Raw genomic sequence first — 72,089 nt, forward strand, 5'->3', positions numbered from 1 at the left:
CCATATCCAGAACTGGCTTTCATCGTCATGAGAGCAGGCATCTGTCACTGGAGTTTAGAAAGTGCACACCAGCTTCCACTGTAGATAAGCCTGGACCTTCATCCGTAACAGGAACGGAGAGTACAGAATTATCAAACGTATTTGAGGAAAACCAACATTGTGAAAGAGGCACCAAACTAAACAAACAAGAGAACTAATCCCCACAGAATTCTCCCAGGATATAAAGAGATATTTAAATTAAGTAAAAGTGCCATCCATAAATAAAAAGCTGACTGCTATCAAAAGAATATGGCAGAGTTCTTGGAATGAAAAATGTGCAATTGCTGACACAATAAGCTCATTGGATGGAGTGGACAACTGGCCATAGCTGAAGTTTGAATTGATGACTGGGCTGGAAGTTTCTCTCAAAATGTGCAAAAAGATAAGGAGACTGGGAAAAAAAAGCATAAGAGAAAAATGAAGAGACATGGATCAGGAGATGAAATTCAAATATCGATCTAATAAGAAATATCAGAAACAAAGAACAGAGAGCTTGTAGGAGAGGAAATTATCAAAGTAATGGGAGAATAAACAGTTTCCCTGAGCTGGAAAGAAAACTTCAGTCTTTAGATTTAGAGAGCAGACCACGTGCCAGACAGGATGAATTACAAAAGACCCGTCCCTAAAGGCATCATAATTTTGAACTGCAAGGGTAATTTAAGAAGAAAAGTCCAAATCTTCCAAAAAGATAAAAGATAGCAACTTGCTGTTAAACACCTCAGCTGGAAAGTTAGAAGACAATGGTGCAGTGTCGTCAAAATTCTGAGGGAAGATTATTTTGAGATTTTAATTCTGTACCTGTACCAGTCAGGGTTTAACCAGGAAAAGAAAACCCAGCAGCTGCATCCCACTGGAGCCAGGAACATGAAGTTTCTCCCTTCTTCCTGCCTTCCCACCTCCTACCAGTGCCTCCTATTGGCAGAACCTACCAGAAAGACAGCTGGGAAATGTCTCCAGTCTCGCAGCCCCAGTGGTATAGAACTCAGTTTTAAAAACCAGGTATTGTGCTGAGACAACAAGTAAATATTCAAATGTGAGAGCAAATTAAAGATATTTTTGGGTAGGAAAAGATTTGGGACATTTAATACTTTCTGAAAGAACTCTTTGAGATGTTCTCTGTGAGATCAATAAAGTAAATGCATTGAAGAAAGAGGAAGACAGAGAACTGTCAGACTCAGCAAAGACAGAGACAAATGTCTCTTGTCTGTGGTACCTACTATGAAGGGACCAATGATATGGCACACAAGAAAGGCAGGACATTCCAATCCAACTGCCTGTTTACTCACTGTGAAGAAGCTTGGCAGGCAAAGGAGGGAGATTAGGGCAGTGAATATGCTGGAAGGTGGTGTAGTTATATCTGAAGTTGAGATGGGGCAAAGGAACAGGGTCTTCCTTGGGAAGACTTTCGATCCTGACCAGAGCACCCTTTCACACCCCCTTTTAGCAAAGAAAGATGAGCCCAACAGTGTTTGAGGGACCCCTCTGATGGTAGCAGCCCCACCTGGTCCTTCTGTGCCCTCCTTTTGGCCTGTGGTTTTTTGGTAACCCTTTTATAGCCACCCCCCGGCCCTGCCCATTGTTCTCCCACCATCCCACCTGGGCTGACTGGATCTAGATCATTTGTCATTTTATTTGTGCTTTCATAGGAGATAATGGATTAACCAAAGGAATGAAACACTGGCTTTGGAGTTTCAGGCTATTTATGGCCAGTGGAAGGAAGGGAGGGCTATTTCAGTACTTCTCAAATCGCTTCAGAGAGGCCACAGTTCTTATATAAGCATTTCCAGGGAGAAGAGTCATGCAAAGACAAAAGAGGAGTGGAGGTTGGTGGAGAGCTGGCTGGGGAAGAATGGGGATGATATAGGTCCTCTGCATACTATCTGATGAATAGTACCTTAATAAAGATCTTTTAAAAAGTATGTTAAAATATTTAAAATGTATCGTTAAATGCTCAGATAATAAAGACAAGGTTTTCCTAAATGTTCCAGGCACTAGTAATTGCCTACCCATGACTATTCTCTTCATCCTTACTACCTGTCTTGTCTGCTCAGGCTGGCATAACAGAGTACCAAAGACTGAGTGGCTTAAACAACAGACTTATCATCTCACAGTTCTGGAGGCTAGGAGTTGAAGATCAAGATGGTGGCACCTTGGTAGGGTTGGCTTCTCCTGAGGTCTCTCTCCTTGACTTGGAGAGGCTTGCTTTCTCCCCATGTCCTCACATGGTCTTTCCTCTGTGTGTTATCTGTGTTCTAATCACTTTTTCTCATAAAGGACACCAATCATATTGGATCACACACCCTAATGACCCCATTTTAACTTAATTATCTCTTTAAAGGTCCCCATCTCCAAACACAGTCACATTCTGTGGTCCTTGGGATTAGGACTTTTTTTAAAAATTATTTATTTATTTGTTTGTTGTTTTGTTTATTTATTTATCTTTTAGAGAGAGGGGAAAGGAGAAAGAGGGGGAGAGAAACCTCACTGTGTGGTTGCCTCTCACTTGCGCCCCCAACTGGGGACCTGACGTGCAACCAAGTAATGTGTCCTGACTGGGAAGGGATTAAGACTTTAACATATGAATTACAGGGAGATGCAATTAAGCCCAAACACTAATAGAACTTCAATCTTATGCTTGATGGAAATATGCCCAGCTAAAAACTTGGATTTCTCAGCTTCCCTTGCAGCTACTGGTTAACAAGATGTAAACTGGAGTCTTGGGTGGGATACCTGGAAAGCTTTTTAGAAGAGAGGCCAAATCAGTTCAGGAGCCTTCTTTTGCTCTTCATCTTTATTCTGTTTGGAATTCTGACTTGATGGGTGGATTTCCAGTGGCCATTTTAAAAGATTTTACTTATTTATTTTTAGAGAGAGGGAAAGAAGGAGGAGAGGGAGAGAAACATCAATGTGAGAGAGAAACATTGATTGGCTGCCTCTTGTATACCCTTAGCTGGGGACCTGGCCTGCAACCCAGGCATGTGGTCTGACCGGGAATAGAACCAGCAAACTTTTGGTTTGCAGGCCAGCCCTCAATCAACTAAGCCATACCAACTAGGGCATTCAGTGGCCACTTTAAGATCATGGGGTGATTATCACCTCCTAAGAATGGAGGGGAAAAGGACTCAGTCCTTGGTGGCCTCACGGAGAGGCCATAACAGTCCTAGATGGCCTGCTTCTGTACTGATATTATAGGACAGAAAAACAAATCCCTTTCTTGTATAAGTCGTCAGTTTTCAGGCTTGTGTTACTGCAGTTGAACATAATATCTAATCATCAAGAAAATAAGTATTACTTTGATTTTCCACTCCTAGAAACATGTTCCCTACAGCCTGACAGTGTGCTCTGTAAGGTGGAGACTGGCTAGAGGAGGATTGGGCTGAGGAAACCATGTCTCCAACACTGATGGGAAAGAGGCAGAGAGAGAGAAGCTCCATGCTGATGACTCTGTAGCTGAGAAATTGGCAGGCAGCATTAGCTCCTCTGAGGATCTAGGAACAGACAGTGTTTGAAGCGGGGTGGGGATGCCATCCTGCGTCTTCTAAGAAGCACCTGAGGATAAAAGCTCTGGAAGCTGAGGTGTCTGTAAAAGTAACATGCCGAGAATCACTAAATGGATGTGAAGGCTCCTCGGGTCCTTTATGTTCCCTCCCCATGGAGCAGAAGGCCTTTCCGATTAGGCAGACGTTGTCCTACTCTCGAGGGGTCAGTGTGAGTGGCGTTTGTCTGCTGGGGTGTCACCAGTGGGGAGGGAGGGCTGTCGAGACACAGAGCATGTGGGCAAGGCTTTCAGCAGCATCCTCTCCCCCGGCATGCACTCAACATACCAAATGAACCTGAAGCCGGAATTCGTACATGACAGCAGGGAGATAAGCAGGGAAGAAAAGGCGCACGAGGGGGATGATGAATATTCTATTTGTGACATTTTTCCTGTATTCAGTCAAACAGAAGAAAGTGTTCAAATAACAAGCAGTCACTTTCGTGGCTAGTGTGGCAGTTCCTTGGTAACGCAAGCACTTAACTTGCTTCCTTCTGAGGAGGGGCGACCTTTCATGGTGTACTGGGGGCAGATGAAGGGGCGTGGGAGTGATAATAGGACAGAGATTCTGGGAGAATGTTCCATGGCCAAGTCTGCCCCTGACTTTGCTGGAGGAGCCGGCTTTCTGAGCCTCTCACTCTGCTGTTCCTCCCATGGAAAGAATGGAAAGGAAGCTATTTTGTGGTGCATGGGAGGAGCCAAAGGGGTCCTGGGGGTGAGTGGTTTACAAATCCTAGGTATGGATACAGGGGTGCCCAATGCTACGTCTGCCCCCTGGTTCTAGTGCTTGTTCCTGCTGTGACATCTTAAGGCACTATGGTAAGAAAGCACAAATGCTGGCTATGAGTTGTGTCAGGGTGTCTGTCTTAGACTGGCTGATGGAGTTTGCAATGGGGGTAGGTATAAGAGGGAAAGAAAAGATGTTGACAATGAGTATGGTAATAAGCAGTTTAGCACTGTGCGCCACTGGGGCTCAGTCTCACCAAGGACCTCTAAGACACCTCATAGAACATGTTCACAGGGTGAAGAAGCTGGGGTATTAGCCATCAGCTCTTGTTCATTGTTCCTTGAGGGACACTCCCAGGAGTGCCAACTCTGCAGCCCTTCAAACCCACCCAGCATGCAGCCAAAGCATGCTCCTGTGAGCCAGAAAAGCCCCCATATAAGTCTGCAGTTGTCTCCAGTAAGACAATTGTGGTGTAGGATCAGCTGGTGCCAAGGTATCTGGGCGGGGTGCTGGCAGTGACTGCTACCGTGCTTGGACAGTGCGTTGAATGGGTATGTGTACATATCTGGGCCAAGTAAATGCTGTCATATTCACCTGTTTGCTCCCAGATCTGTCCCTGACTTTTCTACCCCACCCTCTCACAGGGAACTGTATTCCCTGCTCCCCTATTCTCTCACTTCTGGCCAATGGGAGACACTGGTGGAAGTCCTGGGGCAGGAAGAGGAAGAAGATGGGGTATTTCTTCCCCATTCTGTGTCGGATGGCATCTGAGCAGCAGCTGGTTCTCCTCCACAGCCTCACTTCCCTGAAAGACTGTGGTCCCAGTTTTCGCCAAGTGGCTCTGCCTTCTAGGCTGTACTTCTACCATCTCCTCCTTGTGTCCTTTGAGCTGGAAATGTAAGGTTGTGAGGTTGGGCTTGCCTTTTTGCACCTCTGTCATTGCCATGGGAAGCACTTTCTCCCAGTAGCTGTTGCCCCTCTACCTACAACCCAGAGTCAGACTTGACCCCAATCTTCAATGAGGAGCCACACCCAGGTAGACTATCAGCTAGAAGCAGAGCTGCTCAGTCGAGCCCAACTGAGATGAACTGACCTACAGATGTAAAAGCAAAGCATGAATGTTTTAAGCTGCAAAGTTTGAGGTATTATGTGACAGGCATTGTGCAAGATGCTTGTGTGAATTACCTTATTGAATTCTCAAGAAAACCTTGTGAGATATGTAGTGCTCTCACCATTTTACAGATGAGGAAGGTGAGGTGGAGCAGCATTCATTCTCATCACCTTGAAGGTTGGTCATAAGCTTTGCCTTTCTGCTTGCCACTCGGGTGTCCAGTTGTCCCATCAGACTTCATTTACAAAGCACAAGTCCAGACATGAATTTATTAAGAATCTCAAGGTGAGAACAGCTGACCATTAAACCAAGCATGAGGCAATTCTGATCACTGGGCCCTGTATGACTGCTCAGAGTGCATGCTCATGAAGTTGGCCTTGGGCATATACATACAGTGGTGTGCTGGTAGATTTTTTTTTTTAATTTATTTTTAGAGAGAGGGGAAGAGAGGGAGAAGAACATTGATGTGATAGAGAAACATTGATTGGTTGTTTTTCATATGTGCTTTGACCAGGAACCAAACTCACAACCCAGACATGTGACCCAACCAGGAATCAAACCTGTGACCTTTTGTTTTGTGGTACAACACCCAACCAACTGAGCCACGCTGGTCAAAGACTGGTAAATGCTTAAAAACTGGATGTCTGGATAAAAAAAAAAAAATCCTCATTGGTAGTAGCATTTACAACCATGGCTGGTTTTAGGCTGTCAATATGGTATCTTGTCACTGAATGAAGAGTTGGGAAGAGTTGCACACCAAGAACTCTACAGAGCTTGTGTAAGCTGGCTCCAGAACATGGGGGGCGAAATGAGTGGTGGGGTAGGGGTCTTCAGAACAGGGTTGAAGGAATTGATAGCAGCCATCTTTGGAGACAAGCTAGCACATATACAATGACGGGGGGGGGGCTTGTGTGCGTGAGTGCGTGAATGTGTGTGTAGAATGAAAAAAGAGCAGAAGAATATATACTAAATGTTAACAGTGATCATTTCTTGGTCATAGGATTAGAGGTGATAATAAAATAATTATTTTTGCTTATCTGTAGTATCCACATTTTCTAAAATAGATACACATTACTTTTGTAATAAAAAAACGATAAAAAGCATCCACAAAATGTTTCAAAAAAAGTTAGTACAATCTTTAAAGCATAGGTTTTGGTAGTGCCAGTCTGTAATAGTTGCTACATGCCATGAATAATTTACAAATTAAATTGATTTTAAAGCACAGCTAAAATAAATTTGATAAAATGGGGCACAGTTATGTTCTTTCTTATCATTCACATTTATACATTTTATAGTCAATGAAGAGTGACAGCCACTATTTAGAATTCCAGCAAAGAGCAACCATAACTGTTTGTCACCTGCTCAGCATCTAAACAACAGCCTGACTGGTCAGCTGCCCAGCTTGGGCAGGAGCTAGGGGAACCAGAGTCCACACTAAATAACCAAGTTTATGACTGTTGAGGCAGAAAGGAGGAGAGGATGGTCTCTTCAGGGAACTGATGAAAAAAGTAAGGAGGGTTGAAATATGTCAGGGAGACATAAGGTGAGGGGAGAGGAGAGTGAAGGGGGGTGTCAGTGTGTATCAAAATCTCACATCGAGGCCATGAAATAAAGTTTCATAAAGATGAGGAGACAGGGAAACATTTCAGGCAAGGAGCAAGGGAAGGAGAAATAAAACAAGGAGGGTAGGCGGGAAAGGACTCAAATGACAAATCCCAGACAGACCCCTAGGGGTAACAAGCTCTGTAATGGGTCTTGCAAATGTCGGATGATCACAGGACCAGTCAAGGACATTCCTAATTATCTTGGGGGTGGGAGTGGGAGTGAGGAACAGTAACATTCCATTAAATGAACTGTGGTCTGCAAGGAGCTTAGCTGGATGCTGCTAGGTTCCTCTCTCCAAAGGAAAGTTCTGAGAGGAAGCCCCTCAGTGGGGTAGGGACTCACCTCTGGTTTGTTGGAAGGTAGGTGAATTAAGAGTTGTTTGTCTCATCTATATGGCATTTGGGGGCTGTGCCCTGCTTCTCAAACTCTAATGCGCACACTGGTGAAATGTGTTGTATGTTAACTGCTTAATGTGCTGGCTAAAATACAGGTAGGAATTCAGCAGGGCTGGGGTAGGGGGTGGGAATCTGCATTTCTGAAAGGTTCACAGGTGATGCTGACACTGGTGGTGACAGGACTACAGTTAGCATCTGGGTCAGTGTGTCTAGATAGAAGAGTTTCCTCCCGCATGGTTGGGTTCTAATGAATGACTGGCCGAGGGGCAGAGCATCCTGCCCAGTGCTGTTGGCTTTTGCAGTGGGCCGGGCTGTAGATTGGGAGGAAGGAGCCCGGGCAATTTCCCTACATCCCCTCTTCCTGTCTGGGTATTGAGTTTCTCTCCCCGCCTGCTCTCAGCTTCGCCTCCCTCCGTCTTTCCTCCTCTGCACGTCTTCCTCTTTGCAACAGCCTCGTCATTATTGCAGGCGATTTATTTTTAGAGTCAAGGCCACAGAGTTGCAGATTCGGCTCGGCCTAAAACAAATCGGCAAACGGAAAGTGTTTGTCTTTGAAGCGGTGTGAATGAGGGGCCTGCTAGTGGGGCTTGTCAAGAAGCTCTTATCTCTGCTTGTTTTCTGAGTCGCCCACGTGGGCTGCCTTCTTCTCCCCTCCCAGATCAGAAAGGAGGTTGAAACACAAGACGCAACATAACTCTCTTAATCTTTCCCCTGTGAGAGATCTTGCTCAAACCCCACTTTTAGCTGACCACCATGACAGAGGTGGTGGGTTTCAGAAAAGGGGCAGAAAGGGACAAGACAAAGTTGTGACATGGTTGGACATCACATCCTGGGTGAAGGTATCAGTCAAAAAGTAATGTTCATTAAAATAAGTAAGTATGAGGTAGTGGGCCTGGAGATGGAAATGATGGACATTGTGAGAATTGTTTCTCGTTTTCAATGAGCTTCAAAATGGGGACTTGGTGAAGGACATGGAAGAAACAGCCCCTCTAGGTGACAGCAATTGTCCAAGAGCCTTTCCAAGTGCAACCCTCGGGAACCGCAAGGTGAATAAGACAGAAAAGCTGCTCAACAGACTCTTGTTCATCATTCCAGCAGCCCCAGTAAGTAAAAGTTAGCCCTGATTCCTTCCTCTGGGCTCTGGGCACAAGTCTCTCCAGCTCCATTGCTGTGCTCATATTAGGTGGTAACTTCTTTATTATTGGGGTCTTCAAAACCCGAGAGCCAGGGACCAGGTCAAGATTACCTTTCCGTTCCTAGGGCCTTCTGTGTGCTAGGCACTTTGCCACATGCATCCTGATAATGGAAAAAAGAATCCTAAACTAACATTTATTGAACACTACCACAGAGTACCATGCTAAGTGTTTACATGCAAATTTCATTAGCACCGTTTATTCTCACACAAATTTTCTCAGTTTAGTATTATACCCATTTTACAGTGGAGAAAACAGAGGCCCAGCTGGGGTTAGAATGGAGTCCTTCTAATTTATGGACCCCTGATTGTGTGTGCTTCAGACTGGGGATATATTCTCTCTCTATCTTTGCCTTCTCCATTCCCTGCACAATTTCTCAACTTAAGATTCTGAGTTCGTGGTTTTCAGATTGTCTCTTTGGGGGCCTTGCTTAGCAGTCCAAAGGCTAGTGGCTGAGTTGGTGAGGGGTTCATAGGGGGTGGGTGGGATGGGATACATAAGAGGGGGTGGGAAACAGTTACAAAGGCTTTCTTTTTAGAGTTTGAGTCTAAGTCTAAACCTGACCGCCCTACCCAGGTCAAACTTCTGCTTTGTATGAGGAGGCAACTACTCTTAAAATTAGATTATGAAGCAGGTGGAGGTGCCTAGGTCTGTTCATTTAACCAATATTTTCTGAGCACCTACTACGTTCCAGTCTCAGTTCTGGGCATAGAAGTTGAGAAGTGAACAAAGCAGCAAAGGGCCCTGTACTCAGGATGCTTCTACCCAGTGGGAAGCCAGGCAACCAAAGAAGAAAATGAATGAATGTCTCATGTAACTTACATGGAGAAGAGTCAAGCTGAGTAAGGAGAAGGTGTGGGGACAATATTTTAGACAAGATAGTCAGGAAAAGGCTTTAGAATAGAGATCCAGGGAAGGGGAAACAGATGAGAGACAGGGAGGAACACTCATATTGTGAGAAAAGCAAATACAAGAGTCCAGAGGCAGGGCCAGGCTTGGAGGTTTCACCAACAGGCCAATGTGGCTGTAACACAGGGTGCCAAGTGTGGAAGGAGGGAGAGATGAAGCCTGATTGGTAGGCAGGACTGTATCAGGAGGGCCATGGTGAAAAGTTAGAATTATTTTCTTGAGTAGTAGGCCACTATGTTTGATGGGCATTACCTCCCTAGAGAGTAGGTAAAAAGTGCCTATTTCAGTTCCTCCTCAGCTACTCAGAAGCTGCAGGTCTATGTTGCTGGGTGAAGACGTAAGAAATGACACTGCTTATTCCTGAGAGGAGTGTCCTAGACTACACTTTGAAGAACTTGGCTCTCAGCTCTGGTCCCTGGTAGAGTGGTGGCTGTTAGTGTCCTGCCCATAACTTCCAGAGTGTTTGTTTGAGGGTGTTTTTCGATTGGCTGCTTGTAGTGGAAGCGTTAATCCCCTGAACCAATAACCATCAAAGAGTTGATGGATAAATGCTGAGTTTCCTTGCCCCTTAGTGGGCCAGTTCAGAGCATGGTGTCTCAGAGGTACCCAATGCAATTGACCCCTAGTTGCCCAAGTGAGAATCAGCTCATAAAATTACCGTTTACTGCCTTTCCTCCTCTCACCATCTCACTTCCTCGTTTCCTTACTGATGCTTCCTGGGCCCACCTCCGAAATAAACCACGGACACACAAATCCTTTTCTCTGGAACTGCTTTTAGGGGAGCCCAGATTAGGACATGTGGTCTGCATGATAATGATAAGTAGGAAGCTCCCATCTAATAGTTCCTCTCTTACAAGTAACTGCACAAACCAGTTGTCTGGACATCTTATAGGTAGAAGATGGGGGCCACTAGTTAGAGAAAGGGAAAGAAATAGCACTTGAAAGAGTCACAGGCCAACATGACCCTCCCATAGTCCTGTAAAAGGAGAGTTGGCTGTGCCAGCACCATTATATCCTGTACAAAGTCAATAACAATCTTTGGGAATTGGGCACAAAGAACAGAAGACAATTTATGAAGAGAACTGAACATATTGTCAGTTCCATGAGAACAGAATGTGGTGTGTTTGCTTCACTGTGGTAAAACCAGGGCTGGCATCTAGTAGGTGCTCATTAACATTTGTTGAATGAATGAATGAATTATGCAAAGAAACTGGGTTAAAAACTATGGGGCTTCATAGAATGGAAAGCTATTGATGATCTCTACTCCCTCATCTAGTCATTCCTGAATCTCCTTGGTCAACTTTCCTTTGGATTCTGTGAGGTACCCAGTATCCTTTTAGTCATGTTCATCCAAAATTTTCCCACTCTATTTAAGATGGTTTGTCACATGCAACCAAAATAATTTTTACAAGACAATAACATAACATTAAAGACTGTGGCAATGCCAATACTCTGTTCCCACTACACCCATTTTCTTGTTTTCCTGAGTCCACAGCTAGATTACATTTCCCAGCCTTCCTTGAAATTAGGTTGGGCCACACGCCTGAGTTCTAGCCTGTGGAAACTAGGTAGAAATTAAGTGCCTGAATTATAAAAATTTCCCACTCAGGATCCTTTATTTTCTCTTCCTGTTCTACTTTGACCTTGGAAGTCACATATTGAAGTTGGTAGTGCTATTTTCCACAAGATGGAGAAAGCCTGGGTCCCTGACTCACCATGTGGAAGGCTGTGTCTGAAATGCTTGATTAGAATATGATGTGAGTGAGAAATAAACCTTTTACACATTCCATTGAACCATGCAGATTTGGGGAATGTTCATTATAGCTTCTTGCCTGTCTTGACTAACTGAAGGATGTTGTGTCACAGACATGGCTGTTGACTTGAGAGTCTGTAAGGAAGATTCCTTGGCTGATGGAGTAGCCTTCAAACTGGGAGTATCTTGAAAGCATTGTCTGTGATGCTGGTGGAAAATGGGAGGCCTCCACTCTTTACCCCACACTTCTAGAATTCCTGAAGGGGTATTTGAAAATAAAAACAAACAAGAATTCTGCACAGACCCTCCAGTTGTGCCAGTTACAGAGGATGTACTGTGAACAGACCCCTCTCTGTCAAAGTGGGGAGCGGCAGTGACACCAATTCCTGCCATTTAATCAAATGATTATTTTGAATAGGGATGAATTTGCAGTTTTATTTTTCATTGACCTGAGACAGATGGTTATGATGCCAAAATCTTACATTATTCATGAGGCTGTGTGATGTTGGGGAAAGGGCTGGCTTGGCGATTTCTGATCTGTGCCACATGAACAGGTCATGCTGCCTTTCCTAGCCTGTGTCTTGGTTTGTAAAGTGAAGGAGGGTGACATGTAGAACAGATTTTTTTTCAGGTGCCTTTCAGGGCTAATAGCTTAGAATTCAACATCCGCATGCCTCAAGGAAGGAAGATAGTTGCATTTTGAAAAGTGAAATGAAAAAATCGAGATGAGCCCTAGACAGTGATGTGGCTTGTGTGTGATTGAAATCTCCAGATTGTCCTTCTTCCCCGCCCTAAGCCTGGGAAATAGGCATCCAGATGCAGCAGAAAGATATTCAAGAGAAGCCTGCCTTTCAGGTTTTTGGGGGCCTGCATGGTAGAAAGGGAGTGTTGCCATAGGAGAATAAAGAAGGCTGGAGCCAAACATTGAGCTGCCGTGTCTGTGACCCAGACTGACCATCGTCATGGAAGGCCAACCCGGGGAGGCCTGGCACAGGGCCAGAGCTGTCACCGTCTGGGCATCTGAGCCCAGGCAGCCCCCGAGGTCAGCTGTCTCCCCAGAGTGGAGAGCAGCCAATTTGCAATGTCTCAGCTGCCAGTTGCTGCCAAGTCACAGCAAAGAATACAAGGTACGAAAGGCGGCCCATGCGGCCCACATCCGCTCCTCTGAAGGTGAGGCCAGGAGGGGTCCTGGTACATAGGACTTGCCATCAACAAACTTTGGCAGGGGATTTTAACCTTTTCTTTTTGACCATGCACTCCTTTGGCGTCTATGGACCCCTTCACAGAATAATGTGTTTAAAATGCGTAAAATAGAATTACAGAGGAAACCAAATCTCTTGAAATGCAATTATCCAAATATTTGAAAACAACTTTGTAATGGAATAATATATGTGTTTCTTTATTAATGCATTCAACAACAAGATTCAGTGGCAGATATAATAACTGCTATCATTTCATCCTAGTGAGGAGTGTAAGTGATCTTTAGAGATAACTGCAGCAACTCTGATGTGCTGTAAAGATAGCTGTGGTTTCCACTGGTGACAATCACAGGGACTGCAAATGCTACTATGGTTTGTTGCCTATATTTATAATGGAAGGAAGTGCTTGATTTCAGTTAAAGGTTAGTAAAACTGAAGATGGATTTTTTCCCTCCATCCAAGTTCATGGATGCTTGAATGATAGGCACTAATCCCTTGGCCTGGTAGGAAATTGCTTCCAGGGGACAGGAATGCATTGGGTTGTGGCTGGGGACACAGACAGGGCTATGGAGCAGTTTTTTCTTCATCTGTCAGCGGGGCAGGTAGGACTAGATCAGGGGTGGCTAATCCAAGCGAAGTTCTGTCTCCCCATCCCCCTGCCTATGATAAGCATGGCTAATTGATGGTGGCTGGCTCCCCACAGAGCTCAGAGATGGGCAGAGCACTTCTCAGCGCAGCGCTTCAGGCAGCCATCACTAAACGATAGTAGCTGGCACCAAAATGAAACCGATTTGCCATTCCAGGGCTGGAAGCTCTCAAAGGCCCATTTCAGCCCTGACGTGATATGATTACCCATGATTAAAATATGGTCCCTGCCCTCAAGGAACTTCTGAACTGGTGAGCATCTTAAAGGTCGGTGCTGCGTGAGGGAGGCGGGGGTGGGGGGCATCTCTACACAGTTCCTCACCAGGCATTCAGTCATTTCACAGTCAGGGCATCGATTTTACTTTTTGACTTGTAATTTCCACCTCCTAGATTCCATTATCACTCGCTCAATATCCGACGACTCACCATTTCTCTGGCCACCGCTCTGAGACTCATGCATTGCTGAGCATAAGCAGAAGACATTGCCCAAAATGCATTACTACCTGGAAGTAATGATTGGGTTTTACACAGCCAAGACCTTGATGGTTCTGTATATAAGCAATCATTCCACCTTCCTCCTTTCCAGTCACGTGGACTCCCCAGAGGGAACTCAGAATTAACCCCTGTGCTCAAGGCAGGACACCTCTAATCTCTCTCGTCCAAGCTCCTTCCCTATGTGTGAAACACCCTGCAGCTGGAGGCTGCTGCTCCTGCCTTATGTTTCAGCTTGGCTCCCATTAACAGATTCCCTGGAAAATACCCAAATGTGTCCATCCATAGCTGCTGGGAGCATTTCTTTTTTAACACAATGAGGAGATACGATATAGTGGCACAAGTTTTAGGCTGATGGTTCTCGAAGTGCAACTCCCCGCCCCACAGTATGAGCATCACCTGGAAACTTGTAGGAAAAGCAAATTCTTTTTCAGACATCAATTTCATTTCTTTTGGATGATTGCAGTGATTATTTCACAATGTAATGAATATTAAAACATCAGGTCGAACACCTGAAATACATATAATTTTTATTTGTCAATTACACCTCAGTGAAGATGGAAAATGAAAGAAACATTCTCGGTCCCAGGATAGATTCACTAAATGAGAAACTCTGGGGATGGGACCGTACCTGGGACCTCTAGGGCATTCAGATGCCCTAAAGATGGAGAACCATTTCTTACGGCTAAGACTTAGACCCCTGGATTGGGATCCACCTTGACCACACCTGAACCTAAATGTTGACATTTTGGGCTTCAGTTGGCTTCTCTGTAAAATGGGAGCAAGAATGTTCACCTCACAAGAGGAATGACTGACATAGTAAATGAGAGGACCTTTAACAAAGACAAGGCCAGGCCAGCTATTATTATTACCCACTCCATTGCAGGATGTTTGTGTGTAGTTGGGGCAGAGTTAGGAATAGGGGGCATTTCATTTTAAGCCAAGGGACTTGAATTCCAGCCCAGTTGGAGGAGCAGGGGCATCATAGTCTTCCACAACGGGCAGACTCTGGGCTCAGCCCCAGGGCTCGTTTGGCTGAGGCCATGCTCTCCCCAGGGCTGATCCTTGTCCCTCTCCAGCACTTGCCTGGCTGAGGCCCTGCCAACTGCCCCCCCTGCTGCCCCCACTGACTGGCTTCCTGGGGACTTGATACCCCCCACCTGAAAGTCACAGGCATTTGAATCCCCCTCAGGCCTTTCTCCAGTGGCTCCCATTAACAAAGTTTCCAATTCCAGCTCAATTAAAATTCTTGGGTCTGAGCAGCCTTGTGGGAGGGAAATGACAAGGCAGCAGCCTTGACAGTGGAGACCAAGCGACCAAACACGCAGGGCTATTTTCATCAGCAGCTGCCCCCCTCAGGATGTAAAAAGAAGTCATCAATGAGGATGGGCTTGGGGCAGGTAAACCAGCAGATGGAATGAACTTATACCCTAGTTTAGTGGACCAGGTGGTCTGTTAATCTTAGATTGAACCAAACAGAAGGCAGGAGAGGGAAAAGCAGAGAAGCCCCGTGAGCCAAGTGGCCATCCTCCCTGCTGAACCAGGTAGTCCTCTCTTTGGGCAGGACCAAAAAGAATGCCCATTTCATCTTTCATTTCACTTGCCATGGGAGATCTGAGGCCTGGGCCAGATCCAAGAGCTTTCCTTAGATAAACTTAAACATACTTAGGGTGCCATTTAAAGATTATTTATTTATTTACTTATTTTTAGAGAGAGGGGAAGGGAAGGAGAAAGAGAGGGAAACATTGATGTATGAAACATCGATCAGTTGCCTCTTGCACACCCCCAGTGGGTGAGCTGGCCTGCAACCCAGGCATGTGTTCGGACGAGGAATCGAACTTCTGACCCTTTGGTTTATGGGATAACATCCAACCCACTGAGCCACACCAGTCAGGGTTACTTAGAGTACCACCTAATCTTCTTAACAACCCCATGAAGTGGATACCATGATTATTCCCATTTTGCAGATGAAGAAGTTGAGGCACAAAGAATAAAGTAACTTGCCCACGTGACAGAGCTGGGAATCAAACCCAGCAATCTGGCTCTAGAACCCATGCTCTAAACTGTGATGCTAAATGGTCCCCTCCCCCCACTAGAAGGACCTTGGGGACATGAGGAAAGCAATGTCATCTAACCCATCAGAGGGATTTTGAGATTTCTTAGGAGCTGGAACATTTTCCTCTGAAGAATCTCTTCTTAAAATCATGTTCTTCCCCTGGGGAAGAACGTTTTAAGCTTGGATGTAATGGAAGGAATCAGAAAACAGAAAATAAATGTTAACTGCACAGATAATCAAAAATGCTTAACACGAAGACAAAAACCCTATACCACATTCCAATCAAATTATAGAGAAAACAGATCAAGGCCAAAAATATGGTTGATATAGTTATTTTAAGAAAGAGCTCACTGAAGTAATTAAAAAATATTAATTAATGAGCAAAATACGCAGATAACCAATGCTTGAGAGGTCAAAATAGGAAAACCACACATACATGTAGCTTGTGGTGGTTTAAAAAGGTGCAGCAATAATTTCTGTCCTCTTTGTCCTGGTGATCTTAATCCTGGGAATTTATCCAAAAGGAAAAAAAAATAGATAAATTAGCTGATATTATCTGCCCCTCATCTTTTGTTTATGGGCTGGCAATAGAAGCCACTGCTACTGGCCACTGTGCTGTCCTTACACTCCAGGCCCTTGAAGCCATCTAGTGGCTCTGAAATCTGGACCAAGAGGACAAAGACTCGTGGTGTTCTGGAGTCCCCTCTCCAATTGACCTCAGTCCACTCCTGTGTATTGGTTTAATCTCAGGGTAATTATGGCTGGCATGATTGACATCTTAAAAAATATATGGGCCAATAAACACATGAAAAGATGCTCAACATCATTAGTCATTAGGGAAATACAAATCAAAACCACAATGAGGTACCACTTCACACCATAGGATGTCTATAATTTTTTTTTTAAAGGAAAATACCAAGTGTTGGCAAGGATGTGGGGGAATTGGACCCCTCTTACATTGCTTGTGGGAATGTAAATGGTATAGTGGCTGGGGAAAAGTGTTGGGCAGTTCCTCAAAAAGTTAAACATAGAGCTCCCATATGACTAGCAATTCCATTCTTAGGTAATGTCCAAGGGAACTGAAAACATACACCCACACAAAAAACTTGTACACAAATGTTCACAGCAACACTATTATAATAGCCCCAAAGTGGAAACAATCCAATGTCCATCAGCTGATGAATGGATAAGCAAAATGTGGTGTATCCATATAGTGGATTAGTATTCCACTATACAACATGGATGAATCTTAAAATCATTATGCAAAATGAAAAAAGTTAGACACAAAAGGACACATATTGTATGATTTCATTTATATGAAATGCCTAGAATAGGCACATCTACAGAGACAGAAAGTAGATCAGTGGTTGCCAGAGGCTTGAGGGAGGGAAGAATAGGGAGTGACTGCTAATGGGTACAAGATTTCTTTTTGGTTGAGAAAATGCTCTATCTAGAATTACATAGCAGTGATGGGTGCACAACATTGTAAATATACTTAATGCCGCTCAATTGTACACTTTAAAATGATTCAAATGGTGTTACGTGAATTTTACCTGTGGACCAGGTACTGTGGTAGGAAGGTCACACTATTCTAACTTTTAAACCAAGCCTTAGGAAATTTGGGCAGGTATTAATATCCTCATTTTACATGATCTGAGGCATTCAGCAACTTCCCCCCTGCCCAAGGTCACACAGTGGTAAATTTGGATATGGGATCCAGGTCTTCACCCTCAACGTGTGGGGCCCTTCTTCAAGGGTTCCCATCTACTTATTATGTGTGGCATTGCAGACTCTTAAGGGCATCCCCATTCTGAAACCAGCACAGAAGTCCAACCTCATTCAAGGGACATGTATGTGCATGTGTGTGTGTGCATGTGTGTGTTGGGTGACTATTTCTACCCAACTTCCCCCATACAGGCTGGTCTCATCACAAGCCAGCTTGAGGGTCTTGAAGATTCCAGTCTAAGGTGCCAGGTAAAGGGTAGCCAGTGTGGAGAACCTAGTAAGACTCTGGGTTCACATAGAACCATGGTCAATTTCTGCAGCAGATGCTCTTGGTGCCCAACTTCTCTTAGCATTCATCAGTCCAGAACATTCTTTGAGGGCATGACACCCGCTCCTGAAGGCTTCACAGCAATACTGCTGGGATCATCTCCCAGGCAATAATGGACAGGAACTAGGGGACAAATACTCCAGCTTTTCTATTCCCCAGGTGGGATAACACTGAAGTGTCTTTTTCAGGGTCTCTTAGAGAGGCCCAGTTGGATTGACCCCAAGTGTCTCACTCTGGTGACTGGTTTGACAGCATTCCCCCTTATGGATGCTTCCCTTCCCTGCTTCATTTCCCCACTCACAAATCATTCACTTAGCCCCGAATCCTTGTGTCAGTCAGGTGCTGCCTGTGGAAGAGCCCAGCCTAAGGCACCTTCCCTCGATCACACTTGTTGTATGACCTTGAGGAAGTCCCGTGACCTCTTAGGGCCTTTCAAAGGTGAACAGACTGATCCAGGGGAGAAGCTCAATTATGTCTAGATTATTAATCTGAACAGGCAAGGGATTTTATACTCTACTCAAACACCTCTTAGTGATTTAACACAAGGCATATTACAATAACAGTGGGGCAATTTTAAACTCAAATGTGACTGTGTAGGAGCAGGAGCCTGCTATAATCTAGAAAATTTAGCTAGAAGCAAGTTCTCCCTTTACCCCTGTCCCAGGTCCCAGGGTAACTTCTGGTCGGTCCAGGGGCTTCGTGAGGGGATATGGGTAGATGTGAATATCATGAGTGCCTGCAGGAACAGAGTCCCTATTTTGGGATCTCAGATACCCCTGTGGCCAAAACCACTCATATGAGGGGGGCTTTGGGTTGGTCTGGCCTGGCATCCTGCTGGGCTACCCAGAATGCTCCAGAACAAAGATGACAGGTCTGAGGGCTGTGACTGAATCCCCAGCATGGCAGATGACCTCCCTTGGCTGGGCTGGCAGCAAGCTAGCCTTGGGGTTGGGGCACCTCTCGCCACCTCTTTTTCTTCATTTCCAGGCCCACTGTAGGCCTGGCTGTGGGCTTCACTTTCAGTCCTGTGTGTTTGTTTCTTGTACGCACAACTGACTGACCTCCTTGAGAGAGAGAGAGAGAGAGAGAGAGAGAGAGAGAGAGAGAGAGAGAGTGAGAGTGAGAGTGAGTATGGGCTTGTCTGTAAGTGAGAAAGAAGCAAATAAAATACCTCAAGAGGGTGGGTTCTTGTCCTGTACATTTAGGCTGCCAGCCTGGCACTGGCCTTGAGGACTGTGGGCAAAACTCTGGCCCATGGAGGTGCAGGGCTGTCTGGAGGGTGAGGGTGGAGGGTGTCTCTGAGTCTGTGACCTTGACCTCTAGGCCTTTGGTTGACTCTCCTGGGTGTCTGGCTGGTTTTGGCGAGCTCTATAGCTGTGAGGCTGTTTGGCCTGCCTGGGGCCGCTGCCTCCTGCCTCTCTGCCACATTCTTTTTCTCAGACAAACAGATTCCTTTGCTCAGTAGAACAGCAGAGCAGGAGGAGCAGCTGTGAAAACAAACACATGGCAGCTGACTGGAAGGCTGTGGCCTGTTTTCTAGGGTACTCCTGGGCTCAGCACTCCCCAGCCACAGTGGGTGCCTTGGCTTGAACTCAGAAAGGAGAGGGTGGGGCTGTCCCTTTGCTGCCTGGGAGTGGGCCAGCCCTGCTCCCTGGGTTTTCCTCAAGGCATTCCCCAGGTGGCTCCTGGCAGGCCTGGTTTGCTCTCTAAACCCCCTGACTGGCTCTGAGAGTCTACAGCCAAACCTTGAGAGGAAATATTTGGAGAAAGGCCTCCCTTAAGCAGAGTTAGCTCCTAGAGCATTAGGAGTGGTCCTGGCCCTTCTTCCTGAGAAACCCTGAGGTGTCTTGAGTGGGCAAAGCAGGCCATGGTAAGATTGTGGGCATTTGCTAAGTCTGTGGGCTGTGAGAACAGCTTATTATATCTCTGATTATATCCCACAGTGAGTGATGAACAATATATATGAACATTAAAACTGGGAAGGACTTCTCAAAGGTAAGGAAACAGAATCACACAATGGTGGTGGCCCACAGCCTGTGAGAACAATCTATTTTCTCGCCTTTTTGGTGCGGAACTCCCAGGCCTGGGTATACACAGTGTGGGGTTGTCAGCCACATGGTCAAGGCCCCAGCCAACAGCTCTTAGCTCTGCAATCAGCATGCAGCTTCCCTCCACGTGCCGCCCTCACAGAGCCTGGCTGTGGTAAGTGGGAGCCTTGCCCGGCGTGGAGCTTAATTGCACCAGCTATGGATGATAAGCCAGGACCCCCTCAGCAGTGCCTGGGCCTCCCACTATGGAACAAAGCCTTTCAGAACTAGGTTTGGGACTGTTTATACATTCAATTGACCAGTGTATTAGTCTTCTCGGGCTGTCATAACAAGGAGCATAGGCTGGTTTAAACAATAGAATGTACTGTCTCACAGTTCTGGAGGTGGGAAGTCCAAGATCAAGATGTCAGCAGGGATGGATTCTTCTGAGATCCCTCTATTTGGCTTGTAGATGACCATTGCCTTTCTGTGTCCTCACATCATCTTCCCTCTGTGCATATCTCTGTCTTAATCTCTTCTTCTAAGGACACCGGTCAGATTGGATTAGGGCCCACCTCAATGACCTAATTTTACCTGAATCATCTCTGTGAATGCCCTACCTCAAATATAGTCACATTCTGAGGCTCTGGGGGTGGGTGGAGCTTCAATATATGATGTTTTTTCGAGGGGAACACAGTTCAGCCCATGACAACCAGGCTCCCCCTGACCTCCTGAAAAGGAGAGGGGCAATGTCCCCTGGGGAATTCAGCTCTGCTTTCTCAGTTCTTTGGGTCACATCTGAGGGCCACAGTCACAGCCTACTGAGAAGCCAGAAGGCCTTAGAGGCCACCTGATCCACAGATGCACACCCCTCATCTGACAAGTGACGGGTCAGGCCCAGAGAGGGGACAGATCTGTTCAGTGTCACTCAGCCTAGCCTGGATGGGAGGGAACTCGAGTCTCCTGATGGCCAGGCCAGTGCTCCCTCCAGTGCCCCCTCCTGCACTATGCCACTGCTCCCCACTGAGTCTGTTCTCCCGACTCCAGTCTGCCGGTCTGTCTCCCTCCCTGACTCCTGCCTCTCCTGCAGTTTCTCCATTCTGTCTCTCCTGGGTTCTGGACCAGCAGCTTTCCTCTGAGATGTGTGGGGAGCAGAGACCAGCATTCCTGGACCAGCAGCTTCCATTTCTGTTGGCAGCTGTTGGTGGAAGGGGTGAATCTTCCCCATACCCAGCCCCACTGTTTCTCAGAATGGGCCCAGGGAGAGCTATTGACTGCTTTCTCATCTCCTTGTCTCCCCATCTCCCAGGCACTGAGGGTGATGAGGGTTGAGTCCCCTGAGAAACAGACTCTGAGATGAAGTTTAGTTCTTGGGAACCACATCCGAAGAAGGGAGAGGAAGAAAAGAGAAGTGGGCAGAGGGAGGAGCCAATCGGAGATCCAGACCAACAGTCTTGGCTGAACCCATAGGGAGCTCTGGAGCTCAATGGTCCATCAGAATGGTCTCTAGGTCACACCCTTGCAGCCATCAGGTGTTGGGTGTGGGTGACCCCCGGAAGGTGTGGCCTTGGCCAGGGGTCTCTCAGCAGCCAAGAGAGACCCTGAAGGAAATATTTGAAGGGGAATCTGGGGTGTGTGTCACAGAGCTCACCATGGGGGGATGGTGATGTGATCACCCTAAGCTTGTGAGTTCTTTCAACGCAGAACCTTGACTGCCTATCTCCCCCACCCCCACAGGTACCTGGAACCTAGCAGGTGCTGACTAATTACATTTGTGGTGGTGGCATCATGTGATAGCCCAGCCGCAGACCTCCCCAGGACATGTGCTCCATTTCCAAATTGTCAAGACAATAGGCTATTTTGCAGATTCTTGGGGCTATTGAGAGAGATGCCTTCATTTCTCAGGGAGCAGGGATCCTTTGGGAGGTATTTTCATGTGACTTTCCAGTAGGTCTCATGGTTTCCAGAGCACAAGGGAACACCAGCTATTGCTCAGCTGTGGTCAAATTAGATTGTGTTTCAACCTACAGGGAGGAAATCAAAGAGGAAATCAGATGGAAGTCGGGCATTGTCTGGAGAGAAAAGGATTTCCTATATTCTTTTCATTCCTACTTTATGTTGAGGGGGAAGTCCCAACCATACAGGGAGAGGCTGTTCCTTCTGCTTTGGGAGGGCAGAGTGAGGATGGGGCTGCATCTGGGCAAAGCAATCTGAAAGAGTACTGATCTCCCAATCTGGGATCTGGCCAGAGGGAAGGATATTTGAAAAGTGAGGACCATGACTTGGGGAGTGGCATGTCTGTGCCTGGTTGTGTTGCAAGCTCTGGGAGGACAGTTTGGAGGCTGCCCCCCATGCTTACCTGGTGAACTCTATATTAAAGAAAACTCAGAGAGTGTGGTATTGTGTGGTAAGCAGAGCTGCCCTTGGTTCCAGGAGCCAGCAATGGACCTGGCAATTCTCTCAGTGGAAGGTAGCCATGTTCTGGGCCAGTGGGCCTAGGCCAGGGTCCAGATGGAGAACATCACAGAGTCTTCAAGATTCCATGAAGCCAATGAGAGCTGAGGGGAGACAGAGACGGCCAAGGGTACGGGACTCAGAGAGTCAGACCTGAAGTTCTCCAGGCTCAGACTTCAGTCAAGGAGGGAGAGCCATCCTCAGCAACCACCATTCCAGGGGCAGCCAAGACCAGTCCCTCCACTGTAGAGACCTGGAAGCTTCCAGGTAGGTGTCTTAGGACCCAATTCTTTTCCCTGCAGGAGACCCGTAAGTCCCTCATAATTTATAAGCTAGTCAAAGTGTGGTCTCAGGTCCAGCAGCCTCAGCATTACCTGGAAGCTTGGTAACAATGCTGGGTCTCAGGCCCCACTGCAGACCTACTGAGTCAACACTTATACTTTAACAATCTCCCCAGGGGATTTGTGTGCACAGTAAAGTGTGAGAGGCACTGGCATAAGTTCTATTCTCCTCTCCCATATGCCCAAATGCCACTCTGTAGAAGAGATGGGCAGAGTGGGGGAAATCTGAGTGAGCCTGGGCATTTGACTAAAGGAACCATTTACATGATTGCATTGCACTCAGTCTAGCCCTTATAACAAATATCTCATCACCCCACCCCGTCCTGCTATGCTGAGAAAGAAGGGATCAGCCACAGACAAAGAAAAGGACTGGCATCTTTCTTTGGTTGTCTGACAGTCCTGTGAGATGATCTGTGAGTCTGCTATGTGCAAATGAAAGTGGTGGCACAGAGGGTGAAGCCACACAGCCAATTAGTGACAGAGGTGGCATTAGAACCCCCACACTTTGACCTTGACTTTTCACAACCATTACCCAAAATGTGCCAGTCTGTAAACTGACACCTGTCCATGGTGAGCTGAGGACAGATAGCTCTGTTAACTTTAATATAAGTTTGGATTTAAGTTTGGATTTGTATTTTATAGCCTGTGTTTCTTTTCCATTTCATTTTTCTAGCAACTCATTTTTATTGTACTTGACAAAAGTATCTGTCCATGACAGATTGAAATTAATTAACAAACAAACAAATAAACAAACACAAATAAGACTGTTCCTACATCTGTAGATACTTTGAGAAACCCTGCTTGATGCCATGCCATTTCAAACCAAGAGTAAAGATTTTGGAAAGTAGGGAAGCATCATAGATTTGCCAGAGCCTGGCATGAGCACTCAAGTCTGAGGGGCCAGGCTACCTTGGAAGGTATGGATCATCATTGATTCATGTTTCCCAAGTTTCCTAGAGGCCTCCCACTATAGGGAAGACGGGGGCAGGTATCAGTGGGAGCCTCAGGCTAAGTCATTCCATCTCCCAGTGCCCCAGTTTCCTCACCTGTAACTGGGTCACCTATAAATGGGCCAGCGGCACAGTCCATCCCTGACATGGCTGCTACCTGCCCTGAAGAAGCAGCAGATCTTCACCAGTCTCCTGATCTGTAGGATGACACTGTCTTGGGTGTGAATGTCTGGATACCAAAAGTGTCCTTCTCTCCCCGCCGAACCTGGCGCATTCTTGTCTGGCAGAGGAACAAGTGCTTTCTTTTTATGAGCCTGCAAACCTCCAGTCTCCCAGCCTCCTAGCCTCCCAGCTGGCTGGGTGCCAGGGGCTGGGCCTGACACACAGGCCGACATCACCACCCAGACTCATGGCCCTGGCTGCTCTGACTCTGGAGCGTCTGAGTCACCACGCCTAGGACGGCTCCATGAAAGACTTTGAAAGAATAAAGGAACAGGCTCTCCTAGGGGCCTGCTGATAGCAATCTATCACCACGTCCACACTCGAGTCTTTTTCCTGCAAGCTTTGAATGCCTCTAATCCAGCAAAGGAGGCTGTGGGTGTCAAATTATGAACTGCTAAACAGGGGAGGGATGTCCAGCAAATGTGGGGTGTGCACGCCTCCCCCGTCCATCCCTGAAGTGTTGTTTGCCTTTGTGCACAATAAAGGGCGGGAGAAGCAGGCTTTTCTGTCCTCAGCAGCCGCCGGCACATTTGTCCAGAATCATCAGACCACCCAGCATCTGGAGACGTGCTTGGGACCCAGGCTCACTGTCCACCTGTGAGGACCGGGTGTCTGGAAGCAGTGGGCAGATTAGCCCAGCGGCTGGCCCCTATTTAATAAGTGTGGCACCTGGTGTGTGGCTAAACCCCTGCTTGTTTAGACAGCCTTGCTGGCTGTGCCACGCGTCATCTGCACCAGGCCAGGAGGGGCAGGCCCCTGAGGAAGGTTGTTCCTTTATTCTTTCAGATCTGAGCCCTGGCCTGCCCTGGCTTGGGTCAAAAGGATTCTGGTAAAGGCCTGCTGGGAGACCCAGAAAGCCTTATTTTTTGAGGGGCTGAGGCCAACCAAGGGGTCCACAGGCAGTGGGGGACACTTGGAAATATAGGTGACCAGGCAGCAGGGACCACAACCAGTCCCCTCTTAGAGCTGAGTGCTAGTCAGCTCAGGCATCCTTGGACTTTCATGTTTGCTTTTCAGCATGGATGCAAAGGAGAGTGGCAGGAGCCATTTGGCAGACACTGGCTGGGCCCCTTGTTAACAGAATGGTGGGGAACTTTCCCAAGGTCCTGATTTCTGAATCAGGTCTGAAAGCCTTGGTGTCCTAGGTGATGGACAGGGACCTTGGCTTTTGCTTCCCTCCCACTGCCTCTTTCCCCAGTGCTTATACTTCATCCAGCAGCCAGAGTGAACTTTTTCATGTTTATTTCATAAACTTTAATTTTGAAATAATTTCAGACTTGAAAAGTTGCAAAAATAGTGCCCAGAGTTCCTGTATCTTCTTCATTCAGATTCCCTGAATGTTACTATTTTTCCAGTTTGCAAATGTGTGTGCTCCTTACGCGTGCGCGTGTGCGAGTGCGCGTGCACATGCACTCACACACACACACACATTTTTTCCCCCCTGACTCTTGAGATCAAGTTGCTGACATGATGCTCCATTGCCCCTAAATATTTCAGGGTGTATTCCTTTAAAAAGCAAAAACAAAATAAAGACTTTCTTTCAAAATAACCACAGTACAGTTTATCAAAGTTGGGAAATTAACACTACTACAGTACTATTAACTGATGGACTGATCTTACTCATTAGTATCTCACTAATGTTCTTTGTAACAAAAGAAAAAAAAATTTTTTTCCTAGCCCAGGATCCAATCTAGAAGTGTACATTGTATTCAGTTGTTGTTTCTCTGTAATACCCTTAAATCTGGCATGGTCCCTTAGTCTGTCTTTGTTTTTTTATGACATGAATACTTCTGAAGAGTACAGCCTGGTTATTTTGTAGACTGTACCTTAGTTTGGCTTTGTCTGATGTTTCTTGTGACTAGATTCAGGTTCTGCATGTTTGGCAGGAACCCCACTGAGGTGATGTGTCCTTCTCAGTGCATCATCTTGGGAGGTATGTGATGTCCATTTGATTTATTACTAGTAATGTTCACTTTGATCATTTGGTTAAGGTGGTGTCTGCCAGGTGTCTCCACTCTGTTACTATTTTTCCCTTTGTAATTACTAGGTATCTTATAGGCAGAGCAATCTTTTAAAAACTACAGATATGATTAGGTCACCTCTGTTTCCTAATCCCAGCTGAAATTCCAACTCCTTATCTTGATGTCTCAGTGCTATGTGATCTGATCCCTGTTGAACTCTGTGCTGTCATCTCCTACCACTTTTCTGGGAACTCCAGGTACACTGACTGGCTTCCATGCTATTTCTAAACACACCAAATTCATTCCCACCTCAGGATCTTTGTACTAGCTGTGTCATCTGCCTGGAAGCTCTTCCATTCAGTCGCTACATACCTGCTTCTTTGAGTTTTTCAGGTCTTGGCTTACAGGTCCCTTGAAGGAGGCCTTCCCTACCCACCCACCTAAAGGAGCTCTCCAGTTGCTTCACCACAGCACTGTGTTTTGGTTCTTAGCATAGGACTCACCATCATCTATGATTTTCTCATTTGTTTGCTTGCCGTCCGTTGTCCCCAGGACAAGAAAGCAGGGAGCAATGTACCTTGCTCAGGTCTGTGCCTGTGCACCTATCACAGGGCCTGGCCCACAGCTGTGAGATGAATATTGATTGAGAATTTGCTGAATGAATACATGATGAAGGATTGCTCAATAACGCGTTGCCAGCTGGGGTCCTAACTCGGGAATCTTGGAGTTCTGCCAGATTGTCTATGCTGGCCTTAGGGCAGCTCTGCTGAGCTTGTGCAAGTAGGGTACATAGCAGCAGGGTATCTTAGGGCTCTTGCACGGTGCCCATAAGGGGGAGCTAGAGGAAGCAATGAGAAGGCATGAGGAGGTGGGGAGAGAGGTGGAGGGACCTTTGAGCTTGGTAGTACAGATCCCTTCTTCCTTCCCATTTTCCTTCCTTCCTTCCTTCCTTCCTTCTTTCCTTCCTTCCTTCCTTCCTTCCTTCCTTCCTTCCTTTCTTCTTTCCTTCCCTCTTCCCTCCCTCCCTTCCTTTCCCTTTTAAGTGTTGTAGATGGAGGGTTGGGGATTGGGAATCATATATAAATACACATATCCAAAACACAAAGGAAGGAAGGCCTACAGATGTTGGCAGCTGCAGAGCAGCAGGAATTGTCAGGCCAGCTGGGCAGCTGGAACAGAGCCGAGTGGGCTCTTTTTGAGTTGAATAGAGGCTGCCAGGTTACCAGCTTCCAGGAAATGTGCAAAGAAGTCAGGCAGTTGTCTTCAGCTGTTGTCTTCCTGTGCCCTGGCCAGAGGGTTTTCCCAGCTGCCCTTAACTCCTGCTGCATGGCTGGTAAACATGCTGGGAGAGTTTCCATCTGACCACTGGACCACAAGGAGAAGGCAATGCTTAAGACCAGGGCCCATTTCTGGGGAGACATGTAAGAATGGGACTCTCCAGCAAATGTCCCTTTAGTCATGCTGCCTGCAGGAAATCCCTGCATGTGACTGTGCTGCTGAGGATGCATTACAATCAAGTTTTCTCCTGAATCATTGACAGGGAAACCGTGATGACCCAGGGTGTTGCCTCTCCCATACTCCCTCTTCTTCGTTTCTCTCAGGGGGAATATTCACCTGCTTGGGCTGCCATAAAACACCAGAGACTGGCTGGCTTAAACAACAAGCATTTATTTTCTCATGGTTCTGGGAGCTGAAAGTCCCAGATCAAGGTGCCAGTAGGGTGGGTTTCTCCTGAGGCCTTTCTCCTTAGCTTTTAGATGGCCATCTCCTTCTGGTGTTCTCATGTGGCCTTTCCTCGTGTGCATGCAGAAAGAACACACTCTCTGATGTCCCCTCTTATAAAGACACTAACCCTCTAGAATCAGAGCCCCACCTTCATGACCTCATCTAAATCTAATCATGCCTCTAAAGGCCATATAGTCATATGGGGGTTAGGGGTACAATATATGAATTTTGGGGAGACAACTCAGTCCATAGCCAGGAGGAACCTTTGACTCTTAGCAGAGAACTGTAGAGACTCTCCCACTGAACGTGTCTCTCAGGAGGTGTCTCATCACTTTCTTAATGCTGCTGGGGCTCAGAAATTCATTTCAAGAAATCCTCCGAGAAATGTCAGGGTCCATGCAGGCTGTGTCAGGTGGGCACCAGAAGGAGAAGCTTCAGGTGGCAGGATGGGGATTGAAGAGTGCTGCATCTGGACCCAGAGCTGAGTTCTGTCCTGAGGTTCATCTTTTCTTATGTGTGTGTGCACATGAGCATGCACATCCTCTCTGATTAGTACTTCCAGGTAGTGAGGTGCTGCTGGCTCCCTCTGACCTGACATCCTTTCCTTTGGACACCTGACACAACCAACCTGTGCTCTTTTTGTCCCTCCAGACCAGGTGTGGCCCAGGACCCTTGCTTCCATTTCAGAAGCTCACAGAAACAAGGTTGGAACTTTGTAGAAGCCACTGTTGTAGCAGAGGACTCACATGAAATGGCACGTAGGCTATAAGGCAGAGCAGGTGGCTGTTACAATGATTTCTTGCTATATAACATAGCATCCCCAAACTTAGCTGCTTAAAATGATGACATTAATTTTGCTTACCAATATACAGTTTGGGCAGGGCTTAGCGGGAACAACTTATTTCTACTCCACTTGGTAGCACCTGAATGGTCTTGAAGCTGGGGTTTGGATTATCTGAAGGCTTGTTCACTCATATGTCTGGTATTAATGCTGGTTGCAGGCTGAGACATCAGGATGCCTATACATGGCCTTGCCAAGTGGCTCTTGGCTTCCTCATAACATGGCAGCTGCATTCCAAAGATGAGCGCCCCAAGAGCAAGAGACAAGAGGAAGCTGTTACAAGTTTTATGGCCTGGCCTTAGAAGTCACCCAGTGTCACTTCTACTAGATTCTGTTTGTTAGAAGCCCATCACTAAGGCTGGCTATATTCAAGGAGAAGGGATTGGACTCTACCTCTTGATGGAAGAAAGGTCAAAGAATTTGCAACTATGTTTGAAAACCACTATAGTGGCTCACAGCTTCCTTCCCATTCATGTAGGACATGGAATATTGCCTTTCCCAACACCTGGTTTCTCTCTCACAGGGTCACCATTATACCACCTACCATCCAGCAGTGCCTTTTGTGGAAGCCAGACCAGGAGAGAGAGCCATGCTTTTTCTGATCAAGGCCAGATCAAGACTCAACAGCACTCTGCATGAGGAAATAATTTGGAAACCCTTCACACAGGGAAAAAAGTGAATTTCCTATCAGAACAGTATTTGGCTGCAAGTCACAGAAATGAAAAACAAGGTGTGTATTCCTTCTCACTAGCAGTCTATGCCTGACATGGAAATTCTGCTCTACGAAGTCCTTAGAAACCCACACTCCTTATATCCCACTGCTCTGCCATGCATGGGCTACCATTGTAAGGTCACCTCATGGTCCAAGAGTCAGCTGCTTTCTGATTAGCAGAGAGGGGGAGAGGATCAAGAAGCAGCAGCAGCAGATAGTTCCCAGAACTGTCACATGGTTTTTGTAATTGCATCTCATTGGCCAGAACTTATCCACATGGTCACTCCTAGCTGAGAGAGGCTGGGAGATGGAGTCTTTATTAGGGGTGCCCAAGGGCCCAGCTGTAATTACTAATTCACTTAGCCTGGAAAATGGGGAGAAAGGATACTGTGGGTTAAGAAGCAGACCCTGCTAAACTTATTAATTAAAATGTTTTATGCACAGATTTACTCACCAATTTACCTCCCCTGGCTATAGAAAAATTAATGGCCTAAAAAACAGCAAAATGTCTTATACTTTTTGTAGTTCTTTAACTCATATCAGTTTTCTTTGGCAATTTCTCAAGTCAGAAACTTTGGTGGAGAAACGTATTGAAGGGTTTATAAATTATATAATAAAAGGAATTATTGTTTGTGGTAAGTAGGAAAGTTACACCGTGCTTTATTTGGTTTCAGAATTTCAGATTATTGCAACTATATGTGTGTATTGCAAAAATACCCAAAGAGAGGGATCAGTGCCAATCAGGGGTGTTTCTTAAATTCCCCTATAAGGCTGCTGTTTACTTTGGTAGGAGCTTGTGGAAACTTGTGTCAACTTGCATGGGTATTTCTATTTATTCCAGTGGTATTTTGGACCCTCTAACAGACTAATGCCCTGGACAGCTGCCCAGCTGGCCTGCCCAGCTAGCTTGGTGTCTAAGGACACTAGGAGAAACTTTACAACTTAGAGAAGACCTTGGTTCTGCCCAAAAGTTATGGCCTTGGTTTATGGTTTTCAATAGCTGAATCGTGCCTCTGCATACTACACTGACTCTGGTATTCACCTAAAGTGCTGGGTTGATTTCCTCAAGGTGCTGTAATGAAGTATGACAAATCGAGTGGCTTTAACAACAGAAATGTATTGTCTCACCGTTCTGGAGGTTAGAAGTCTGAGATCACAGTGTCAGCTGAGCCACATTCCCTCTGAAGGTTCTAGAGAAGGATCTGTTTTTCATCTCTCTCTCTTTTATCTTCTGGTACTTCCTTGGCTTGTGGCAGCAAAATTCCAATCTTCACACAACATTTTCCCCATGTACATGTCTGTGTCCAAATTCCCCTTTTTTAGGAATGCCAGTCATATTGGATTAGAGTCCACCTTATTCCAGTGTGACTTCTTAATTAATTACATTCAAAGAACCCTATTTGTAAATGCAGTCACATTTTGAAGTACTTTTTTGGGGGGACACTATTCAACTTATAACAAAGACACCCCCATATGGGAAGATTGTGTGTGTGTGTATATTGTCTTAACATACTCTGGCCTAAAGTGTCTTAATTTTTTGAGGAAGGGGATGGTGATTTTCACCAGTGACAGGAAGATGGCTGATGGAAAGTGGTTGACTGGTAAGTTTTTAGTTCTTTCCCAACAAAGACAGGGTGACTAGAGTTTAATGTGAGTGTGAAATTGGACAACCTCATGCAATATCTATAGCAGAGGCATTGCCATCTGTCGGAAGGTGCATTCATCTGGAGGTAGTATTAATTTTAGTTGGTTATAATGTAGCAGGATGTTTGCAGGTATATCCAATGCTTTCAGTTCTAATAATAAAAAGCGCACTCCAAATGCCAAAGACAATCGGGAGATTATCATCTGTGACCTAGAAGCCCAGGGACAGGAGAATTGCTGGGATGGTTAATGTAGTTCTCATTGATATCAACAAAGACCCAGGTCTCTTCCACCCTTTTGCTCTGCCATCCTCAGCAAGCTGATGTCAGTCTTCTGTTTTGCCTCCCTGTGTTCACAAGAGGGCTTCACTGGCTCCAGTTGTCACATTCCAACACAAGTCCAAAGGCTTGATGAGAGAATGCCTTTTCCTTGATATCTTTTCAAAGAGCCTTAGCACACTTCCTCTCACCTCATTGGTCAGAACTGTGTCAATGGGATAGGAAATGGAGTTGCCACGACTGGCTTTGACTTATCAAGCTTCACTCTCTAGAGCTAGGAGGAGCTAATCACCTTCAACATGTATTGATTTCCCTTTCCCTGAACAAAACTGGGGTTATGTTGGCAGGGAAGAAGGGGGTAGGCTTACTGGGAAGACAACTCACAAAATATACCACATAGGCCCTGACTCAAGTGAATAGACAGGAGGAGGCTTTCTATGACAGAGGTGGGGCTGAGGTGGAGTGGCAGAGATAGGGAGAGAGAGGGAATGCCACGTCGAGTCATCAGTCGATACCATCTTAGAATAACAGTTCTCATCAGGCACTGGGTCTGACTTTAAGCTGCCAAATGATTTTCCTTCACAATAAAAGTACAAACAGAATCCTAATTAATGAATTTGCCAATAGCTGTTGCCTATTTTATGGGCCTTAGCCCAGATTCAGTCTGTGGACAGGATGAGTGAGTGTGTGTGTGTGGATGTGGCCATAAATCACCTAGGGCCCAGGACAAGGGCAATCTGGTTGGGATCTTCCTCAGCAGCCCTTCTTGAGAGAGCTGAGATTGCCATGACAGCCATGACAGCCATGACAGCCATGACAGCCATGAAAGCCATAACTGCCACATCAGCCACAAGAACTAGGACAGCCATGGCACCCATGAGAGACCCATGACAGCCCAGACTGCCCTGAGCTCACTGCCACTGCTTTTTGTGTCTGAGAAGACTAACATTTTCCTCTAGAGGTCATTGGCCCAATATCCTTCTGCCCCAGGTGGGTATTTCTTCTTTCACTATTTCCACCTAAGGAGAGGCCATGATAATTTCAGCAAGCCACTTGCTTTGGAAGAAATGCCTGAAGGTGATCATCCTGGGAGTTGGGGATATGTCTGTGTCATTCATTCAATGACCATGTGTCTGATTATGTGCTGGGCACTGTATGGGGGGCAGGAAGGACAATTGTGCATGAGTCATTCTTGATCTTGTTCTTGGAGGCTCAATGATCTCAACTGGGTGCTGGTCAGAGGCCCCATAGGGGAGGAAGAACTTTCTGGCAGCCCTTTGGTTTTCGTGGAAGCCAGCAGAAGGAGGAGTTATTTGTTAATAAAAGGGTAAGACAATAGATGTTAGACACCAAATGAGCATGAGATAGACATCCTGAATGATTTACTAAAGTTACAGGTAGCATAGATCACCTGTAATTTGAAAAAACCTTCCCAGGTAATTCTGATATAATCTCCCATCCGTCTTCATTCAGCCCCACCCCCCACACTGCCTCAGTAATAATCCCCAAATTACAAGAAAGTAACTAATAACCTCTCACATACTTAAAGACAGTTGAGTGTTTCCCCTTCTCAAACCCATTTCCTTCCATCTGCCTGCACAGGTCTGTTTTTCAACTACTGTTAATGATTAATAATTTGTTTAGCATTAACTGAGCTTTCCAAAGTTCTTGGTTCATATTTTCCCAGCCATTTGCTACAATTCTTCAAAACCAATTCTTTGCCTTCACATGGCATCAATAAATTAATTTCCTGTATTTTTGTCCTTGATGTGGCTGAGAAAGCCTGGTGTTTTGTTTGCAATATCTGGTCCTTCAGTATTTCTCTTGTTTTCTCAGGAATGATATAAACAGTGTAGGTTGGTACCCAGTGAGATAGCCCCTAAGTGAACCCCTTAAAGTGAACTTACTGGGGTGACATTCTTCTCATCTTCAGGAGCAGATGCTATTGAATAGGTTTCCCAATTCTGTCTACATCAGTGCCACTTAAAATGCTTCATTTCTTTCAGAATCTTAGAATGACTATCACTCAGTCCTGCCAACTTACAATATAGTAGGGTTTCCACGTTCTTTACTAACTTTGTCTTTTGTGACAAGTTATCACTCAAGGAGTTAAAATAGCCGCCATTACTATGGCTTTAGCAAAAGTTCTCTCCATTTGCCTTCATTTCCCCTTGCTGCAGTGGCCTCTTGGGGCTGGAAGTTTCTGAGTCTCACCAATACCTTGCAGACACCATGGTCCTATGGGAACCTTGCCTCCAACAAACGACCAATATGTTACTATACTTCCTCGGGCTCCAGTGGTAAAGGTACAGAATAAAATATAGGCCACCCAGTTGAAGTTTCAATAAATAAATGAATAATTGTTATTGTAAGTATGCCCCAAAATTGCATGAGACATATTTATATTAAAAATTATGCATTATTTATCTGAAATTTATCTTTAACTGGGTAGCTTGTGTTTTATTTGCTAAATCAAGGAAGCCTATCCAGTGGCCACACTTATAAATCTGAGGGCTTAGACAGTATGGCCTCCAAGGCAGGCACATTTCAAGACAAAGCTGGCTGTGGATCAGTGCCCTATCTAGGTGTGATCTCAGCTCTGCCACAGGTCACCATGTGGCCTTGGACAAGCTTCAAACCTCATCTGTAAAATGGGAATGATAATGGCCCTGCTCTCATTGGGTGGTCGTGAGGATTCAATAAGATCATGTGTACAAAGCACTTATATGTGCCAGGCACACAGCAAGTATAAAATTAAAGTGAGATATTATTATTACTCTTTCTAGCACCATACTGCTATGGTCGATAGGCAACCGTTATTAAGCAACAGATGTCTTTGTGCTTTTGTGGGAAGGCTGTGCATGTGTGTCTGCGCACGTGTGTAGTGTGTAAAGGTAAGGAAGCTGCCAGCCTTGTCCTCCAGGCCCAGGCACCCGGTGTCCAGGCAGCAGTTGTGGACGAGTCCCACTACCTACTGTGCTCAACTCCCACAGCTAATAACATTGCAAAATGAGGGTTGTGGATGCATTCCCCTTCCTTGGCTCTTTGCAGGCAGGTTTTTAATTTTAAGCAGGAGAAAACCCATCAGGTATTTGAGACTCCTGGGGGGCAGCTAATGCTTCCTGTCAAATGCTCACCGTGGGGTGCTCTGTTACCCTGACACCTCCCGAACTCAGAGTCAGCGGCAAATTGCAGGACAAAATTCTTATGCTGCAAGTTTATTGCATATTCATAGAATTTAGGCCATTAGGCAACATTAGCTGTTTTTTTTTTTTAAACTTTTTATTGAAGTCTAACCTACATTCAGAGAAGTGCACATATCCTAAGTGTATAGCTGGATAAATTCTTACAAGCTGAAAGCAATCATGAAAGAGCCCCCAGGTCAGGATGCAGAACGTCAGCAGCCATTCCCCCAAGCCCTTCCCCCCATCATGCCCTCTCCCACTCACTGCTTCCCTCAAGGGAGTATCCTGCCTTTGCACAGAGTAGTTATGCCTGTCTTTGAACCTTACATAAATGGATCATACAGTATGTCATCTTTTGGTTCGGCTTCTTTTGCTTAACATTATGATGGTGAGATGCAGCCGCTTTGTTACCTGTAGCTGCAGTTTGCTTGTTCTTGTTTTTATGTCCCCATTCCACTGTGTGATGTTTCCACCACTTATTTATCTATCCTACTGTGGATGGGGCTTTGTGGTGGGCTAGCCTTGTTGTGCACATATCAGTGCCTGCCTCTTCATGGATACATGTGACACCTACTGCGGCTGTTCACCTAGGAATGGAACTAAAGGTTTACGGAACTTCACCAGCTTTTCATTCCTAAGGCTGAACATATCAAAGAAAGGAAAGAAATATAGCTAAAAAAATGTTTTTGGATACCATTCTAATAAATTGTTGTGGAAGAAATTAGCAAAGTGGCAATAAGAAAGGGAAATTTAGATTTTAACCAGTGTAGTGAGAAACTCTGGAAGTGCTTTTTAAAAAAGTGTTCTGTTCCATCTGCTCTGCAGGCTCTCTCTGCCAGAAGCTTCCCCTGGCTCTTCCCCATGGAAACAGGTGGCTACACCACAGACTTTACTGTGCACACCAATCCCCTGTGGATCCTGTGCAAATGCAGATTCTGATTCAGGAGCTCCCAGTGGAACCTGTAATTTGCTACAAGCTCCTGGTTGATGTGGATGCTGCTTGTCCAAGGACCAAACTTTGAGTAGCAAGAGCCACTAGTTCTGCATGTCACTGTCAGACTGTTCTTGGCCAGACTGTCTGTGGTTAGACTAGACCATTCCCTACCTGCTCCATTCACTTCACAAGCATGGATGGTGCCTTCACTGGCAGGCACTGGGGATAGAGAAGTGGGGGAAGACCTGCTGACAGCGGCACAGTGTGGCGAGAAAGCAGTGAAAACTCTGAGCTCTGGAGCCTAAAAGAATAATGATTGTGCCCTGGCATAGCTTTACTGGTTTTGTGATCTGGGGCACAATACCTAACCATCCTGAGCCTCAGTGTCCTCATTTGTGAAATGGTGTAATACTACCCCCACCACACACACTGCAGGAGTGTTGTGAAGAATAACTGGTGGATGCTTGACACAAACTGTGCCACTGATAAATGCTGGCTATCATCATTCCTTCTATGATCCCCGATAATTATTTAGGCAGGTGAGACACAACTATGTAAAATCACACATGTACATGTACATGTACATACAAAAAAGTTATAGTCTATATCAAGGAGCTCAGACTCCAGTAATGTAGGCCAGAGACAAATTCTTTCAATAATATAATTGTCACAAGCAACAAGTGTGTGTGTGTAGGTGTGTGTGAGATATTGTGGGGAGAGAGAAGTGGGCAAGATCCTCTCTCTGGAAAGAATCAGAGAAGGCCTTACAGAGGAAAGAAAAATGGATTGTGAAGGGTGAGAAGGAGCCTGCCAGGTAGATTAGGATGAGGAAAGGCTGGGGAAAAGGATGTTCATTCCATTGGGGGAAACAGAGTGGGAAAAGGCACAGAGGCATGAGAGTGTTCTGGTTATTAATGAACCGCTGAGTTCAGAGGGGCTGGAAGCAGAGCCACATGGCAGGGAGAGGCTGTCTGTTGGGGTAGGAGAACAGGCAGGGGTCCTAACTCACAGGGCCTTGACTACTACACCAAGGAGGTCAGATCTGCACCCCGGCAAAACTATTAAAAAGGCTATGGCTCCTCTGAATGTCCTTTATGGGCCTTTCTTCCTCTTTTAAGACCCCCCCCCCTTTTCTGGCTTTGGTGTGCATAACATGCTGATGTTCTTCCTCACCCTTGACAAAGTGTGCCATTAGGAAACTATCTGAGATGTACCCTGTGACTCCACCAGGGGCCCCCTGCTTTCTGGTCAGGGACCCCAAGGTTGGATTTCAAATTGGGAGCTCACAGTGTGGCTGGGGCCTGGTCGCTTACATCAGTTCCTAAAGGTCCTAGGATGGGCTCAGGCAGGCCCCACACCTTTAGTGCCCTTTGCTGCCCACCCTTCCCAGCAGGATGACTTGTCCATTGAAACACCCTAGGCCTGATGCCAGATTGTGACTCTCAGCCACCCTGTGCGGCCAAACGAGACACCCTTCTGGTACATTTGAGCTCAGGCAGAACAACGCTCCTTCTGCTCACTGGCCACCTCCTCTGCCAAGAAGTGTGCTGGCACTAGCCAGGAAGCCAAGGAGACTGTTGTGTTTGGCTCCTGCAGGTGGCTCTCGGGCCAACGCATTGTGTCCAGCCAGTCCTTGCTAGAGGGTAAACTGTGATGCTCTTTGCCCAGTGGCTGCTTGGGAAAGAAGATCAGTGAAGCCTCTGAACCCTAAGGCAGGGCCAAACCATCTTCCTCTGCCTGTCCTTGGTGCCTCCCAGGAGAGGGGACACTTGGTGTGGGAAGGGTGGCTGGAGACCCCCTGCTCAGAGGCTTTATACATTCTTGAGTTTGAAGTAGCAGAACTCTTTTGCTAAGCAAAATTATATTTCTCTTTAGCCCCAGTCCTCAAGTTGGCTAACGGTGGACCAATTCTGAAAAAGCAAGGTGAAAACCCACACCCCATCTTGGCCTCTACCAGCCCCTGTCCACACCTGGCACAGCTTTCCAGACCATGACCTCAGCCAAACCCCTCATTCTTCAACTGAGGAGACTGATGCCCAGAAAAGGGTTGGGAAGTTTAGAGAGATGCAGAGGTGGCATAAACCCAGGTGAGCTGTTTCTTGGGGCCAGCCTCATGGATAGCAAAGCTCTTTGGCTGAGTGCTCTGATGGGAACGGAGGCAGATTCAGGCTCCTTGAGCCCAAGAAGTCCCCTGGTCCTGAAGGAAGGAGCATCAGAATCAGAGACCAGCTGGCCACTAACTGAAGTGTTGGGACATTGCTAGGCAGGAGGGCTGTGGCCAAAGGGATGCTGGGTTGTGGTCCCCAAGGGGCTCTTCCTTCTTCCTGAGCTTATGTTGGCTCTGCGCCTTTCTCTGATGGGTGCAGAGACCCCTCCACCTTCAGGGGGCTCCTGATTGATTTGCCACCTTTCTTCCAACGTCACCTCCTTCCATTGCCCTCTGCTCCCCCTTCCTTTTCTCCAGCCATTAAGATGGGAAGCTGCTATATTAATGTCCCTTTTCCATTCTGAGCAGGCCAGTGGTATCACTGCCAGGGTTTCCCCCCTCCTAATGATTTGTCCTGGCAGCAGAAATATTACAGCGATGATTTCATGTAGAATTTCATTTACTGTTTTTTTTTTAAATCTCTTGAAGAAGGGGCTGAGCGATTAATGGGACTTTGAGAGATCAAAGCTCTGTGTGGCAAAGAGTGAATAATAATCATAGCTAACATTGATTGGGGACTTTGCATATGCTAGGCACTGCCTCATCATTGTAACAACTCTTAGTGGTAGGCACCATAATTCCCATTACTGAGACATAGAGGGGCCATGTTGTGGTCAGTGGTCGCACAGCCCAAGGGGTGGCATCAGGATTGGAAGCCTGTGATGTGGCTCCAGTGTTCTCTATCACCTGGCTATGCTCTCTTGAGAAGGTGTGGGGAAAGCCCTGGATTAAGAGTCCAGGGAACCAGACAAAATTAGCTTTCAGGCCCCTTCCCACCCTTTGAGCTGCAGCCAGTCAGAGGTCAGGCCAAATCCTGATTCCCAGGGAACCTGAAAGGTTCTGTTTCCACAAGCCTGCAGGGTGGGGACCAAGCATGGTTAATGTCATCCCTAGTGGTGCCTCAGCACAGGTCATGGGCTCATCACTCATTCACTGTCTGAGCAAGTCATTTTGTGCCTCAGTTTCCCCATATCCTTTCACAAGAGAGAATAACAGCTACCATTTGTGCTGGGAGATTTATATAAAATATATCTACTCCTTATGGTGACTGTGAAAGGTATGTATAATTAGTAACCCTTTCAAAGATGAGGAGACTGAGGCTTGGAATCCACTATCTTGGCTCAAAGCTACACAGTCAGTGGTTGAGTGGGTTCCAACCCAGACCTGTTTGGACGCCAAAGGTTCTTTTCCACCGCCATTAGCTCACTTCCTTGAAAAGAAAATATCTGCCATGTGCCAGGCACTTCTTGGGAGTGAGCCCTTTTCTTGAAACACTCTTGAGAGGTCATGATTATGACTCTCATTTTACAGATGATGAAACAGGTTCAGAGAGGTTTTATAGGTTTCCCAAGGTCACATAGCTCAGTGGCATTAGTTCTGGTTTTCAAACCTCGGTCTATGTGCTTCCAAGCCCTCCCCCTTTCCATGATATTATACATGTGGAATGGTAGTTGACTAAATGTAAGTTTCCTACAGGAGGTCACCTGGTTGTTTGTTGTCTCTTGAGGATCAGAAAAGGGAGTGTTTTAAAGCCATAATTGGGAGAAAGCAGGCAAAACACTTGGAAAAAAACTCCTGATTGTGACAGCTGTAAGATTCTAGAGCAAGAAGCAAGCAAGAGCTGGGGGACTCAGTCCGCCCATCCATCCATCCACCCATCATTCCATTCTTGATCTTTGAGGAGAAATCAAGAACCCTGGGGTGTTCTGCTGGTGTGTCTGCTGGGTAAGTCTGTGTTACCTGTCCTGGGTGTAACTTCAACAAAGGGAGGTACCTCCAAGCACAAGTGGTAATAATACAGAGAGACTCAGGCCTCATCATTTGGGGGGGGGGTCTCAATGTGCCCTTCCCACATGGAACATTCTAGGGGTTGAGATGTCTGGACACTTAGCTCAGGGAGAGACCTAAGGCTAAAGAATCTGAACTAGGGAGAGGGGTTGGCAATTTGCTGGGGTGAGTCTGAGAATCCCTCACCCTCCTGGGCCTAGGATTTACACTGGAGAAAGCCCGCACTTCCTCTCTCCCTCCCACATCCATGTCTACATGGCAGAGGGGAATTTGGGGTGTGGGGGTGGGAGGGAGAGGAACAGAAGATGGTTCGTTTAGGAATCCCGCTTGGCTTTTGTGGCTACTGGTTCCACTTTAATGACTGGATTTCCCCCAGATTGCCAGCTTTGGATGCTTGATCTGAAAGACTGCTGAGGGAATTTGGGGAGCTATATCCTGCAGAATCAGTCCAAGAACCTCTGCCCTGTTCTGATTCTTGTCCCCACCTCCATGGTGCTCTGGACCCTACAGCATGGGCTTTTACAACTTGGTTCTCTCCCTTTCCTAAACTCTCTCCATACCACTGGCCCCTGATCCCCTTTGAGGATCTTCCGCAGCCCTTGAAGCTTTACCTGCTATTTCTCCAACACTGCTTGACAGTGAGGCCTCGGTGGTGGCAGCTGGTGTAACTCGGTTCAGTAAATATTTACTGGGCCTGACCCATGCCAGGCACCATGTGAAGCCCAGGAGGCCAAAGTGGCTTTCAGCCAGTGGCCTGGGTCTGAAGCTTGATTGAGCAACTCTGCCCTAGGGAACTTCTTCCTGAGATGTCACCTACAAGGAAGGGGCCCTGTGTTTCTCTTGTATGTGTGCTCACTCAGCCCTTATAAGACCTCATTAGGATTAATACCCATTTTATAGATGACAAATCCGAGGCCTTGAGAGTTTCCCATATGCCCTAGTTTACCCAGCTAGTGTGGCAGAGCTGAGATTTGCACTCACATGGATTTTTTTTTTTATTTTGGTTTATCAATTACAGTTGTCCCCTTTTTCCCTAATTTCTCTCCCCCACCCAACCCACCCCCTCTCCCGCAATCATATCCCTCTGCACTCACATGGATTTTGGTTCAAAATCTAGTTGTAGCCCAGGTTGGTGTGGTTCAGTGGATAGAGCGCCGGACTGTGAATCAAAGGTCACTGGTTAAATTCCCGGTTGAGACACAGGCCATGGGTGTGGGTCAGGTCCCCAGTTGGGGGTGTGGGAGAGTTAACTGATAGATGTTTTTCTCCCTTTCCTTCTCTCTTCCTTTCCCTCTCTCTAAAAAATAAATAGAAATTTAAAAATTCATGTTTCTACAATACTCTATTTACTCACTTTGGCAAATCAGTTTTCCAAAGCCCCAGTTTCCTCAGATGTGAAATGGGAACAATTTTATCATCATTCTTAAATGAACATTGTGAGACTCAGATAGGGGCTTTGGAAAATGCTACTCAGTGTTGCCTTTTTGTTATGATTATGAAGTGGGGTCTCTAGGCATCCTGGGAAGCTGCTCTGTTCTGTGGAATAACTGATTAGGTGACCTTATTGCAACCTCAGGAAAGCCCTTGTTGAATAGGCACTTGCAATTTTTGCAGTGAGCAGTGCTGACTGGTCCCCTCTCCCCACCAGCATCCTACTGTGAGCCTGAAACAGCATAACTGGACATTGCTTCTGTGCTTCAATTCCATAGAGCTCCATGTGGGTGTTCTGGGGAGGAGGAGAGTCAGATATATCCCAGAATATTCAAGGAGGCCCTTGAAGATGATTTGATGAAAATCCAACCCCATCCTCATACACAAGTGGAAAATGAGGCACAGAGAGGGACAGGGACTTATCCAAGGTCACACAGCTGGTGAGTAGCAGAGCTAGGGTGAACTAACTAGCAGTTGTTAGAACTCTCCCTACAGGACTGGCACGTGTTGATCAAGTTCACTTTTCAGCTTCTCCTGTATAAAAGTGCAAGGCCCTGGGGAAGAATTTGGGAAAGGCCCCTGGGAAGGTGCTTGAAGGAAGGGTGGGGAGAAAACTCAGGAGGGCTGGGGCAGGAGCAGGAGCTGCCTTCTGAAAAACACTTAATATTGGAGCTGATGTAATACAGGGATCCCCAAACTGACCAGGCACCCTAGGATGCCCACCTATAGTGAACGAGGAGTCTGGTACCGGAATCTGTTTATAAATGAGTTCCCTGGGTTCCTCAAGCACTCCTGTGGCCCAGCCCCTTTCTTTTACTGAACACTCAGGAGGCTCAGGTCCCGCTGTTCCCAGTAATGGGGTCTGTCCCAGCCCCTTCCCCCACCTCTAGGTCGCCAGTTGACCAGAATTCTCTTTGCCCACAGCCACCGTGGACACCATAACAAACACACGGGGCCCAGGCCTGGAAGATCTATTAGTGCCACTCCTGTCACCGCCCGCAGAGCGGGAGGAGAGGCAGCCAAATGCTGTGCTAATTATTCTAGCTTCCAGCAGGGTCTCGGAGGTCCCAGCCATGGTAAATCTTAACTTTCATGCTATGGTGCACCGGGATGCAATTTACTTCAAAGAGAGCATAAATCCCCACTGCGGAGTGTATCAGAGGAGTGTTACATAAAAGTGGCCCATGTGCTTCCCACCCTGCCTGCCTTCGCTCTCTCCCCACCCCTCCCTCCCTCACTCTCTCCTTGTAAGTTTGAAAAAGCCAGCCTGCGGTTGGCTACACATCTCGCACGCAAAAACATTTACACACACGTCTGCTCCCAGCCTTATAAATCACCAGGCTTGGTGACTTGGCAGTGGGAACACAGGCAAGCTCTATTTTTACCAGCACAGTCCACAGACAGCCCCCGGGGCCCCTCCTTTCCTTACAGTGACATCTACTGGTGCCAGCTTTGGCCAAAGGCAGCCCTTCCACTTTGAACCCATTTCTCAGGTTTTGGAGATGGTAACTGACCCAGGCCTTGCCTTTCTTTCCATTCCTCCTCTCAGCCCCCTCCAGTCTCTGGGGAATTCCTCCAGCGACAAATCCCCCCCCAGGAAGCCCTGCCTCAATGCCATTGTCCTTAACCAGGCTGGCCAGAGGGGCAGGCGGGCATCGCTGACATAATAATTACCTTCCACAGAGGCCAGTGCAGCTCATTAGGATGTCAAAGGATCATGGGAATTGGGGAGGGGGCTGCCTACCAGGTCACCCCCCCAGACCCCAAAGCAAGGCTCTCTCCTTCTAATGCAACCTCCTGGGGTGTTGTCCAGTTGTGTTTCAAGCAATTATTTCCCCGTGAAAGACATCTGTTATCTTCGCTGACACACACGAGACTGGCGGCCGACGTGGTTTCAGCAAGGGGCTTGTGAATCCTGGCATTGTCATCACAGCCCTGGCTGGGGACCAAGGGGGTGGGGTGAGACAGAGGCGAGTCTGTCTCCTGTCCCCTGGCCCCCGCCCTGGCCTCCTCCCAGCGACCTCTCCAGAGGCAGCTGTGCCAGGTCTAATGCTCCTAATGTCATCTTTGCAGATCCATTTGTGATTCCTTGATGCTGTAATTACCGTGGCTTCGCTCCCTTCACAGCCGCTGCCATTAGCCAGGCAGACCGCAGGCTGCGGTGACGTGGCCCTGGCAACCTGGGGGGGCCTCTGTGGGTTGCTGTGAGTGGGCAGGACCTTGCCAGCAGGCCCAGAGCTGCCCAGAGGCCCAAGGCAGCTAGCAGAGCTGGCTAAACACTGGCAATTAGTGGCTTTTTCCTGATGGTCAGTCTGTTACTTGACTGTGGAAAATACCCCCAGATAGAGGGCACTGACACACTGGTGACCCTGGGCAAGTGACAGCCCCTTTGAGCCTTGGTTCTCACAGCCGTTAAAAGAATGGGGGTGGACTCCCTGGGCTAGAAGCTTCCTTCATACCAGATTTGGGACCTCTTTTTTGTTACCTATCTCCATACCTGGACAGGTTTGTATAAATTTTGGGTGCTATTTTTTTTAGAAGCCCAAGTAGGTTACCAGGCACATCCTTGGGACTAGAATGAAAACCAAATATCCTAGAATCCTGCCTTGCCAAGAACTATGGTTGTAATCTCAGATACTCTATCGCTTTCTATTTTCACATTTCCCCTCACAGGACAGACACCCTGGGATGCATTCAAGCCTTGAAGGTGGGAAGAGAGGAGGAAGGAAGTGAAATAGCTTTGTATCTCTAACTTTACCAGGACCCCTCCCACCTAGATCAACCAACCCCTGGAGCACAGAGAAGCTTGCTTTGTCCAGGTGGGCCTCCTGCCTCTTAATCCCCACTCTGTGCAATGGCAGCCACATATTTTGCACACAGAACATGGCTGTTGCCCTGGTTGGTGTGGCTCAGTTGGTTGGAGCATCGTCCCATAAACTGAAGGGCTGTGGGTTTGATTCCCTGTCAGGGAGCATGCCTGGGTTGCAGGTTCAGTCCCTGGTCAGGGCTCATGCAAGAGGCAGCTGATTGATGTTTCTCTTTCACATCGATGTTTTTCTCTCTCTCCTTCTCCCTCCCTTCTCCTAACTCTAAAATTAATAAGCATGTCCTAGGGTGAGAATGAAAAAAAAAACTAATAAATAGATAAGAATGCAGTTGCTGTGTGGCTTATCCTTTTCCATCTACTTTGGAAGAAAACAGCAAAGGGGAGGGTCTGAGGGGCCTTTATAGACTCTCAGAAATGAGAGAAAAGAATTAGACACTGAATAAAGACAAATCAAAATTTTCCACCTCACCCTTCACTCCCTCAATCTCTATATCCCAAGCATTGTCCTAATGCCACTGATCCTGATGGAAGAATATTGTCTTAGTGTTCAAGTGACAGTGAAAACTTGGATAAAGGTTAAAGTGGGCAGTGTACAGAGGTCAGCCTCATGGTGATTTTGAAACATAGCAGCCAATTCCATTTGAGAGGTGGGTTCTATGATACCTCCCCTGGATTATGTGTGGGCTTGTGACAGCTTCAACCAAAAGAATACTACAAGAGTGATGCTATTATGACTTGTAAGACTAGGTCATAAAGGCCATGCAACTTCTTCCTTTTTTGCTGCCACAATCATACTTGGACCTCCAAGCTGCTATGTGAGAAGCCTGACTACTTGTGACCATGCTATGAGGAAGCCCAGTCCACGTGAGGAGGCTACATGTGGGTCGGCCAATCAACAGTCCCAGCTGAGCCCAGTCATTTTAGCCCAAGCATCAGACATGTGAGTGAAGGAGTCTCCAGACGATTCCAGTCCCCAGCCATTGAGTCACTCCTCAGCCATTCAAGTCTTCCCAGCTGAGGCCCCAGACATTATGGAGCAGAATGAAGCCACCACAGCTGTGCCCTGTCTGAATTTCTGACCCACTGAATCCGGGAGCATACTAAAATGGTTGTTTATACCACTACGGTTGGGTGGTTTGTTAAACAGCAGAGATAATAGGAACAGCCCCTCAGCCCAGGGTCCTGCCTGACATCCAGCCTAATGCATGAAGACATGGACACCTGTTTTCCATAAAGGAAGCAGGAAGTTTTCTAGAAGGCTGAGAATGGCACTGGGCCAAAAGATCTGCTGTGTGGGTTGTACACTTAGTCCCCGGCTGCAGAACTCTGCCTGATTCCGGAGGGAGGCTGAATTCTGGGCAGGTCTGTCATTGTTACCTTGGGGTTAACATCAGTGTTTGAGTGAGACCCAGGAGTCAGTGGCTTTCTTGGAGCTGTTCAAGTCTCATTTGATTTCCTATCTGACACTGGGAAAAGAAATGAAAGATGTCTTAACCCTGTTATTCTCCATCAGTTTGTAACTTGGGCCTAAGAGGGATGGACGGTTTTCAGGAGGAGAGACGGAGAGTGAGAGAATGAGAACAAGCTAACTTTTTTTGTGTGTGTGTGGTTTATTTGTCAAAGGACTAATTCCCACCTGGGCCCCAAGAATGTCATCTGGTCCTGTGACGTAAAAGGCCTTAGCTGCCACTTTATAGTTTCATGAAGGGGTTGGGGGGTGGGAGCACATTCGTCTGCCTGTAACCAGAATCAGCTTCCTAGTATGTGACTCCTACAGTTTACAAGGAAATCAGACCCACTTTCTCCATTCTTTCCATCAAAAAACTGACCATGCATTTAATACTTAAGTGCATCCTGGATTATCCCATAATGCATTAAACATTTGCTGGAGTTTATAATCATGAAATGAGATAATCATGGCTCAATTTTACGTCTAAAATTTGATCAATGATAAATAGCTGTTTTCTACCTGGAACTTGACGAACTGTGTTAGAGTGCTCTATTTTTGATCCCTAAAGTGTTTTTTGAAAGCCTAGATTGATAAACTGTTTGCCATAGAGTGAAAGAACACAACTCTGACATGACAATGCAAATTTCTCAAGCTTGCTTTGACTTGTCCAATGTAACTTAGCAATTCTCATCTTTGAAGGGACATATTTTGGCTACATGGTAAGCTAGACCATGAACAAGACCTAATAAGCTGCTAAAGTTTGATTAGTTGGGATAAAGATTTAGAAATGAGGCAGGAGAGGAATAATTCAACTTCTGGGAAGAAGGTACTGCAAGGGCTGGGGGAGGAGAAACCTAAGTAAATGTGTTTCTCTCTTGGTGGCCCAATGGAAGTGGTGGGCAGGGGCGGGGTTTGGGCCTCTAATTAACTGATGTCCTTCTGGTGCCCATCCTCCTCTCTCATGTTCTAGGCAGTGGCCACCTGTTTTCCAGCTGTCTGGGACTGTCTACTGGAGCAAGTGACATCACAGTGACCAGAAACCACCTCCCCTTTGTCTGGAGCAGCTATGATGTCATTCCCTCTGGCAGAGAAGCAGGATGTTGGCAGCTGGGATTCCTCCGGGTCCTCCTGAAGTGATAATTGCTTTAGATTTTGTTATAAAGTGCAGCTGCTAATTATCTTGTTAAATCACAGCCATATACTTTTTGGATTTTTTTCTTTGCAATCCATTTAAACAGTCTGGGAGATTAAATAAAACCACATACCCTAAACAAAAACAAAAACACAACCCAGACACATGCACCAAAAGCACTTCTTTCAAACACTATAAAAATAATTTTTAAAAAAAGGGTGCAGATATGGCATATTTAGATTGCTTCCATTAAAAAAGTCATCATTTCAACATCCTCATATAAATATCTGCATTCTGTTGCATATTTTAAGCAATTGCATAATAAGCCCCCAAGTGAAAAACAGCAAAACTCATTTCCTGACCACAAAAGGAGAAAAGAGGCACTCTACGTGTTCTCAGTTCCGAGGAGAACTGGATTACATTCCTCCCACACAGACTGGAGGGAGATGGAGTTCATTGCTCCAGGGGAGAGAGTTATGACAACACTTAGCCGCTGTGACCTGTGCTGCTCCACACCTCTCCATGCCATTGGCCGTTTGAAGTGTGTAGCTCCCTCTGAGGTCAGAGGGAGGAGAAGAAGGACCTGGCCCCTCCTTTGGGAAAACCTGCCCAGAGTTCCAGCATCAACAGGTGAATGAATGTCAGGCGCATCCTGAGCATCCCTGGCATTTTTCCTGGTTTGCCATTTTCAGGCTTCTGATTTTTGTAGGCCTACTGGAAGTTTGTCAAGCAGAGGTGGAGGAAAGAGCAACTGTGGACATCGCTTGCAAATAGAGGTGCCCAGGGAGGCCGGGTGGTACAGCTCAGACCTACGTCTGCATCCTTGCCCAGTACTCCTAGCTGAGGCTCAGTTTCCTTGTCTGTAAAGGGGAAATCAAGCTATTTCCTACCTCATAGCATAGTTGTGAGGGTTAAGTAGGCTCATGTTGGAAAAGCTTCTGTGTAAAGATGGCATTTAACCAGCAGTTGTGGATGTGGTACAAGGTGGCCCACCAATTATGAAGATCACCCTTCAGGGTGGGTCTTGTTACCAGAGAGGCCAAGGTCCAGGCTGTGTTGGACCTCTGCTCAAGCCTAGCCCCTCCCATGGCTGCCCTGGGCTGTGACCATCTTTGGCTTTCTCACCTCCTTCCCCTCCGCTGCTCTGCTCCTCTCGCCAGAGCTCCACCTGCGCAGTCAATCCCTTTTTTCCCCACCTCTTTTGGGACCTATAGCCAATCTACTGGGCTGGCCTGGAAGTGTCGGGTCAGAGGCAGGCCAGGTTCTGAGTGTGGAGAGGAACTGCTCTGCTAGCTGGAGGCTTCTCACCAAGGCTCTGGGACAGCTGGCAGGGGGCTCTGTGGGACCAGCTAGTTACCCTGCTAGCCTTGAGCCAGCCTCCCTGCAGCCCAGCCCAGCCTGTCCTGGCCTTTGGGTGGGGATAGGGTGGAGGAGGACAGGGGTGGCTGCAGAGGTCAGTCTCCTCTGGGGTCAAGCTGCACCCCCTTCACCATGAAACACACTTAGAAGCAGCCCCTGTAGTCCAGAATGCACCCGTTTTTGTATGGAGGGCATGTGCGGGAGGGGCTGAGAATGCTTTACAGATTGGCTGGTCTATCCATACAAGTCCCTCTGTGGAGAAAGCTAAGTAAGACCCCAGTAGGTGGAGAAAGATAAGACCCCAGTATGACTGGCTGCCACAGAAAAGTGACCTGGTAGCTGGGTTAAGGATGAGAAGGAGATTTCTTTGTCCACTAATTTACATCTTTTGAATTTTGAGCACTGTGAATTTATTAGCTGTGGAAAAATAACTAACTAGAAATAAATACGTACAAAGTTGTACATGAGTATATGTTACAGAAACAGGGGAGTCCAAAACTCCCCGGAGTTTGCGGCTGGGGGATGGGGAGAAGGAAGCAGCTTTCAGAATGCCTCCACACACCTGAGGCTGATGGCTGGTGTCTTTCATTATGCAAAATTGCTTGGATGCTTCCAAGGCCTCAGGTGGATGGGAGGAGTCTTGAACCAGGGGACAGTATGGAAAGCACACAGAGCCTACGTGGGGTTCTGTGAATGGTCAGAACTGTTGGCAACACCCACTGCGTCAGAGGATGCAGTCAGGGATATATATAGGCAGCTTCGAACATTTGAGGGGAGGCGTGCTCTGGGGCTGTCTCCCTTGCTGGTGGGTGTTTGCAGGGGTGCTCTGGAGAAGGAGAGGAGATCCACGCGGTTTACAGAAAGATGACAGTTTGCAAGGAGGCTGAGAATCCCGGCGGTTTTGTATTGAGAGCTGAAGGGCACCACAGCACAGAAAGGACCTCCCCAATCAGATTAAATGATTGGCAGCCGCTGGTAAAGCTGAACTGTGTTTGGGAAGTAGGGAAATGGTGTTTCTGACCTTCCTAGAACTGGCTAGGTTTGGTAGGGGGGAGGCAAGGATGTGTGTGACTGTTAAATAAACAATTTTCTTTTCACTCAACTGAAATATTAAGAGTTGTAATTCTGGCGGCGGGCAATCGGACCCCTAACTTGAGAGCCCGTGGGTTTGTTTTCAGTTGGAGCAGCCCAGGGGTTCTGTAACATATATACACATACAAAAGTGTATAAATATATACAAACATATAAGAAGTAGATATCTGTTATTTGTGCCTACACAACACCCTTATTTCCTTTCAGGGTAACCTCTACCTCCATTCTCAGATCATGATGTTTGGATAGGATTGACTTTAACTTTAACATCCCCCATCCCCACTCCCACTCACACTGTGAGGGCAGGAGTATGATCTAGGCTTACCAATCAGAGCTCAGGAGACCCCTGGCTGCCACGAGTGGTTCAGGCTTGGGCATATGACATAATAGAGACCAATGAAAGCTCTTCCTGAAACTTCTGCTTCTGCTATGAGAAAAGAGACACTTGCTGATGTCTGGTATTGTAGAATGGGCAGAATATGAGTTTGGTCCAGCCAGCAACTATCTTTGCTCGGAGTGAGGGGAAATTCTGTCTTGGAATGAAATCAACAGAGGAAAGCAGGAAAAGATGGGGATGGGTAGGAGAGAATCTCTCTCTCTCTCTCTCTCTCTCTCTCTCTCTCTCTCTCTTACACACACACACACACAGAGGCAGACAGATAAACAGGCTGTCCTTTAATGATGCTTGAAATTTTGGATCGAACCATCCCAGAAGTGGGCTATATTCCATGAACTGGCCAGTTATATGAGCAGATAACCCCCACTACAGTGTTTTTCCCCCTTCGGTCTGTGTTTTGAATTGGGTTTCTGTCCTTTAAAATTAAAGAAGTCATGACTGCATACATAAATCTGTATTAGGAAGGAAGGAATACCTGGAACAGTCCAGAGCAAAAAGGGTGGCAAAGAAAGCCTCCTGAGACGTTCTCTGTATGTCCCACATTTTGCCTCAAGGATATGGGAATTTTATACATTCATGCCTTGAATCTCTTCGCTCCTTTGCTTAGTAGTGGCTACCAGCCCCCCTGAGCTACTGCCTAGATATTTGGTCTGGTCAGAGCAGGGTCTCCATTTGCCAGCCTTTCTTTTTATTTCATCCTTTTGGCCACCATCTTGGTTATCTTGAATTTGGGCCATTGAGAATACACCGCTTTCTTGCTTTATGAGCAAGAGATATCTAGAAGTGCTTGACCAGAAATGAGAAGATTTGGGCCCAAGCTTCTCTTTGTCATGTGACCTTGACAAGTCCTTCAATGACTTCATTGTGACCTTAATTTTATCCTCTTCAAAAGAGATTCTGTAATACCTGCTTTGAACTTCTTGAGGACAACAACTTTGTCTTGTTTGCTCTCCTGTCCCCTTTTACTCCCTTTCTTTTTGTCTTTCTGTCCTTTGGCTTTCAGATGCAGACAGTTGAATTAATTATATACCCCAGAACATGCCACACTGTCATATTCATTTATCCAGCATAGACCCTTTTCATTTTATTTTCTTATTTTTCCTCTACATCTCCTATTCCCACTCACTTCTTCTCTCCCCATCCTACTCTCAGGTCCAGTACTTACTCTAATGTATATCCTTTGGAAAATATATGGTGTTTTTTTGTGCTTTATATGATAGATGGTATACATGTGCTTTTAATTTATAAGAATAGTAATTTAATATAAAGCCATAGATCTTACTCTCTTTTCACTCAACACTGTCTTAAAGATCTGTCCATATGCTGTATGTAAATCTGGTCCATTGGTTCTGACTATTACAAGAAATTCTGTCATATTTTCCTACCACCATCATATGTATCTATGTCATATACATCTAGCACCATCTTATTTATCTTTTCCCTTTGTGATGGATGCCCAGGTTGTCCCCCATTCTCTGGCATTGCAAGTGCAGCTATGATAGACAGCCTCAATCATGCTCTGTCATGAGCCTGTACAAGAGTTTCTTTAGGGTGAAGACCTGGAGGATTTCTAGGTCGTAGGGTTTTTACAGACTTTATTTCTCTAAGCACTGACAGATAATCCTCCAGAATGACAGTATTACTTTGCAGTCCCACCAGCAGTGCATAAAAGTTCCCATTTCCTCACATCTTCTATAGCATTTGGTTTTATTCAACTTTGTAAGTTTTGCCAATATCTTAGGTGTGAAGTGATGCTGTTTTAATTTGAATTTCTCTAGTAACTTATGAGGGTTGATTATCTTGTCATCTTCTTGTTAATCATTAGAGATTTTCTTTCTACGAATTGCTTACCCATATCATGTGACACCGCGGCCCCCCCCACTGTTTCCCTCTGTTTTACTTTTTAAAGTAATCTCTAAAAGTTTCTTATTTATTTTGGTAATGGTGAACACAGACAAATACCTAATGAAAACCACACATAACTTAGATATTATTTATTTGTTTCCCTTAAAAGTCTGGTTCACTTTTTGCTTATGAAAATAATATATCAAGCAGAATGGTTTTGCAGCAAATGAGCCAAAAATAACTGTACTTTCAGTTCCTTGTCTAGTTTTGTCAGAGTCAGGAGGAGAGAAAAAAGAGATTGAAGGATGAAAAGACAGGTTAAAAGAATGAAAAAGAAAACACCCCCAAAAGAATCTAAAAGAAGAATTCAGAAAGAGAAAGAGACAATGATCAGGGGAGGAGTCAGACAGAGGCAGAGAGAAGGTGGAGAAAAGAAGGGAAGAGAAGGAGGAGAGAAAGAATTATAGAAAAAGACGAAATGAAATAGGGGCACAAAAACAGACAGATGGAGAGAGAAAAAAAATCAAGTGTGCTTTCAATCTGTTCTGAACCCCTTTGCCCCACTGACTTAGGTACCATCTCCTTAGCTTTGGACAACTTCTAGATCTTCTCTCCAATGTCCTATGCTTTGATAAATCCAGAGGAACTCATTTCTTGCCCAGTAGCTGGTGTGGGCTTGATCTGACTGTGTTGACACCATACTCAGGGCTCTGATGCCACAGTTTCCCATTTCTCAGCCTACTGCCTAGTGCTGTACCACTTTTGGCATGTGCATTATCCTGTACTGGGTGTTGGAAAGGAACTTGTTCCCTCACAGGACTGTGAACTTCCTGTGGGCAGACTCCACTCCTTGGTTTGGCATTCTCCCTTTTGCTGGGGCTTGCACACTAGCACACAGTCCATAAACAGTTGCTGAGTTGATGGACCCAGTAGTCCTGCTGTGTCCACCTTCTCAGCACACATCACACTGCGATGACCTACCAGCAGCCAGCCTCTCAACTTCTCAGGGATATTTCTCATGAAATGGTTTGTCAGCATGCCAGCCTTTCAGTTCAGTATGAAGGGCCGAATCGTCTCCCCATATCAAGTGTGTGGAATGCTGATGGGAAGGCAATTCTGTGGTCCATGTTTAATATGGATGCATTTCAAACCTCGCAAATGATCTGAGCAGAGGAGAGAGCAGTCCCTGTGAGCAAGCGTGGCAAGTATTTGGAAGGCAGTCCACATTCCAGCAGAACATTTGTTCTGGAGCTATGTCACAGGCACCTCTGCCAGGGGAAATAGGCACTTTTATTCTTTTGATAAGATGTGCACTGGATGCCTGTCAAGAGGGTCTCAATGCTTTCTGGAGACTTGGTCAAAGATGGAAGCCCTGGAAAAGGGCAGGCTGCTTCCTTGGTGCTTGTTGAATGACACAGGACAGCTTGTGTTTTCCCAAAACTGTGGGATTACCCTTCACACCTGCACATTCTAGAAACTGTAGGGGGTGGGTGGGGGTGGGGGTGGGTGAGGGTGGGGAAACTATAGATCTCACAGTGGCAGCCCTTGCTGCTTCCTAAATCAAGTTATTTTTTTACATGTCTTCAACAATGTACTGCAAAAATCAGGTTGGCCTTGTTAATGAGCATCAGATGATAGCTGAGATGCCTAAAGGTAGGTAATGCCACTTCTAGCGAGTCCTAATATGATGCTTTTCCCTGCTACTTAAGAACTGAATGAATGAGAAATGCAAGAGGATGTTTGGAGTTTGGAGTGAAGCCAGGGTGGCTGAAGCCAGGGTGGTAAGGCAGTAAGAGCTCAATGAGCCTGTTTGTAGCAATGGGGACAGTGTTCTTTTGTTTTCTTTTTAATTAAACTGCACTAGGCTCTACTCCCTCATTTTGGAGTCAGGAGATTTTAACAGTCTAATTGTTTTCCCCTTTGCTCTCCCTATCTTCATTCTGGATTTTTTTCCAGCAAAAAGCTACAATGATACCCAAATACAGGGACAGGGGCTTTGTCTTGGGAGGGGCTGGAGAAGGGGCAAGGTCCCACAGGGAATAGTAACTCTATCCATCTACCAGTTGCTAAGTGATGATAAGGGCCTTGCCCTGTCTTCAGTGCCATGGGGCAGGTGGTGGTGTCATCTAAGATGTGTCTTCTGCCCTCCAAGACCCGGTAGTCTAGGAGAGGAGGACTTTGTTTCAGAGGGCCGCAATGGAAAGAAGGCAAGAAAGACCATTACAGTGTCTGTTTTGGAACACTTAGAACAGTGCTTGTGAAAGTTGACTGAGAGGCAGAGAGATAAAGCCTTCTTACAGGAGGTATGCCACTGGGGTTTGGCTTGAAAGGTAGATATGGATAGCGGGGAGAGTGGAGCTGTCTGACAGGAGAGTACTACAATGGGGAGGAACCTAATACATTTTCAAAGTGTGCTTGACTACTCCTGTCAATACCACCTGGAGGTGGGGAAGTTTGACAACCAAGAGTCCTGGGCCCACTCCAACCCTACTGTGGTAGATTGTTTACAAAGATGGCTGCAACGAATCCTCCCATCCCAGGGCCCTTTTGCAAAGTGACTTTGCCTCTCCTTCCATCAAGATAGGGGAGTTTATTTCCCCTCCCTTTGCAACTCACTTTGACCAGGAGAATGTAGATGAATTGACGCTGGGTGACTTCTGAGACTAGGCCTTCAGAGACATGACAACTTATATTTTCATGTCCTCTTGGACCCCTGGGACCACTATGGTATAAAGAAGCCCACTCTATCAGTCTAGCCAAGTGGAGAGTGAAAGGCCATATGGAAGGGAATTGAGGCACTCCATCCAAGAGCCAGCACCAAGTTCCAGACATGTGAATGAAGTCATTTTGGACCCTTCATTTCCAGTAGACCCATCATGTGGCAGCGACAGCATGAATGAGGTCAGAAAAGGCTAGCAGATGAACCATGAGAAATAATAAATCATTGTTCTGAGCCACTAAATTCTGAGAGGTTTGTTACATAGCACGATCTAACAGCAACACTTACTGAATGAGAATCTTTAGGTGTGCCTGGCATCTACCTATTCCTTCTTTGTCCTGAAAGAATATGCTGATTTTCTTTGGAGAACTGACCTTCCTCCACTCTAAGTAGTCTCAGTTGGACTGACAATCATTGTGTCCCCAGGCCACTGTCCTCCTAGGTAGTCACACAGAGCATTCTATTCTAGAGTCATAGTAATTGGTTCAAGGATGCACAGATGAGGCAAACTGAGCCAATTGGCAGATTCCCTGAGATTTGTTACATGAGTGCTGTAGGAAACTCTTGCTTCCTCTGGGATCTCAAGCTGTAGAGATCACAGCATCTTCAGGGTGGAAAGTCCAACGTCTTACTACACAAGAAAACCAGAACAGAAAGATGGAGAGAGATTGACAGAACCCTGACAACATCATTTGAACCTTTGGAAACAGTTAAACTAGAATACAAGAAACCTCAGACTTCTCAGTTATGTAGCAAAGGATAATTTAAGTTGAGTTTCTGTCTCTCACCTAACAAATATATTAGCTATACCCTATTTCCTGAAGTAGCTATTAGTGCTTGTATAACCCACGTTATTCTCCTTTCTTGGCCTTGTCTATGGCCCTTGAAATAGTTTGCATTCTTGCTCCCAAGCCTTTACTCCATCCTGATAATAGGATTATACAACCACACTGAATGTGACTTTGTAGGCCCTCTTGTTAGAGTAGGCAGAGTATAGTGCCCTGTGCCATTAATGAAACTTGGTTATATGACTTGTTTTGGCCAATGGGAAGTTAGCAGAAGTGATGTGAATAGAGGCTTATTTTTAAATATGCTTGTGTGACTTGCATTGGCCTCCTGCTCTCCTGCTTGTTGCTGTGAGAGAATATGTGCTGTTAGCTTCAGGTGTCAGAAGGCAGAGTTATGTGGAACAGCTCCTGAAATCAAACTGCTGCCTGGAGCCAAGCTCAGCTGAAGAAAAATAAATGATTGTTACTGTAAGCCTTTGGGACTTGGGGGATTATTTGTTATGCAGCAGTATTGGCAGAAACCTGACTGATACAAGGCATGAGTCAGGGTAGCCAGCAATATTAACCAGATTCCCTGCTTCCTCCTTTTCCTCAGATCTCTATTTTTCATAACACTTGATACAGGTGTCTTTTTGGCATTCATTATGGTGTATGGTGTCAGTTGTGTCTCTGTCCAGCTTTCTAGCTAGTGTGCAAGATCCTCAAAGGCCTGACACAGTGCCTAGTACATAGTGGATACTTAACCTGGGTTTGATCAATGGCTGACTAGCTGAATGTGTGTCTCAGTCCTTTTGCTTGTTGATGGAGCTCCTCCTTTCCAACAATATCTTTATTTACCTTCATATAGAGGCCAACTTTGAAGGGAGAAGTAAAACAGCAGTGAGCACAGACATTCGATTCTGAACATAAAATATGGTGCCACTTCTCTACTGTTTGGGCAAGTTACTTAACCCTTCTCCAATACCAGTTTCCTAATCAATAAATTAGCTCTACCTCACAGGACTGTAAAGAGGAGTAAACAATAATAATAGCAAACATCTATAGCTCTTACTATGCATGCATATTACACATATTACCTGCTTTAACCTTGGAAACCTCCCTATGAGTTAAGTATCTCATTATTAACATTATCTCTAGTTTATCAAGGAGGGAACTGAGGCACAGAGAGGTTGAGTAACTTGACCAAAGTTACACAGCAGTAAGTGGTAGAGTTGGGATTTGGACTCAGGGAGTCTGGCTTCAGGTTTTGCTCTCAAATGCTATATGTAAAAGTACCATACATTGCAGTAGTAGATTTATCAGAAAAGAGACCAATATACTGGCCAGTAAAGGCTATTTTCAAATATCCCAATGTAATATCACAAAGGTTTAATCAACTCATATCTGTGTGATGAAAAATATGGGTTTGAAAAATGATGCCTGTGATGTTTCCGGCTGTCGTAATGATGGAACTGAATCTCCCGCACAGCCGATCTGATTGTCTCTAAAAATCATCACTCATTAAGGCATCGGGAGAAAAATGAATCGACCCCAGAGGCCACATGGAGAGGCAGCTCTCGGGTGAGCTGCTCTAGGACAGAGCAGAAGTAGGCCCCAGGCAGCCAGGAAAGCCAAAGAGAATTATATTTAACATGAAACATAAACACCATATAAAAGGCGGGTGGTACAGAAAAATAAGAATTTGATCATTGTCTGGTGAGTTAGAAAGCCAGTGGTCTTCGGATCTATGTCCACACACTTTTAACTCCACAGCATTTTGGATGATGAAATAGAGTTCTTCATTAAAGAATGCTGCAAGAATGGTAAAATGTTAATGGTGATATATTGACAATGTGAACCAGAGAACAGAGGGGAATAACATCATAGCCACGGCTGTTTGTTTCTCTGAACATGGCCATATGATGCGCTCTGGGTCCTCAGAACAGAGCCACAAACATATAACAAGTTGCTCTGCTGTGGGTGACTGCCTGCCCATCCAGGCCACAATGATAAAGCCCTGACTCCAGGTTCTTGTCATTCCCTTTCTTCAGAGGGCTTCTGAGTTTTCCAGAAGCAGAATATTTACATGTGGATCAGGCAGGAAGCAAGCACAGCTCTTCTCATTTTAATAGATGCAGAAATGACCATGTGGAGAGAAGCCAACTTTACCCAAGGTCACACAGAAAGAGCATGAATTGGCAAATGGGACATTCTGGTCCTTGGCCTAAATTTCTAGGGGGTGTCAGGTCGCCACTGCTCAGCCAAACCTAGGGCAATGCTTTTTGAAAATTCAGGCTCGTCTCCAGCTTGCCAGATCACCACCTGTGTAGTGATATTTTGTATTCATCGATGTTTTACAAAGGAGACATCTTGGTCTCCATCTCCCAAGGGCTGCCATACACGCAGGTCAAAGGGTTCCCTCCTCAATCCAGGGCAGGGCAGGGAATTGGCCACCTTACCCCTCTTAGCCTCATCTAAAGAAAGCTTCCAGAACCCCCACATGAGAGCCTAACTCTGACTTGGGAGCACATGTTGCACAGTTCACTCCCTCAGTCAGTAAACATTAATTGAGCATATGACATGAATTAGCTATCATAGTGCATAATGTGCATAATGTTCCCCAGATCTCCTTGCCCACAAGTTTTACCTCTCTCTCTCTCTCTCTCTTTTTTTTTTTTTTTTTTTTTTTGCATTTTCCCACTGCTGCAGCGTGCTTTCTCCAGCTAGCACTGAGGGTTCTTTTTCGGGACATTACCCTCAGGCTACTGGATCCACCCCACCTGCCCAGAGAGCTGGAGGAGACCTGGAGTGTGCATTGCCTCTGATCCCCCAGTCCAAAGACCTGCATTAACCAATGATTAGCAGCAGGGGAGTGTGAAAGCTCAGCTCCTTTACCTTCAGGACCATCCTGAGGTGTGACACTCCAGAGCTCCCCACAGGAGCTGGCTGAGGTACCCTCTCAGGGACCTTGGTGGAAGTCACATCTTACTCCCCCTCTTTCTGTTCCCTGTCTGTCTTCCCACTCCCTTTCCAATGTCCCCTGGGAGCCTGTTGTTAATCACATGAATCCTCATCTCAGGTTGTGCTTCTGGGGATCTTGGTATAAAACAGTCTCCATTCTGGACAAGAAAGATGTGGCAAGTTCCCGTCTTGTGGCTGGACATATTTTCAGTCCAGTCTGTAGACACCAAAGTGGGTATGATGGCAAGGTGATCCACTGAGATGTGGAAAGAACGGTTTAGTATATTCACTTAAAATTGTGCTGATTGCACCCTTTAATATTTTCTATTTTTGTGCATGTTTCATCATGAAGATAATATTTGGACAATGATATAACTTAAACTTAAATAGTTTTAACTCAATTATGGATTGAGTGCTCAATATGTTTTTATTAATATGGAATTAAGATAAAAAAAATTGAACACAAGAGGTGGCTGACCTGGTGGTAGAGGTTAAATGTGTCCCATGTAGAACAGGAGACTCCACATTGCCATTTTGCAGCATGGAAATATAATGAAGACTGTAATTAAGGCACCATCAGGGTCTTTTCCATTTAAAACAAGCCCCACGTCTCTGGCTTTTCCTACCAGGTTTATCTTTCTGCCCCTTCATCATTTCTGTTGCTTTTCTTTGGGCTTGCTCCAAGTTCCACAGTTCTAGCATTAATTGTAAGGCCCAATATTCCTATAATTGAAGGGTAAGTATTTTGGGGCAGATCACAAGCCTGACCTCCTTTGTTATTTAGTTTAAGCTGGATTCTCCATAAACAGAGGGAGGAGCATGAAATAAGTAAATATTTAATTCAGGAGAAGCCTACGGCTTCAAAATGTTTTCCCATTCATTTGGTTCTGGCCCATATACGGGTGTTGCTTTCACGGAGCTGAGCTCTGGGTTGTGCCCAGTGACGGAGGACTGGCTGCCTCAGGAACTCCGAGCTCCTCTTAGCAGCATTTTGAAGAGGGCTCTGAGAGCATGAGCCAATGGGAACCTAGGAAATGACAGCACAGCAAATCGAAATCAATGAACAGAAATAAATGCTTCGACATTTGCAGGTACTCTTCACAGACACATTAATGATGCTGCCATCAGCAGATCTGGGAAATTCCACTTGCGATGTTGCCAGTGGGAGGTCCTGTGACAGGGAGGAGACTCCTGGGATGGGGCAGGTGCTGAGGTTAATGACTGAGGTGGAAAAGTAGGGTAAGGGAGGACAGGTAGCAGACAGGAGGATCATCAGGAAAGTGAGGATATTCAGAGGCTGGAGGCAGGATCTAGGTGGTGGTAAGGGAAGTCATGGGCATCAGAGAGGTGAGGAGTAGGGTAGAAATAGGTGATATTCAGAGGCAGCTGGTTTTTGGGAAAACATATTGTTCCCCTGACCTGCAATGCTATGGGCAGTCACCTTCACCTGATGTGATCAATATGTGAGTTTTCTGGTTACTATATCTTCTTTGTGACCAGTGATTCCAACCTGAGAGTGAGCTGGCTGGGGCTCCAGTGTACTCTGTCATCATAGGGCAGACAAACTTTTCGAAACCATCTGGTTTACTTGGCCCTCAGTTGTAACATACCTGCACTAACTGACACCTTAGCATTTAGACTACAAAAAATAAAAATTAATGAGACTGAGAAATGACATAGAACCAAAGGTATGAGTATTGTTGCAATTTAAAGATTGTATTAACATTCCATTACACAGTAAGGTCCTAGATGTCAGAGAACTTGTTTTAAATGAATTCTGTTAGTTACTTGGTAGTGGAGGAAACTCCAAAATTTTATTAAATTATATCAACGATATTAGAGATATTTGAACACTTAATATACAAAGTGATTTAAAGAAATTTAGGCGAAGTCCTTATTCAATAGAATTATTTTCAAGCAAAAATGCCTCAATTCTGTATACTTCAACAAATTCCAAGAAGTGAGTATCCATCAATCAATCATTCTATCCATCCTTTCATCCATCCATCCATCCATCCATCCATCTGTCCCATCCATCCATGTAACATGGGCCAGGCACTGTGTAAGCCATAGAAGATACGTAGAAGAGTAAGGCATTCTTGCACTCAGGGAGTTCAAGGGTGTAGAGGAAAAACTTTAGATTATACCTTCAGTTCAAACCCAGGTAAGTTTTGGTTGCATACATGAATTACATCCTTAAACCTAACCCAGTGCTGAGTGCTCCAGTGGATGAAAGAAAACTTTAGAGGACAAACCATTCAAGGTAAGAAGAGCCACTTGTGTCTCTTGATTTTCTTCCCCTGAATTTCTGTCTTTTCCCCAGCAATGTTTTTATACTCACTGGCATGACACCTACACCCCAGAAGTTCACTATTCTTCTTTTTCTCCAGGCCTATTGTGAACATAGATCTTTCTCTTTCCCCCTTGGCAAAGTGGGCACACAGCCACAAATGCTAAGGAAAAAAAGAAATCCTAGAATGTAAATATTTAAAAATGCATAAAACTATCTTCTTATCTCAAGAATTCTAGTAAGATACTCTGAGATTCTCGGCACATAGTCTCTCTTTATTCTAAGATCACATCACTCTAGATGCTTTCTGGATGGTCACTGCCTATAGGTGGGTGGCCTGGCTGCCTTCCCTGTCAGCTCCTGGTCTTCTTGTCCTTATAATCTTTTGGTTTGGTAACTTGTATCAGTCAGCATTTACTGTGTAAGAAGCAGCCATACAATCTCAGTGGCACGATTAATAAGCGTTTATGTCTCTCACATATGTGAGTTGGCTGGTGTGTCTCTGTTAATCTAGACTGCATCAACTGGGTTGAACTCTAGCTGTAAATTGGGTCCAGATTTCCTTTACATGTTTCTTATGCTCCTTGGACCAGTGGGAGATCTGGGGGCACATTCTTCCAATGGCAATGGCAGAGGCTCAAGGAGGAAAGTAAACACAGTGAGGCCTCTTAAGGTCTAGTCTCAGAACCAACACACTGTTACTTCCAGTTACATCCTATTGACCAAAGCAAATCATGTGACTGAGCCCAAAGTCAAGTTAGGGGTAGTAGAATGGACTGCATATTTGCATGACAAAGGGTATGGATACAGGGAAAGGGGAAAAATTGGATCCAATAATTTATTTTACCACAAGGGGAGATAGAAAGTTTCAAAAGTGAATATATAGTATATAGATTTTTCTAATGTCATAACCACCCCAAGGGTAGGTGATTAGTATGTCCTATTTTTTTTTATTACTTTATTTTTATTAAGGTATAATTGACAAATAAGATTGTAAGACATGTAAAGTGTACAATATGATTTGCTATATGTGTACATTGTGAAAAGATTCCTCCCATTGAACTTATTAACTAGTATGTCCCATTTTAAAAAGCAAACACTGAAGTGTAAGTAACTAAGTGACTTGGTCAAAGTCCTCAACCTATCCATATGGCACAGTATCATGGTCCAGGAATAAGTCCCCTGTCCACTGAGTTTCTTTCCTAAACAGATCCAGACCCACTTTCCCATTTCAAATGGCCTCAACCACCCCCAGGGCATTTCCTGTTTCCAGTCTGGGAGTGGGTGGGCTTCAGGTCTTATTTGCATAGCTGAAATGTTTAACATTTGTTGAACCCAATGAGAGCGCTACCCTGCAGGCCTTGGTTGCTTTGCTCTGTTTTCTCCTGTAGAATTTTGTGTAGCTCCCCCCAGAGGAGTGGTTTGCAAAGCACCAACATTATTAGCCATAATGTATAAAGCCCTCAAACATTTATTGATTGACATTAATACAACATGTAGTAAAATGGAGGGTCATTCTCTCACAAGGGTGGGAATGTTCTGGGTGTAAATTAGCTTTATAACTATCAGGAAAATGCTTGTTAACATTACAGTGGTCTTTCATCAGACTCCAGGCTTTGTAGCTTGGAGTCTTCACTTCTATTTGAGGCCTTCTCATTTTATATACATGTATTTGTATAAAATGTTTGCCTTTAAATTTACTTTTACTTGTTTATAGTGAGGGGAAATACACAGCTTTTAGCATTGGCTTTGGATTGCCAGTGAGAGATTGAATTGTTATATCAGAAAAGTAGTGTACCTTCTTTTCAAAATACTGGTTTTTATCTTTGTCATACTATACATGGGTATAATTTAAACAGTGAAATATAGTTCTACAGCCTTTCTATGAACAAACAGAAGTCTCTGGCAAATCTCTCCCCCTGCTCCTTCATCTCCCTTGGATGTCTCTTTGGGTGTCTACCTCTCTAACTTTATCATACTTATGCTGCTAATTCATGAGTTTTTAGTTTTAGGCATTATCTTTTAATTCTCATTGACTTTCTATAATGAAAAATGGGTATTTAGTTCTCTTTCACCACTATCACCTATATTCACTCTCCTTTGTCTCTCTCTCAAAACTATAGTTTAGGTTAGACCAATATTAAGCATCCACATTATTATGACTATGTAAATAATGTTCACAGTAAGCAGTGTAGTATACTATTATATTTTCTTCTTTCTTACTGTGGTACATTATTTCCAAAGATGATTGCAATAATTCCTTCCTGAACAAACCTCCCTTTGCAATATGATCTTGTTGCTTCTCCACATCTTGGTTGGTTTTCTACTTCTTTAATCTTAGGTCATATCTAGATATTGAATTTCCTGCTTTCTATATCATATGTTTTTCTCTTTCTTGGTTTATTCCCTTGTTTTGGTGGAGCACATCCTCCATTAGCTTCTTGAGAAGGGATGCATAGAATATAAATTGTTAAGGGTCTTCATGGTTCTTTATACTTTCTCTTATTTACTTTATATATTTTTTCTGCTCTTACTATTTTTTAAAGTATATTTTATTGATTATGTAGTTACAGTAGTTCCAATTTTTTCCCCTTTTCTCCCCTCTGCCCAGTACCCCCCCTTCCCTCCAGAAATCCCACCCCCCTTAGTTCATGTCCCTGGGTTGTGCATATAAGTTTTTTGGCTTCATCTTTTCCTATATTATTCTTAACTTCCCCCTGTCTATTTTGTACCAACTGATGATGCTTCTTAGTCCCTGCACCATATCCCCATTTCTCCCCCTCCCCTCTCCCAGCTGATAACCCTCAAAATGATCCCCATACCTCTGATTCTGTTCCTATTCTGGTTTGCTTAGTTGGATTTTGTTTTTATTTTTTAGATTCAGTTGTTGATAGTTGTGAGCTTGTTGTCATTTTAGTGTTCATACTTTTGATCTTTGTTTTCTTAAGCAAGTCCCTTTGACATTTCATGTAATAATGGCTTGGTGATGATGAACTCCTTTAGCTTCACCTTGTCTGGGAAGCACTTCATCTGCCCTTCCATTCCAAATGATAGCCTTGCTGGATAGAGTAATCCTGGTTGCAGGTTGACTTTCATCACGTTGAATACTGCTTGCCAGTCCCTTCCTGCCTGCAAAGTGTCCTCTGAGAAATCAGGCACCCCCCCTGTAGGCAACTCTCCACCTCTCTATTGCTGCCCCCAAGGACTCTCTATTTATCTTTCACCTTTGACATCTCAATCGTGATGCGTTCTGGTGTGGTTCCCCCTGGGTCCAGCTTGCCTGGGACCCTCTGTGCTTCCTGGACCTGTATGTCCATTTCCTTCACAAAATTTGGGAAGTTTTCCTCATTTTTTTCAATTCTTGCTTCCTCATTCTGCACTGGTTGACTGTTTTTTTTTCTTTGTTATGTTCCAAATCATTGATTTGAACCCCGGTTTCCTTCCCTTCACCATTGGTTTTGTGTGGATTTTTCTTCGTTTCACTTAGCATAGCCTTCACTTCTTCTTTTATGCGTTTGCGATACTCAAGCATATCTGTCAAGTCTATGAACATCTTTATCACCAGTGTTTTGAATTCTGCATCTGTGAGGTTGGCTATCTCCTTGTCACTTAGTTCTCCCACTGGAACCTTGATCTATTCCCTCTTTTGGGCCACACTTCTCTGTCTCCTCATTCTGACAGGCTCCTGTGTTTGTTTGCCTCCACATTCCAGGTAGAGCTGCCGCTACTGTTACGTTATAAGGGGTGGAGCTGTAGGAATTCGTCAGTACAGGGTGACCTGTTTCACCACATTGTGGTGCTGTATGAGAGGGAACAATGTTGCTTGCCCAGCACTCACCTCTTTTCCAGGCACTTCTCCCACTTTTGTATGGGACTGGTGCCTCTCTAGCTGTTGCCCTGGCCATCATTCCCGGGGTGGGTGGGTCTGCAGATGTTCTAGAACCTTTAAACAAGTGGACTCTGCTAAGAGACCCGCAGTTTCTTCCTCCGCCTCAACTCCCACTGGCCTGCATAGTCAAAAGCAATGAGGCTTGATTTTCCCCAGTGCTGGGACCATGTGCTGCTACGTCCAGCAAGGAGCTGGGAATACTCGCCAGGTGTCCCTCCCGACTTTTTAAAACATGTGACTGCGCTTTCTGCTGGCCTGCCACTGCCGCCGCAGCTGCTGCCACCACACTGCATCCCCTCTGCCCTGGCTCTGCCCCTCCTACCTGTCTGGATGAGTATTTCTTCTTTATATCTTTGTTCACTGGACTTCCATGCAGTTTGATTTTCTGGAACTTCTAGTTGTTTCTAGTTTTGAAGTAGTTGTATTCATCTTAGTTGTGGAGGGAGATGCAGCATGTCTGTGTACGCCTCCATGTTGGCCAGAAGTCCCTGCTTTTACTATTTTGAAGGCATTTCTCCATCATCTTTTAGCTTCCAGTTGCTGTCAAGAACTCCAACACAATTCTGACTCTTCAACTCTTTAATAAAATCTATTTTTTTCCCTCTCAATCATTCTCTTTGTTCTGAGTTCTAAAATTTCACAATGGTGTGCCTTCATATGGATCCATTTCTATTGAATAGGATACTTAGGAACCCCTTTCAATCTGGAAATTTATATTTGTCAGTTCTAAGAAAATTTCTTGAATTTTTTTTTCTTTGAAGATATCATTTGCTTTATTTTCTTTCTCTTCTGGAAATGCTTTTATTCAGATATTGAACCTTTTGCGCTAACCCTTTAATTTCTTTAATTAGTTATCTCTTAATTTTCATCTCTTTTTCATTCTACTTTTTGGAAACTTTCCTCATGTTTATTCTCCAACAATCCTATAGACTTTTGAGTTTATTCTATAATATTTTTTGTTTTATTTTTGGGTTTTCCAAATATTTCTTTTTAATATCATCTTGTTTTTACTTCAGGGATGCAAAATTGATGATAATTAGAGAGCAGATCCTGAAGCCAGATTGCTTGGGTTTATGAAGTGAGACCCCCCCAAAAAACTAGAATAATCTTTTGGGAGGTTGGGCCCCTTGTAGTACAGATTTTCCCCACTAGGAAATGTTCTAGGAACCCATCTGTATCAGTGTACCAGCTGGCATTGTTGTGAGAGGCTGTGTTTGGCTTCAGTGAATTTTTGAAAACTCTTTCAATGTGTTTGCCCATTTCATAATGAGTGATTTACAAGTGCACCTGCCCACACTGTGCTGAATGTTGAGCAGTTTTTGACCACAAATGCATGACGCTTGTGCACCACCCTGCCTATTCACTCGATTTTGCCCTGAGTTTTTTTTTTTTTGTTGACTCAGATAAAAGAAGTCCTCAAAAGGAAACGTTTTGCTGATGAGGAAGAGGTGAAACAAAGAACAGCAGAGGCACTAAAAGGCATCAAAATCGATGAGTTCAAAAACTGTTTTGAGCAGTGGAAAAAAAGTTTCCATAGGTGTATTGCATCAAATGAAGAGTACTTTGAAGGCGACTGAAGTTTAAACGTGTAAGAATAAATACACAATTTTTTATAAATAAATTCTGATTTTTTGGGTCCTCCCTTATAGAGCCGATCTACTAATTGCATACACTTATGTAAATTCTATAATCTCTTTGGGGCTTGGTTTTCTCATCTTTAGAATGGGGATAATAATTGTACCTACCTTATATATAGGGCTATTGCAAGTATTAAATGAGTTAATGTAAAGGGCTTAGAATAGTATCTGTATATAGCAAACATTCAATACATTTTAGCTATTATCCACATATTATTTCTCTGATGATATTAAAAACAAGTTTTTTTCAGGTTTCTTTCCCTTGTATAGTGTTTGTTCTTGCCCAGGCTTTACTGATTGGCTTAAACATCTCTCTTTCAAGTGAAAGACTTCCAGCAGGTGTCTGCTGACCCCTGGCAATCAATTCATGTTTAATTACTCAATACAATATTTTCAGATCTTTCTTCTTGGGCTGGCCATAATCCTCAAAGTAGGATACTCCAGTTTCTTGTCTGGGAGTGGGTAAATATGCTTTCCATTTTCCTGAAAGCTAGCAAGGAAGAGAACAGGTCTCCCTGATATTTAGAATGTTGACTTCACTTAACCCCTTTTCCATATGGTCCCCATACCTTCAACTCTAATCTGCCTGGTAAATTCTTGTCCAGAGAACTTCATTTTTATGCCTTTGAGGGGCTATGCAGCCAATGGGAATGTCAGTGGCCTGTCGACAGAAAGTAGAGTGGGGAACCTAGAGTAGTCTCCTAAAGAGACTTTCAACCAATTCTTCTATTTTCGGCCCTGCATTTACCTTTATTTCTAGAGGTATCTGGTATCACCCATTCCTAGATATTTGGGCAGTTCTACAGTACATGTGAGGTTCTAGGATATCTCTGACCCCGCTGCCTACTAAGCATTTACTTTCTCTAGTTTGTTAAGTTAGTTATTACCCTAAAATTTATCTCCTATTTTTTTTGTTTTTTAAAAATTTCATTTTCTGTTGTTTAGTGATGCTTCAGTCCACCATTTTTAAGTTGAAGCTTCCATTGAACCTATATTTTAGGTGTACTTAGAAATTCTACCTTGAATACCTTCAGTCAATTTGCTCATTTCTAGCTGTCTTACTTCATTAGATAATAAATCCTTTTTTTAATTTAGTTATTGCTATCCAGAGGTAGTGCATTGCTAACAGTCCTGAAAGTACTCATGTAGAAGTTAATGAAAGGAAGAAAGGAAGGAAGAAAGGAAGGAGGAAATAAAGGAAGACTATAAAATCCTGAAGTCGGAAAAATTATGCCAGATAAATAAGACAAATGGTGACCGTTTGATGAATTAGTTGGGCCTCGAGCGGTGCACTGATGCTTTACTTTTCACAATTCTGAGTGGCCAGCACATTAAGACAGTCAGATATCCCACCAAATCCCACTTTTACTCCTTGATTTCTGATGGTTTTCTCAGAAACAAATTTCTCCAAAGCCTAGCTTCCTATGGCTATATTAATGTGAAATGTAATAATACATAACTGTAAACTAGTTTATGTGATTCCCAAATGAATGAGTAGGGGGAAGGTAATTTATTATCAATTTGCATCAAATTTCAGTTAATGAAAAAAAATGCAAAGCTTATTTTAATATACTTATTTCTGGGAAAAGCTTTCCATTAAATAGGGTGTCAAGTGGGGGTTGCAATTTGCCTGGGGAAGAGTCTTTATGGTTTTGATGTCTGGGTTCCCTGGGAGAAACCACAGGCTTTTGGAAGGCTTTTTGGCCAGGCTCTAGGTTCAATGCACAGTAGAAAGTTGGGTTTTTCAACTTCCCTGCTGGCTGGTTAAAACATCATGATGAATGGTGGCAGTAGGTCCAGTGCCATCATTCATGACATGACATGAGGACCAGGGCAAGGATTAAGAGAAGGAGTCAGACTTGGGAGGATGCAGAATGTGTAGCCTTGATATACAGTATGGGTTGGCAAACTATGGTCCAAGGGTCAAATCCTGCTCACCAGCTGTTTTTATAAATTCTATTTTATTGGAACTTGGTCATACCCATCCCTTTACTTATTGTCAGTGACTGCCATGCTACAATGGGAGAGTTGAGTAGTTGCAACAGAGGTCATATGGCCTGCAAAGCCAAAAATACTCTCTGGCCCTTTCCAGAAGAAAGCTTGCAGACTTCTAATCTATAGGATGGCTCTCCAGCCATTTGAATGTAGTTCAGCTGCAAATGACAGAATGTTCCTGTAACCTATTGATATATAATGAAACACCCCAAAACTTAGTGGCTCAAAATAACAGTAATTATTTGTTTGTCTCACAAATCTGCAATTTGATCAGAGCTTGGCAGGGAAGGCTCATTTGCTTCATGTGACATCAGCTGGGACTTCTCATCTTGGAAGTGGATGATCCACTTTCAAGATGGCTTATTCAAATGGCTGGCAACTTAATGCTGGCTGCCAGCTAGAGCTCAGCCAGGGTGGGCATCAGTGTTTTCATTTCCTATCCATGTGGGTGTCTCTATAAGCTATGCAGATTTCCTCATGTCCTCAAGCCTGTGCTGTAATGGCCCCTATCTTAAGGCCTGGGTCTAGAAACTGGCACAGAATTCCACCATATTCCATTAGTTAAGTAGTCATAGAAATAGAACCCAGATTCAAGAGGAGACATAGACTGCACCTCTCAATGGAGGTATTGTCAAAAAATGAGGGGAGAGTACATTTTAAAACTGTCATGTAGAATAACTATCTAACAGTGGCCTAAGCAACACAAACTTTTATTTACTCTCCCATGACAAGAAATCTGGAATTAGGTATTTAGGTGATTGGTCATACTGTCCAATAGTTTTATCAAGGGATACTCTTCTTCATTCTTTTGTTATGTAATTTTTAGCATATGTCTTTCAACCTTTAAATCTGTCACTTCATGGTCATAAGATGGTAATTACAGCACCAAGCTTTATGTACCCACATGGTAGTGTCCCAAGCAGGAAAGAAGAGCGTGAGTAGAAAGAAAACTTCCTGAAATGCTTTCCTTTATATTAGGAAGTACCCAGCAGACTTCTAATTAGGTCTTCTTATTTGGAATTGGGTCATAGAATCATTTCTTCCCTAATCACTGGCAAAGAGAATTGGATTCCTATGACTGGATTAGACCAATTGTCTTCTGAGGCTGGGAGAGAGACCCATCTTTCCAGTTCAGCTGCTGCCTTCCAGCCAAGGTAGGCTTCTGTTAGAAAGGAATAAGGAAGAAGAAGCTGTTGAGTAGCCAACCAGTAGTGTCTGCCATTTTGGGTATTGTTCAAGTTTGTCTCTCTGTTAATGGAGGTCTTGGAGCAGTGGGGCATCCAGCCTGAGGCCAGAGTTCTGGGAATGTGCTAGAGCTGGAATCTTGATATAGGGGTCTTTGCTGACATGTAGACTTTCAGCTCTAGGACCAACCTTCAGCTAGAGATTGTCTGGGTGAAAGCCCCTTGGGTTGCAAATGTATGTTTTCATGGTGAAACCCCTTCATTAACACAGCTCTCCTGAGGGTTTTGAAATCCCTTATCTCAGCTTGTTGAAGCATTCCGTGGGGCTCTGAAAGCTGAGAAGTTTAGGACAGTGTTTCCTAAATTCTGGTCCACAGACAGGTGTCAGAATCCCCTGGAGTTGCTTGTTAAAAACACAGATTCCCAGATTCCCAGAGATTCTGACTCAAGAGGCCTGGGATGAAGCAGCTAAGGGCAGAGACAGTGTAGCCTTGAACTTCTTTAGAAAATACCCCCAAGAAATTCTGAGGCCCAATCAGGTTTGGAAACCACTGGTTTTATAATGCTCGATGCTTTTAAAGCCATCTGAAGATGATGAGAAACAGCTGGGGTAGAGTTTTTAGTTAGCTCAGTACATCCCTGCAAAGGAACTGCTTGCTAATTTCTGTGGTGTTTAGTCCCCAGATGGCTGCAGGGGTGGGGAGTCCGCTTAGGCCCTGCTATATCCCGGGGTCTATTGTTGTCTATCTCCCAAGAAATGGGGACCCTCTGCAAGTTTTCCTGAAACCTCTCAAAGAAATAATTGTGAGGTTACTCTATCTCCACAGTGCTCATTGGGAACCTGAGTCAACTGCCAGCTTGGGGGACCTTGGTGTGTTGGTCTTGCATTACTGTGGTAACAGGTTACCACAAATGTAGTGGCAAATTTATTTTCTTAGAGTTCTGAAGGTTAGAAGTCTGATATAGACCTCACTGGACTAAAGTCAAAGTGTTGGCAGGGCTGGGTTCCCTTTTGGAGACCTAGGGAAGAATTCCCTTTTCACCTTCTAGAGGCCACCCACATTCCTTGGCTTATGGCCCCTTTTACTCCACCTTCAAAGTCAACAGTGGCAGGCCCTGACCTCCTCTCCTGCATCCCTATTCACCTTGTAAGGACCCTAACCACTAAATAATCCCGGCTGATTTCCCCATTTCAAATTCCTTAACCTAATCACATCTACAAAGTCCCTTTTGCCATATAAGGTAATATATTCATAGGTCTGGGGGTTAGGACATGAACATCTTTGGGGGCTCTTATTCTGCCTACCACACTTGGCAATACAGTATTGCTAAGAGTTGTAAAAGAAATGACTTCAAGTTTTATGGTTCAACAGCTGTTCCCTTAGTTGAATTGGCTTTCTCCCTTGGGATAAAGGAGTTTTCCTGGAACATTCTGCTGAGAGCACCACTGCTATGGGAGTCAGACCAGTTTCAGCGACTGTTCTCATGGCAATTCCTCTTGTCCTGTGGTTGGGCAAAGATGGGGTTTTGGCTCCAGGAAACCAGAAAATTCCCTGATGAAAGGTAATTTATTATAGGCCTTTTTCTTTCTCAAACCTAGAGATAGCTCTTTAAGCACAGGGCATTTGTTGTCTTTGTTTTTCAGTAATCAACTGACCTGGAGTCTGCACGATCCTTCCCCATGTGGGAAGGCCACCCTCCCCTCCACACCCCCACTCATATTAGGGTTTTCTGGACCCAAGGGTAGGTAGGACGACGACCATGTCCAGCTTGAAGCAGCTAGAGGAGCTTGAGACCTTCGCCCATTGTCCTTTACAAGATTACAAAGGGTCCTAATATTTGAGAGGGGGGGGATAGTTAATTTTTACGAACCATGGGTATGGACTTGGGGGGGATCGCTGGGGGAGGGGGGTGCTGGGGGAGGGGAACAAGGGGGAGAAAATTGGAACTGTTGTAACAATATAATCAATAAAAAACATTAAAAAAAATTTATTTTTTTCAAAAGGATTTAAAACATTGCCCTCATGGTCTGTGGAACTTCCTTTTATTTAAAGTTTTGCCATATTACAGCAAACATACTGAAAACTTCTTCTTTTTAATTTTGTTATTTCTATTTCTTTTGTTAGCATTGTCTACTGCCTCTCTCTTCCTTGGGGCATCCAAGGGGACCCAGCAGTGCCCTCCCCCAAATGAATCCTAGGGAAGGCAGTCCTCTTAGTGTAGTTTACAGTAAAAGTTTTCTAAGAGCAGAGACAGTGTGGTCTATCCTTGATGTCTTGTGATTTCTAGTGACTATGTTATTATGGCCTCCATCTATAGTTACCCAGACTTCTGTAGTATATTATAAAATTTCAGTTTCCTCATCTGTACCATGTGGATAATATTACTGTAGCAGGCACAGCTGGCACCTTGGTTATACAGTCCACAATCTTGTCCTTCAATGCATACAGGCATGTCTTCCAAATGCTGGCACCTGTACCTCTTGGCCTTTTCTGGCACCAGAGCCCCCTCTGCCTATATGCAGCAGGCCAGGGGGATAGCCCTTAACTAATGACGCATAAAAGTAGGAATCCTCCAACCTCCCTGCTCCTTATACAGGGTAATCGAGGTTCACATTCCATCCCCAAGCTCCTCAGGAGGACTGAGTCCCAGTTGCCCATGGTAGTAACTTGTTCAATAACAAACCCTTTAGTCATTGCTTTCCCTCTCCTGTCTCACTACCCTGCTCCCCTACTGGTGCCTTATAGAATCCCCTCCCAAATAAAGGATTTACACTGACATCTTTATCTGACAGTGTCCTTTTGGGAGGGCCTCCAAATGAAAACAAATACTACTGAATAGAGTATATTGAATAGAAGGTTAAACAAGAAAACAAGGAAAGTTTACCTGACAACCCATAGCAATAATGAGTGCTAAGTGTTGAGTCAGTTGAGTGCCAAGAGCTCAGACTCGTAGTAGGTGCCCTGTGCTGCCCAGTTCTGTAATCCCTCTGGGCTTCTTCCTCATTTGTCAGATGGAGATAATCAGACTGTCCTGTGGGCTGGGCGAGGGTTAAAGGATATAATATACATGGTGCTCTTAACACATTATAAGACTCAATAGATATTAGCTATACTTGCTGGGTTCCTCTTTGCCCCCCTGTGGGCCAAGTTGATATCCAGCCTTTTAGGTCTAAAAAACAAAATTTAAATTCTGAAATCCTGCTAGGAAACACAGAGAAATGAAAATGGCAAATACATATTAGTTTATTATAAATCTGGACATTCTAAAATTCTCAAAGAATTTTTCAAGTAGAAAGAATGTCAGTGGTCAGCTTTGTCTATGATAAGCTTGAGTACTTCCAGAAATGCTCCCTTGAACCATACATATATGTGGCAGAACCAGGCTGGGTGGGAAATGGTCTGTTAGAACCAGGGTAGAGTCTAATGGACAGATGATCATTGGAGAAAAAGGCAATCAGTAACGTCAGACTGTGCCCTATTGACAACACCTTCACTTGTTTCCTTATTTCCCAGTTCCTTGTATTAGCTAAAGGGTCTGACAGACAAAAGTGAGGACAGACTCTTAGCTGCTGATGCGTCTCCCGGGAAAGCGATAGCAAAGGCAGACTGATAGCTTCTCATTTAAATAGAACCCCATGACCCAGGATCCAGTAGAAGCTGCAATGTGACAGATTCCAGAAGAGGGAAAAGGTGGGAACCAGGTTGGCCAGTGGACCCAAATCAAAACCAGATGGGCATTGCTTCTGTCCCATGCTGTGTAATCTTCACAGTTACTTGACACTTGGCCTTGTCTGCTTAGTCCATAGTGAAGAGAAATCTTTTAAGGTGACTTTGAATTTGAATCAATGCAGTCCCTTAAAGTGGATAACACAGACCCTATAGAAAATCCATCCCTAGAGAACTCCATCTGATATTTGTGCTATAAAAATTCCATCACCCATTTCTTCATCCATTCAAAGATCATTTACTAAACATCTATTACATGATCCAGAAGTGACCCTGAGACAAAGATTTGAATGCAAATAGTTTATTTGGGAGGTGATCCCAGGAAACATCGATAGGGAAGTGGGCAAATGAGGCTGGGAAGAAGAGGCAGGCTGGCAGGCAGTGAAGAGCATGTTATCAAGTTCAT

The sequence above is a fragment of the Furipterus horrens genome, unplaced genomic scaffold, assembly GCF_987537825.1.
Source record: "Furipterus horrens unplaced genomic scaffold, mFurHor1.1.pri manual_scaffold_17, whole genome shotgun sequence".
NCBI classification, from domain to species: Eukaryota; Metazoa; Chordata; class Mammalia; order Chiroptera; family Furipteridae; genus Furipterus; species Furipterus horrens.